At 40.6% G+C, this 72,089-nt stretch overlaps 1 protein-coding gene across 5 annotated transcripts; it reads left to right on the top strand.

Moving 5' to 3' along the window:
- The first annotated feature begins 15,866 nt into the window (after positions 1 to 15,866).
- LOC149024170 (neutral/alkaline invertase 3, chloroplastic-like) lies at positions 15,867 to 23,469 on the top strand. 5 transcript variants are annotated; one of them, XM_089144496.1, is made up of 7 exons: positions 15,867 to 16,163; positions 16,727 to 17,514; positions 19,906 to 20,071; positions 20,218 to 20,429; positions 21,305 to 21,798; positions 21,887 to 21,935; positions 22,627 to 22,793. In XM_089144496.1, the coding sequence occupies exons 2-7, from the start codon at positions 16,792 to 16,794 to the stop codon at positions 22,693 to 22,695; spliced, it is 1,713 nt and encodes a 570-aa protein (XP_089000622.1). In that variant the 5' UTR covers positions 15,867 to 16,163; positions 16,727 to 16,791; the 3' UTR covers positions 22,696 to 22,793. The 5 variants fall into 5 exon arrangements, with proteins under 5 accessions (XP_089000622.1, XP_089000618.1, XP_089000620.1 ...); XM_089144492.1 differs by having other exon boundaries at positions 15,868 to 16,163; positions 22,640 to 23,469; XM_089144494.1 differs by lacking the exon at positions 15,867 to 16,163 and adding an exon at positions 16,187 to 16,282 and having other exon boundaries at positions 22,640 to 23,469.
- Positions 23,470 to 72,089: the final 48,620 nt, after the last annotated feature.

The raw sequence follows: 72,089 nt of genomic DNA, 5'->3' as shown, positions 1-72,089 counted from the left end.
TTCAACAACAAAGTTGGGTGCAAGAGTGCGAACTCACTCACCAACTATCAGTCGCGTGGTTCGGGATAATGATCGTATCATCGGTGATCGATCAGCGCATATTGGCCAATATCAATCAAAGACTCGGACAATTGGCGAGAGGGAGAATAACTGATGATATTTATTTGGTTATTCAAAAGACTGTTTGCCGAGGCCATAGCCAGATATCAATTTCCTCATAATTTCCGGTTGCCAACCTTTTCCACGTTCGACGGTTCGGGAGATCCCATCACTCACATCAGTTACTACCAGCAGACTATGGCTGTTGCGGGTAATTCAAATGAAATCCTTTGTAGATTATTTCGTTCATCTTTGACCGGAGCAGCACAGAAGTGGTTTTCAAATCTCTCATCAGGAAGGATCGTGGACTTTGAGGAGTTGGCGCAAAAATTCATCGGACGATTCCAAAGTGGAATCCAGATAAAAAAGACTGAGGAAACCTTGTTTACTATCAGACAAGGGAAAAGAGAATCGATTCGAGAATACCTAAAAAGATTTAAAAGGGTCACAATGGAGATAGAAAATCTAGATGAACAGGTAGCTAAAACTGTTTTGTTCACTGGACTCACTAACCGGCGACTCTTGGAGTTACTACTTCAAGATATGCCTACCACCTATGCTGAACTGGTGTAAAGGTGTCAGAAGCAGGCGGAGGTGATGGAGATCTTGGATGCACGCCAGGGAGACATCAAGGCCTCTACAAAAGAACAGAAGGCCCCCGAGAACAAGTAGAGGCTAAAGCAAAATGTTCGTGATCGAGTTGGAAAGCCTCGCCAAGCGTGGCGGCAAAGGTCTCCCGACCAGAGTGAGTATGCTCCATTGAATACTCCTCAAGCTAACATCTTGAACATTATCAAGAGGCAGAATATCCTGAAGTGGCCACCAAAGCTTCCCACAAAGCCTGGGGAGCAAAATATGGAGAGGTATTGCTGTTTCCACAAGGATTACGGTCATTATACCAATGATTGCAGGCACTTAAAGGCCTATATCAAAAGATTGATATCGCAAGGCCACCTATCCAGTTTCGTCAGGGGGAGACGAATGGAACTGCGAGACATGGGTAACAAGAGGGAACGATCGGTAAGTCCAGAACGGCCAACCGAAGCTCCCAAATCTAAGAAAGGAAAGGAAGTGATCGATGCCACTCGGTCACCCATACTGACGATATTTGGAGGTCCTGAACCTGAGTCGCTCCGGAAGCTAAAGGCCAAATCCAAGTTCGTTGAACCTGAGAAACACAGAAGCGGAAAAAGCCGAATGGTGAGGGTTCGATCACCTTCGGTGAAGAAGATGAAAGAGGCGTCTGTTTACCTCATGATGATGCCATAGTCATCAAAGTAGAGATTGCACGCCGAGAGGTACACAGAGTGTTAGTTGACATAGGGACTGCTGCATACCTTTTATCTTATGCAGCTTATCAAAAGCTTAAAGTGGATGAAGACTTAATGGAGCTGTCATCCATGCACCTATATGGCTTTGCTGGATCGTCCGCAATAGCTCAAGGATCTGTACAGCTGGATTTATCAATTGGAAGATTCCCCAAAGAGGCTACTGTTCGGGTAAACTTTTTGGTGGTTCGAGAACTTCTGGCTTACAACGTCATTCTCGAAAGGCCATCCCTATCGAAGTTAGGTGCTATAGTTTCAAAAAAGCACCTGAAGATAAAATTCCCAACCGAAATGGGAATCGGTCAGGTTTCCTCTGACCAGAGAATTTCCCGACAGTGCTATGTAGCATATTTGAAAGATAAGGAGGGCCCGAGGAAGGTAACAGTGTTACCAATAGAAATACGAGACGATCGGGACAAGGCAAAGATGCAAAGACCCAAGCCAGTCAAGAAGTTGGAACGAATCCAGCTGTATCCTGATAATGAAAGAAGAACTACCTATATCAGATCTGAGCAGCTAGAGGAATTCAAAAAGGAACTTAAGTTTTTTCTTCAACAAAACAATGATGTGTTCGCGTGGTCTACAGAGGATATGCTGGGAATTGATCGGCAGGTTGCAGAGCCTAAACTATTGATAGATCCAAAGGTGAAACCAGTTATTCAAAAGAGGAGAAATTTCTCCATAGAAAAGCATGAGGCCATTAGAGGCGAGGTTGAAAAATTGAAGAACTCTAGGTTTATTGAACCCATCGAATGCTTAGTCTGGTTTGCCAACGTGGTAAAGGTCAAGAAGGCAAATGGAAAGTGGAGAATGTGTACAGATTACACAGATCTCAACAAGGCTTGCCCGAAAGACTGTTATCCATTGCCCAGGATAGATCTTTTAATAGATGCCACCACGGGATATGAAACATTAAGTTTCATGGATGCATACTCAGGATACAACCAGATCCTCATGAATAAAGAGGATGAAAAGTTTATTGCTTTCATGACTGATCGTGAAAGCTTCTATTACAAAGTCATGTTGTTCGGCCTGAAAAACGTAGGGGCTACTTATCAGAGGGCTATCAACAAAATATTCAAAGATCTGATCGAGAAAAAGGTGGAAGCGTATGTTGATGATATGTTGGTAAAGAGCACTGCAAGGTCAAAACATATTGAAGATTTGGCAGAGGTATTTTCAAGACTCTGAAAATACCAGATGAAGTTAAACCCGGAAAAGTGCGCCTTCGGTGTATCCTCGGGCAAGTTCCTGGGCTTTATGGTGTCTCAAAGAGGTATTGAGGCTAATCCGGCCAAAATACAAGCTTTGATAGACATGGAAGCACCCAAGACTGTTCGAGATGTGCAATGCCTAACAGGGAGAGTAGCTGCGTTGAACCGGTTCATCTCATAGTCAGGAGAAAAGTGCCTACCTTTCTTCAAGGCACTCAAAGATTCGAGAGGCAGTAAGGAAGCAAAATGGTCAGAAGAATGTCAAAGGGCATTCGAAGATCTGAAGGAAACACCGGGAAGACCACCACTCCTGTCCCGACCAAAGAAGGGAGAAATTTTGCAACTATATTTGGCAACATCCCCCTCGGCGGTAAGTGCGGTACTCGTTTGGGAAAAAGACAAAAAACAGTGGCCAATCTATTATGTCAGCCACGTACTACTCGACACAGAAACGCAATATTCCCAGATCGAAAAGCAAGCTTTGGCTCTTATGATAGCAGCCAGAAAGCTACGGCCATACTTTCAGGAGCATCCAATCGAGGTATTTACTACTTTTCCTCTTAGTAAAGTCTTCGTTGTGAACCCCAGCCCTAACCTTGACCCGGAAATCCTATTGTTTGTAGGTCCGACAACCCGAAGTAAAGCAAGAAGTCAGTTATGGGCCATCCCAATGGAAGACTTGGTGGCTGGCTTAGAATCCATGAGTGTTGATGTCAGTGTTCCATTTATGGAAACTACACCCTAATGAAGATGGAATTAGTTGATGGACTTGGAGTGCTCTCTGTCATGGTTCGAAGGCATTTCTACCTACTAGGTAAGTCACATGGTGTGCGTGCAAAACCCCTTTATGTTTGGATTTGATCTGAGCCTTCAATTCCTTGTTTTTGATTTGCTGTTCTGATTGGTCGACTCATTGGTCGACTAGACCAGTCGACCAATTCAATCGACCAATGGGATCTGATTTTGCTAATTAGGTCTTTGCTTGCTCTATTTAAGTCCAATCTCGAGTCTACTTCGTATTTTCTGCCTCCAAACTCTTTGGAACGTAGCAGAGCCCTCTGCAAGTCATCTCCCTTGCATCCTTGGTGATTATCTTGACGGATCTTCGTCAAATCTCGTGCTTTTACACAAAAAGGTATGTGATCATCCTCTTCTATGTTTCATCTTTGATTCTCCATTATTTTTCTTTCCTTTTCTGATTGAGGACAATAGAGATGATGTTGTATCTCTGTTGCAACTATCTCTTTACTCATTCCCTCTCTTTTCCTAAGGATCTAAAGCTTGGTAGATGATTTTCATCAAGATCATCACTCGCTTTTGAAGGAAAACTTGTATTCATTCTCTTTCCTTATTTAGATTGATGTTCTTCAGCCTTAGCTCTATTTCTCTTGAGAATCTATGCATGTTATTCATAAATCCTTTGTCATATTAGTAATCCATCATCCTATTGTTCTTGTCCATGATTTTTACTAAGAACTCTTCAAGAACCATGATTGATCTAATTATGGTAACTTTTTATTTCCTAATTTGTAACTTGAAGACTTGATTTGATTAGTGTTTTGGAGTCCTCTATATACTAGTACACTGTCATTGTAGTTTCCCCCTTGTTTAGTACCCTTTTGAACCACCAAATTCGGTTTCATATTCTAAAACTCTGAATTTTGAAGGCCACTGTCTCTGTTGGTCTACTCATTGGTCGACTGAGGTAGTAGACCAATCCAATCGACTAATGAGTACAGCAACCTCATATTTGGTCAGTTTTAGATGTTTTGATATCTTTCCTTCTAGGTATCTTTCCTAATATGTTATATATATACTTGTTTAGGACTTTCTTCCCAAGTTTAGTCAAAGTCTTACTTGATTCCCCAAGATCCTTTGCGAGTTATATAAGGTAAGGATGGTTATTTCCTTAACTACATAGATTGCATGTTCTAGTTTCTATATTTGAATCTCTTTGATTTATTTCCTTAATTAGATTCTTACAATGATATACTACTGATGCAATTACCTTGATTACAGTAGCATTATTTGTTTATGTTAATTGATTCATGTATGATTTACTTACCAAATATATGCAAGTTGGATGTTATTATTGATTTCTTTCCATATAAGAAGTTGCCATATATGTGATGTTATGGATTTATGTTTGTGAATGATTAAGTATGGTTTGGAACATGGTAAAAAATTCGAGGAAAACTCAAGTTTCGACCGGGTGAAAATGGGAAACTTAGGTGGAAACTTGGGAAATTTCAAGGAACCGAGGACTTTTCCGTACAAGTTTCGACAGGTTTTAGAGAGTATTTTGGGGTGGGATCCTGTATTTAAGCTAATTAAAGTATAAAGAATACATTTGTTGTATTTTGCTAAAAAAATCAATGTAGATATGTCATTCAATGTACATAACATCAATGTAGAGTTGTCCAAAAAGTACATTATAAACTTAACTACTTAAGCACATAACATTCAATATATAATTTCTAACTTCAAAATAGTTGACAATAAATGGAAAATACAACTTTGTGTTAAGAGGAGTGCCAAGAGTGGATTCATCCTGTGAGCTGAGTAGTACTATGCCTGTAACATCCTTTCCTCCAACCAACGAACATAGACATCCCATGACATTTTATGCCTATGGTTGTCAAGTTAATCGACAACTGTAACTTTATGAGTTTGGTCATCAATATGCTTAAGATAACTAACCTGAGGAAATACGCACTTTGGATAGAGAAGTCCTGATGGAGGGGGTATTTGGGGAAACATGAAATAAACAAAAACATTAAAAATTTGGGAAAGCTACAAAATTTACAGGAAAAAGTATCAAGTTTCCACAAAATTTCCCAAGTTTCCACGAAATTTCCTAGGTTTTCACGAAATCTCCCAAGTTTCCCACGCAAGTTTCCAAGTTTCCCACGAAATTTTCCAAGTTTCCCACGAAATTTGGGAATTTTTTCCCTCATGAACCAGCTGGTCCAACTGGGTTGAACCAAGTTTCGACAGGTTTCGACGAGTTTTGACGAAATTTTGAAAGTTTCGATTGAAACTGAGGACTTTTTTTCGGTCCTCATGAGTTTCGTTTCGCATTTTTCAAAATGAGAAATTTCGGGGGAAATTTTGCAAGTTTCGATGGAATTTTGTTCTATGGTTTGGAAAGGAGAGGTGTCCTTTTGACACTTCTGTCCTTGAACAACTACGGGAATATTATGGGATGTTTCCGGAGATCCCTTTGGACACCTTCCTAAACTGTTGGATGACATATTTAGGACTATCTAGTAGTGTTTGGCTAGGATGTCCCGTTATGTCAGACCCTAATCAGAAGGGTATTGAGACCGAACGACCCGTGGTAGCAATGGGGATTCATGGGCGCTCAAGACCGGTAACCAACCCGTGAGAGGACAGGAATCACATTGTGGGGACAATTTATCAGTAGGGTTGCATATGGATGGATAGACTTGGGCTCACGGGCGCTCAAGACCGGTAACCAACCCGTGAGGGGACATGAGAGCTTCCTGTTTACCATATGTGGATGACCTATAGGGATGATGAGTGACTATGAGGACTCTAGTGTGAAGGATACCGGAAAGGATTGCCAGGGGCGAGGAATGGACGTATCTGGATCTGACTTGATGTAACTAAGTAGGAGACTTGCATTTGGCTAGGCTTTGACCCTAACATGCGCTAGTAGTTAGACCAATGGTGATGTGAGAGAGTGGTGACTTAACCCCCGCCATGGAATGTCCCGAGGGATGCCGGACCCACTACCAAAAGGCGTTGTGTGATGAGATGAGACCTTCCTAAAGAAGTACGGTGCTATGACTTAAGGCATGTCTGCCAATAGAGACCAGCATACATAGAGTTAGAATCATATTGCATCATGTGTTTCATATCATATAGCATTTTACTTTGCTTTGAAATACTGCCATTTATGTTGTTATGGATTAACTGCCTTACTGGGTTTCTTTGAAACTCATTCCTTTTGTGCAATGTATTGTTAGATTTCTCTATAGGTTCTGAGTATCATGACTGCTCGTATGAAGAAGCGCAAGGAGAAGAGGCATATCTCCGGAAACCGGACAATTACACTAAAAATTTCGCAGGTGGTTATGCTGCGTACGATGCTTAGTCCGACCATAGAGTGGAAGCACCCTTGCGCCATTTTTGAGATTTATACTTATAGAGATGTTGTCTATAAGATTGAGAACAATTTAGTTACTTATTGTACCTGCTACTGGGATTAGTTTTCATTACTTTTCCTTTTCTTTTTAAAACTACTTTTCCGCTGGTTGTAGAGTGGGATTCCGCCTCACTTTACTTTATTGATTTAGACATTATGATTGTCTTTTGTACTCTAATGATATATGATTTATTCTTTCCTTATTTGGATCTTTTGGATTATACTTTGTGTTGGTGCTAAAATTGCTGGAGGCTTTGAACCGTAATCTTCACACCAAATCACTCAGATCTGGATCAATCTGGCTTGCTCTTCAGTCAATCAACCTCTCGCTCCTGAAAAATAAAACATCAGTGAGAAACGGAGCCGATCATCTTGATCGACCCGTCTCCGACAATCTAGTCAGTAATTGATGAGAAGTAGAGCTCTCAGAGAGCTTTAATGGAAAATGAGCGAGAAGAGTGAATATTCGAATGAGCTTACCTTTCATGAGAATCTTGGCTCTATTTATAGGCTTTAATACGTTGGCTCTTGTCACTGATGACCGTCAGATGGAAAGTATAGATCGGATGGCTATGATTAAGCCTTTGTTTAACCTTTGGGTGGTCCCTTAAATTCATTTGTCTCATCAGCTGAATCCGGTTGAACCTAGTCAGACTGGTATAAACCGGAAGTGGATATTTTAGTCACAACACTTTGTACATTGATTATTTATGTTCATGATTATGTTATTGTCTATGTGGGAGGTTTATTACCTCGGTACTTGATCTTCGGGGCTGTGGATCACACACTCGAGTATGCCAGGTAAGGTATCGGCTGGGTGGATGTGACATTCGTAAACCTGATTTGTCTGGAAGAATGGTGGCATGGTCGGTCGAGCTAAGCAAATTCCAATTAAGCTTTAAGCCTCGAACGGCAATTAAGGCCCAAGCATTGGCCGACTTTGTAGTAGAAACTACTGCACCGATAGAGGAGAACGTCGAGCCTAGTATTCCGACCATGTGGGAGATATACGTGGACGACTCGAGCAATAAACAAGGAGCAGGGGCTGGGATTCTTTTGAAAAGCCCAGTAGGTTTTATTATTCATTATGCGTTAAGGTTCATATTTGAAGCAAGTAATAATGAGGTGGAGTACGAGGCTCTAATAGCTGGACTTCGCTTGTCAAAAGCATTGGCAATAGCGGAGATAACTATCTTTAGTGACTCGCAGCTTATTGTCAATCAAGTACAAGGGGATTATGGCATCAAAGAACCCTGACTACAAAAATATCAAGAGATTGTGCAAGCATTGCAGAAATAATTCGGAATCTGAAAGTATGTCAGATCCCAAGAAAAGAAAATATAATGGTAGATAAGATATCAAGACTAGCTAATGCCAAGGAAAAGAATTTAGACCCTTCAGTCAGCACGATTTATAAGCTACCGAAAGATCCGAAGGAAGCAAGGTTAATCAAGGTACGGGCAGCACGATTTATAATGCAGAGTGGAAGGCTGTACCGAAGGTCCTATGCTGGACCCCTCTTGAGGTGCTTGGGTCCCAAAGGATCAGAAATAGCTCTAGCAAAGGTTCATGAAGGAATTTGTGGGGCTCATATGGGCGGTCAAGCTCTGGCCCACAAAATTTTGAGGCTCGGCTTGTATTGGCCGAAGCTCCAACAAGCTGCAATGGAATATGTTCGTCGATGTAGAAATTGCCAGATCCATGCTACGGTATCAAAAAGGCCAGTTGAAACCTTGACTTCAATTCTAGACCCCATCCTTTTCCCGATGTGGGGAATCGATATCATGGGAAAATTCACCAAAGCTGCCGGCGGAAGAGAATATCTAATAGTAGCAATTGATTACTTCACCAAGTGGGTAGAAGCTAGTGCTCTGGCGACCATCACTGAAAAAAGGGTGGAGAAGTTCGTGTTAGAGTCCATCATATATCGGTTCGGGATGCCAAAAATTCTTGTAACTGATCATGGCACACAATTCGACAATCCACAATTTGAACAATTTTGCAATACATATCTAATTGGCATAGTATGTCATCAGTAGCATATCCCCAAAGCAATGGCCAAGTGGAGGTTACGAACCGAACACTACTTGACGGGATAAAGAAGAGACTCGAAGTTGATAAAGCTCTATGGGTTGAAGAATTGCACAACGTTCTGTGGGCCTATCAAACTACGATTCAAACTCCCATAAGAGAAACTCCTTTTAAACTTGCCTACGGGTCTGAAGCATTGGCACCTGTCGAAGTAATTGCTGGAACACTGCGGGAAAGAGAGTTCAAGGAAAAAGCAAACGAACAAGGATTGCTAGATAGCCTTGAATTATTAGATGAAGTTCATGCAAAAGCTATAGCAGGAACTCAGCATTATCAAAGAAGGGTAGCGTCACATTACAATTCCCGAGTGAAGAGTCGTCGATATCGAGCGGGAGACTTGGTATTAAGGAATACCTTAGCTTCAGACCCACGCCACCAGAGGAAATTGGACCCTTCATGGGAAGGCCCATATATGGTAACTAAACCGGTCGGTTTAGGAGCATATAAGCTGAAGAACATGACAACAAACAAAGAGCTGGATCGTTCGTGGAATGCTAGACACCTGAAGAAATATTATCTTTAAAGAAGATTATCAGTTTCATTCATGATGTAACAGCGTTCAACCCAATCAATACAATTCTTAGTTTTCAACAAACCATCTTTTGATTGGGGGCAACACACAATACTCAGATCAGATCCAGCGACAAAATCAAAAGGCATCGGTTTAAAACCCGTGTGGGACCTTCTACAAGGCATCGGTTTAAAACCCGTGTGGGACCTTCTACAAGGCATCGGTTTAAAATCCGTGTGGGACCTTCTACAAGGCATCGGTTTAAAACCCGTGTGGGACCTTCAACAAGGCATTGGTTTAAACCCCGAGTGGGACCTTTTCAAACTTATTGAATTTCTACGGAAATCCTTAAGTCAAGGCATTGGTTTAAAACCCGAGTGGACCTTCTACAAGGCATCGGTTTAAAACCCGAGTGAGACCTTCTCAGACTTATTGTAATACCCCCCGTATTTCTAACCCGAGATCCGTATTCTAGGTCCGAGAACCCGAAGGTCTAGTCGGGTGAACTTGTGGAGTATTCGGATTGAAGCCCATGATCCATACCCAGGACCCATGGATCTGGATCCTTTATCTGAAGAGCCTGCCTTGGCTGGAGCTGGGAATTCTGGAAGTCAGGTGTTGTTCAGAGATGTCCGGAATGAAGGTAAGATCTCCCCCATCTCTTATTTAGGGCTGGGTTGGCCTTGGGTATCAAGCCCCTAGTAAAAGCACCCTTGTATGGCAAATTACATGGGGGCGGTTACTAGTGGCGGTCGCTCAACCTAAGCGACCGGCCCAAGCGACCGCCCGGTCTGTTTTCGGGGATTTTGCCCTATTTTGCCCCCTGACTTCTATAAAAGGCAACCTCCGTCTAATTAACAAATACTTTATTCGTGGTTGCTTATTTGGGAGGTTAGACGGCTGCGGGGAAAATCCGAAAGAGTCTCTGGAGTACTGACAGTGACTTGGAAGATCAGTTCTTTTCTTCTCTGACTCTCTGGCGTGAGGTATTGAACTAACCCTTCGTTCTTTACTCTCTTTTCCCGTTAAATTAGTATTACCTTTTTCCCTCGTCTTTGTGATTACCCCCTTGGATATTTTAACTCTCTTTTTTTAATCTACTTGAGATGGAATAACCATAAACGGAACCCTGCTTCCGTGAGATGGTTAATCCAATCAAGGGGAGGGTTATGGTTAATCTATTGATGGTAATGGTTAATTTTCTCTCACCCTTTTGGCTTAGGGAGTGTTTAATTCAAGACTTAGGTCAAGATTACTCGAAATCCGGATTGAAATTGAGTAATCAGAAGTCTTAGTTTCGGATTGAAGCTCACTATTTTTGGGGCGGTCACTAGTGGCGGTCGCTTAACCTAAGCAACCGGCACAAGCGACCGGTGGTAAAAAGGTAACCAATTGGATTTCGGTTCTGATTCAAATTGATTCATGTGACTTATATATTCTAATAACCCTGTGTTTAGGTGATTACTGTTTAAAAAAAAAGTCTACTAATAGTTATTGGATTCCATTTTACGGACGTTTCAGTTATATGCAAGTAAGGATAGTCTATCTTATCTATCTACATATACTTGAACATGTTAATCTGATAGTTGTTAGTCTTAATTTCTATTGTTATATGCTGCTGTAGTTGTATTTAATTCTAATATACTACTGCTATTTGCCTTGATTTCATAATTACCTGGTGAATTGTGAATGTTATATGATTATGGTAATTGGTATATGGTTATGATAGTTGGGGTGTTCCTTTTGGGATATCTTGGCTGATGATATCAGAAGGTTGTGGAATGGGACACATGCCTACTGATACCTTCAGCACTATCATGATTAATTGATGACATTATTAGGATGAGTCTAGATTGCATGGCTAGGTACCCCACATGCTACTACCCTTTCGGTAGGGGGATTGAAATCGAGTGACCCGTGATGACAGTGATGTGACTTGGTGGTCCACTATTGGTCATGAAATGGTAGGGTTGCATATGTTAGGGTTGGGCTCATGGATGTCCAAGGACCGGACCGGGTGTCGTGAGGAATCATGAGAGCATCTGCCCCAATAATGTGTGGATGACCATAGGGTTAAGGAGTAGAGTCCAACAGAGGTAGCCAGTCCGTGAGGATTCTTACTCCTAGGTTGCAAAGGATACTGAACCGAGTTGGTTGGTGCCATAGGGGATGTATCTGGACTTTATGTAGACATGTAACTATTATGACCTTGCATTGGATTAGAAACCCCGACATGCGCCAGTACTCATTACCAATGGTCGAGGTGAGAGAGTGTGAACTTAACCCCTAACCATGGTTTGTGAGCCAGGTGTGGACTTTCCCTTTTTCCCGGAATCCCTACAGAGGTAACCAGTCCTTGCCAGATCAGAGTGATGAGACTTACCCAGAGGAGGGCTGGTGTTTATTCTTAAAGCATGTCAACTGTTAGAGACTTGCATAGTTAGAAATCATAGCATCATTCATATTTTGCATTCATTTATATTACTATTGTATCATGGCATTTTTGGATGATGGATGAGATATATGATTGTTTCTTACTGAGTTCTTTAGAACTCATTCCTTTATTCTTTGTATGTTTTTAGCCTATCTGAGTAAGAAGGATTTATATCTGAAGATGGGCTGGTTTCCTATGAAGGAACCATCCCGTTTGAAGAAGATGTGGCACCACCAGTGGGAGATGGAAATAGCATGTGCGGGAGTTCCTGCGGGTGCATGGAGTGTGCTTATCGCATCGGTTGATGGTCAGAGGCGAAAAATGGTCAGCAAGTTCGCACAGAGACTGGAGAAGAATTGGAGGACCCCTCACCTTATTAAACTGGAGTCTAAGTTCATTGATTTAGAAAAACAAACTGGAACGAAACTGATATAAATACTTTTGAATTATTCCGCTGCCCTCATTTTTGTTTTATCCTTTATTCTTTATTTCTTTCCTTTGATATTGGAGTATTTTGGACTCCTGTAATTCATTTAATTCAGTTATTAAATATTCTTTGCTCTTGATTATCTATATTTGTCTTAAATATTGTTGATAGACTAAAACCTTGGATCTTGTGACGGATCGCACCCACGGGTTGTCGGGCGGGTAACCGAGACCGACGGGTGGGGTGTGACACTTATTGCATTTCTCCAAAAATCCTTAAGTAAAGGCATTGGTTTAAAACTCGAGTGGGACCTTCTACAAGGCATCGGTTTAAAACCTGAGTGAGACCTTCTCAAACTTATTGAATTTCTACGAAAATCCTTAAGTCAAGGCATTGTTCTAAAAACAACTAAGACTATTACAGCAGAGACTCCAGTGACTGACAAAGCTCAAAGATAAAGTTAATTCTTTATTCCTTTAAACGACCAGAAGGGGTCAACCTTTACACCAAATATACATATGACATAACAAGTGTTGAGATACAATCCTCGTTCAGCCAAGAAGGAAAATCATCATCGGTGATTGTGAAGAACTCCAAAAACATGATCGAATCAGCTTTGTCAGAAGCAACACAGAGTTAAGAGAACAGAGTTGGGAAAACATATGATGACTAATGATCATGGAGACATAGGTCCTCTCATCATTTGGTTCTCCTCCTCGGTGATTGTGAAGAATTCCGTAAACTCCCACCTACAAAATCCTCCGCAATTCCATACTCTTTATCCAGCTTTTTTTGAAGAGGCCTGGCCTTGGTCAGACCTGCATTCAAGGCAAGCTCTTCATAGCTAAATCCTTTGAGAGGGGAAAAAGGAGGAGAGTCATCAAGATAATGCATTATGTCCGGATTTGGAATGTGCAGGTCCACCACGTCCTTGGCCCAAGCAGGAAAAGGAAGTTGCAGCTTTTCAAACACCTCGGGATGACAAGTGGCACGATGGGGAGCCGTATTGAAATAAGGATTTCTCCTTAGTATCGATTCCCATACCTCATTTTCACCGTCCCAATATGCCTGCAAATTATAAGTATTCAGCATGTCAACAAAAGGCTTACTTTGCAAATATTTGAAGATGCAAGCCCTGCGAACATCAGTCGGAAGGGACTCGGGCAGAAGGGTAACAACTTGCCTTTGTGGCGTAGATGCAGCTTCAGACCCTTTCGCCCCTGCCGAAAGCTTCTCAACTTCCTGCTCCAGCTTTCGGATTCTCTCCCTAGCACCATCCAAATCCGAACGAAGTAGCTCATTTTCAGAATTCTTCACTCGGGCAACCTCCCAAGCCTTGTCTCCATGACGAGCAATCTCAGCATCCTTGGCTTTGGATTCTTCCCAAAAGCCTGGAAAGATCATTACTCAGTCTACTGAGTCTAAAAGTTGCTTCCACTTGATTGTGGAAATTACCAGCAAGGCTCCTGCGACACTTCAAGAGTTAGTCAAGAGCAGAAAATCTTCAGAATGAAAGGCAATGGAGAGAAACTTACATCACCAAGGACTCTACAAAATCCCTATCCGAGACCATAGAGAAGGCTCTGCTCTCGGCGGGCATCTGAATATAAGTGCACCATTCTAGTGCCTTGTCAAAATCGCCTGTCACCAAGTCAGACCTCTTTAGCGACCAGGAAGGTTGGTACACATCATCATCTAACCGAGGATGCTTTCTAGAACCAGCACCCTCGACCTCCTCGGGAACCTCCACAACAGTTGGACGGTTGGAGGAAGATGCCAAACAAGCACTAGAGGCAAGTTCGGGAACCCGAACGACGACCGAAGGAACCACATCTTCCTTAGAAGACCGAACGGTCTCCATCATGGAAGAAGGTGCCAACGAAGCACCAGTAGGGGTTTCGGCAGTGCAAACAGCTACGGAAGGGGCCACATTCTCCTTGGGAGACCGAACAATCTCCTTCATGGAAGGAGACGTGAGGGAGGCACCAACGGAAGCTATAGGAATCTGAACTTTAGAAGATTCGGCAGCGGTAATCTCCTCGTGTGGAACAACCTTCGTCAGCATTGGAGCAGTCTTCTTGAAAGATTTCGCCCTAACATTATCCAAGTTAACTCTTGAAGGCACTACAAAGGAAAAGAAATCATCGTCAGTACGAGAGATCAACCAAAAATAAAGAAGAAAAGGGAAAACCCTAAATTTCTGAAGTCAAATGAAGCGAAGGATATCCAGCAGAGAGCTTACGGAATGAGTAAACCCCAAGTATACTATATGAGAGATTACTCAGGTAGAAGAAGTTCATGATAAAACTCAATAACAAAAAAGAAACTCACTTGTTCAAGTTCTGATCGAGGTATCGTCAGAGAATAAGAGTACAGAGGTAGAAAGGCAAAACACCACTTTGCAAACGATAAAGACAATAACGATTTGTAGATAGCGAAGACAAAGATGAAGCACGCCTAAGGAACTTAAATAGCCTCAGGGAGTGACGTGACGGTTGAAATCCCAAGTAGATCAAGGGTTAAAACAGAAGGGACGTTTCGAATTTCGAAAAATGCAGGATCAACGGTCAAGGGATAACGACGCTTCAAATTCGAAACTTAAAGGCCAAGTTCGTCTCAAGTCTCCAAGTGTACCATTGTGCACATAATACATGGATACTGCCAAATACCAACCGTTGCACCAGTATTAAATAAAGAGAGTATTCCCAATTTCTTGGGAAGGACAATTTATACGCGAATACGAGGAAACATTTGGGCTTGGTCATAAAGAGGGAGCAGTCGGGGGAGAAATGCGCCAAGCGTCATAAAGGGTTCGGTTAGAACCAAATCAACTCAAATCAAAGCTCCTGAGTGTATCCCTCTGATGTCCCGAGTGTCATCTTCAACTAAGGTACAAGTTTATCTCCATAAGAGCTTATCTCATTCCTGAACGTCATTCTATATAAGGAAACAAAGAAAATTCTCTAAGTGCGCTATGAGAAAGTATTATCAGAACTTTATAGCAATCATTGAAAGAGTTCAAGAAGGAGGCAAATATCTATTTTATTATCAACAGGCCATGGGGGGCCAACCCTTACAAAAAATATAAAAAACAAGAGATAGCTTCCTATTGTTCTCTAACAGGTTTGGCCGAAGAATCCTTGTTTGAGGCAAGCTTTGGAGGTTCTTCGGGAAGAGGCGGCGAATCATTAAGATACTCCTCGATATTTGGATCCGCCGGAATAGGGTCCTCTTCCTCCCAGACCCAGTCAGGAAAAGGCAACTCAATCTTCTCGAAGATTTCTTTATGGCAAACACTCTGGAAAGGAGTTGTGTCAAAAGAAGGGTTCGCCTCAAGAATAGACTTTTTTGATAGTGTGAATGATTTTTTTTTACCAAATAAGTTCACATTTTTCTAACAAATTTTAGCAAAAAGTCCATTTTGACACCTTTTTTTCTCCTCAAGGCTAACGGTCGAGCACTCATCTAATATCTTGCATTTTCCAAACAGCCAGCGTGTAGACTTGAGAATTGTGGTCGAATTCAGATGCTCGAGTTGAAAGTTGAAACGGGCCATAAATGCTGTCACAAAGAGTATAAAAAACCATAAATGGTTCAACAAGTACCTTCTCTTTTTTCTTTTTTTGTCTCTTGTTTGATTTTTTCCTTCTCTTTTCAAACAATATCACGTTATTATTTCTCCTTCAGATCCAAATAAACCAACGATTGAGATAAGATTTCTCTTAGATTTTATCCATTTCCATTTGTGGATCTCTATTTTCTTTTTTAAAATTTTCAAAATCTGGTCATCTGTTGGAGGCCTGCCCGGTCTATTTGAGAAAAGTAGAGAAAACAGGAACATGAGTAACGTTATTACGCTTTGAAATCAGCTTAAGAAGCGCTAGAACTGTGAGTAGCTCAAATTTACCTCCTTCCGCTCTCCTGATATTACTGTTTGTTTTCGTTTCCGCCGAAATAATAGGAAAAACATCAAATAACTTCGGAATCTACTTGTTCTTCAGATCCAAGTGCGAAGATTATTTGTATTTGTTACATGTTTAAGAGTGCAATTTCATGATCAAATTTCAGCTGGTGTTGACCTTGCGAGTTCTGTGCTTGTTTTATTTTTCATTTCATATGCTTTTTATTTTTCTTTTCTTTTTAATTTTTATATATTTTTTAATTGTATGGTGATTTCGTTTAAGTTTCATTCACTTGGCGGGTTTTGCGAGGCTCAAGTAGTTTGAAGTAATTGCAGGTTATTCAAGAATTCTGATAGTTCTTGTTGACTTCCAAAGGTGGAATTATTTACATTAGAAGTACGCATATATTAATCTTTTTTGTGACTAATTAATGTGTGCAATATTCGAACTTAATAATTTAATTGTGTCTGGTTTTCCTCTTGTTTTGGGTTTCTCTGGGATGGATAGAACTATAGGATAGTGTTTGTTGACTTGAGTTGTTCTATGCAGGTTTCTTAACATCAGTTCTAGGGAATGCGACAGAACTCTCCGGCCTTGGTAATATCAATTTCTCAATGGGGACTTCAGAAGCAATGTTGCGTTTTCTTCCGAGGACAGCAATACCAAACCTTGTGTTTTCTGATGCATTTCTTTGCAAAACAAACTCCGTGCTTGCTCTTAAATCTAATGTACAGTGTAGAAAGAAAAAGACCATTTCAGGTTGTATGGAATCATTAAATCGCTCCATAATGATACAAGGTTGCTTGAAAGTCTGTTGTATTCAGGGTATGCGCAATGATTGTCATGGAAAAATGATGTTCTGTCGGTCGCGGTTGGTGCATTGCCAATGTCAACGAGCTGAAGGTGTTGGTGGGTTAACTGCAGAGGATGGAAATGGTACCTTGTTTATGGATACTGCACGAAAATCTAATCTCATTAAGGGTGGGGTGAATGGACCAAAACCTCTAGAACTTGGGGAACTTCAACAGTCAAAACACGAGAAGGATACTTTGGCACCTAATGGTGAGTTGCCTGAAGCTGGACCAATCAAACATACCTCGGTTAAAGTTAATGTCAACTCCATTGAGGATGAGGCATGGAACCTTCTACGGGAATCTGTTATTTATTATTGTAACAGTCCCATTGGAACAATTGCTGCACAAGACCCAAGCGACTCCAATGTTCTGAACTATGATCAGGTCTTCATCCGTGATTTCATTCCTTCTGGAATAGCATTTCTTTTAAAGGGTGAATATGAGATCGTTCGGAACTTCATCCTCCACACACTTCAGTTGCAGGTAATCCATCCAAGCATGTTAACAATGCACTTCTGGGTCTTATTTTTTGGTTAATTTCATTTGATGAAAAGTTGCTTTTTTCTTTTTCTTGGGATGATGTTCCAAGGAATTGAACATTCACCAAAATGATCAATATTATCCTGCACTAACCTAAAATATATTGATAATCCTCAGGTTATAGAGGGGTGTCCGAGGGGAATGGTTAATATTTATATTTCTATGGCAAATGCTATAATGGGGTGTCTAAGGGGAATGGTTATGGTTTAAGTTTTAGAGGTTGATGCCATTTACTTAACATCAGGCTTTTGAAAACAGATTCATGTTTCAGCATTCTACGCTTCTGTATTTTATCGAAGGGAAAATCTTCCAGAAGGGCTTGGCAAGCATATAGATTGGGAGTTGATTTCCACTCCTTACTTGCACAGTAAAAGACTTCTCATAAACTTTATTGACTCTAATTATCAAGACTCCAGGGCTATATCAGATTGACAGAATACAAACTTACACTGTTTGGGCAGGCTTGTTTCTCATAGTAAGAAGCCTAAGGTTGATAGGACCCTAAAGAGAAATGATCCATAAGCTTGGTCTGTCAAATAAAAGACATGGGTGGATTATTATTATGTGTAAAAATCTTAAATCAACTGATCCATGGATAAATCATTTCCTCCATGTACACCTTATAGTCTCTCTGATCTTCCCCAACATGTCCATTATGGATCACCCCCTCTAATTATCTTCTCTCCTTGACTAAAACTTTGTACTCATCTACCCATGTGTTCTCAAGATTGTTACTTGGCACTTCCATCCAATCCTACTTCAGATGTGTGAGAAAGCTAATTATATTGAATCATTGATACCCCCCCCCCCCCACCCTCTAACAGAAACTTGATGGTTATAATCCTATATTTGAATCTTTTAACATCCACCACATCATAATTCTTTAAATCCTTATCCACTACTATGCTGACTCCACTTGTATTACTTCAACCTCCCGGTATATCAAAGTTCAAAAATGTCAAACTTCTTAGGTTTTTACCCTTTTATCTATAGTCTCTTCAATACAGGCAATGTTAATCCTATAAATATCTATCATTTCTAGACTTGTAGCTGTGAGAGAGTTAATATTTCAAGATATTCTACTCTTTTGAACTAAACTTTTTTGCCCACTCATCTACAGTGCGAGAGCCCTTGTTTGCTTGTCACCATATCAGGGTGCTGATGGGGATGCTGCTTTGGGGGCACATCTAGCTAGCCCTTGTACGTTCTTCATTATACCCTAATGTACTGCCTCACCCATTCTGTCAGGGAATGTTAGAGCATAACATTTATGGTTGAAAGGTGTAGAATAGATGTAAAAGGGTTTGGCTAGGGTTATTTCCCAGTGTCGGCTGCTGGGTTGATGCACCAATCTTTCAGCTTTATGCATGCTTGGCATTGGCAGCAAATATTTGTTGAGTTATTTCTCGACAATGTGTATTTGGCTAAAATTCATCTTCTTTACATTTGAATAAATTTTCTCTAGTTGCAGTTGGTTTCTATTTTTCCTTTCTCTTACCAGTCATTTTGAGAGTCCTATTGTTAGTCAGACTAGATCCAAGTCTATATAAAGCTAGTTGGACATCTTTTATATCATGTTTATGGTGATTTTTAGATGGTGAATGTTGAGCGGATTTCATGCTTATTGGAATTCTTCTTCTTGTGGGGCAGATGGTTATTGCCGCCATTTCTAGGGGGTTTCCACTTTTTGAAGTTTAGTTAATGTGATTGTTCCAATTTGGTTGCCTTGTTGTAATCTGATGAAATTCTATTTAGTTTCTTTATTCACCTGTGATGTGCTATAATTATTGATGTGAAATATTTAATTTCTTCATCCAATGGACACTTGTTGAGTTCATAGTCCAAGCCCAAGATTAACCATCATTCTATATGCCTACCATTGGCATAGATGGTTAACCAAGAAAAGCATCCTAACCCAAATCAATTTTACAAAACAATGCAGAGAGCATGTGGAATTCATTGAGGGTACTCTTTTGAACCAGTTGCAAACTTGAAACCACCCATATGAATATCCCTTTTAATCTCTCCCCAAATGTAACTCTCTGATCAACATTCCTTATCTTCATTACAGATATTACTTACAAAGATCAACCTGTCCTTCAGATTACCCAGTTCTCTTTTGTAAATAGGTATAATCTTAACTATTCAAATAAGGAATTGGAATCTTATAAACTTTAATATGTAATACTTCATCGAATTTTCTTAATGCTCTGACAGAATGAGATACTTTCTCCATACTTATCGACTTCCACTGCTTACTACCTAATATCGACATATTATCCAGGTTGTGTTTCATCACACTTTTTGAGTGCATATCTAATTTTGTCTTGACAGAGCTGGGAAAAAACAATGGACTGTCATAGTCCTGGTCAAGGGCTGATGCCAGCTAGTTTCAAGGTACGAACAGTTCCTCTTGAAGGTGATGACTCTGCAACAGAAGATATCTTGGATCCTGATTTTGGAGAGGCAGCAATCGGCCGTGTGGCGCCGGTTGATTCTGGTAAGTAGTTTAAAAAAAAGAAAAGAAAAATCAGGTATTTCGTTTTTCCTCAAATCGTTACTTCTTTTGGAGAAAGGGTTCTCTATGTAACAATATTTCCTTGCTTCTTTCTGTTTCCTCTATATGTGTAACAAATTTTGTTTCAGGTCTATGGTGGATTATACTTTTACGAGCATATGGGAAATGCTCCGGAGATCTTTCAGTACAAGAGAGAATTGATGTGCAAACTGGAATTAAGATGATTTTGAAACTATGTCTTGCGGATGGTTTTGATATGTTTCCAACTTTGCTAGTGACTGATGGTTCTTGCATGATAGACCGTCGCATGGGAATTCATGGTCATCCTCTGGAAATTCAGGTTTTTCTCTACTTTCAGGGTTCACATTCATCCGCAACCATCTGAATCAATTCTCTCATTTGGCATTTTTATTCTGTGTAAGCCATCCATTTAGCAAGAATGTTTAACTTGGTGGGGAAATAAACAACCCCAAATTTCCTGATATTCCTCATTGCAGTTTTTGGTTACACAAACTTGAAAATTTGATTCCATAGAATTATTTGTATACTCTTATTACAACCTAGGTATCTACATTAAGTTAAATCCAGAATTAGTTAGTCAGCTGTTAAGGAATGTGGCAAGTTATTGCCAGATCATGGGGTTGAATTCCACCTTCACTTGGGGGTTTACATCTTGGTTTTAGGGAGAGAAGGAAGAAGGTAATTTTACATGTTAGGTCTTACCAAGGTATCTCCGTGCAGAATAGGTGATTACAGCCAATAAATACTTGCTATTGAATTAAGCCTTTGCTCAGTTATCTGGTTGTTAGTTGACAGGTCTCTAGTTCAAGATTTGTTTCATATTATACAAAAACGAATAGGGAATTATTAGTTTCTTCTCTCTACTTCTGCAATGGTGGGGAATTGAATAAGGCAGTGGATATGTTGAACATGATAAATCACGTGAATGTTATGCCAAAACAGTAAAGGTCAAGAAAGAAAAAGACTAGACTATTCCAATCAAACGTCCTGAGGGAGAGGCCTGGATGAAATCTAATTATTACTCTTAACATCTATCGGATTATGCAATCATCTGTCTGCTGCAGGTGGTGAGAAATTGGACACTACTTAAGTATGATGATTTAGGTACATATGTAACTTTACTGAAACTAATATATCCTGGTTGCCCTTGGGTATCTATTTTAATATTCTGAATGACATTATATGCTCTTGCAGTCACTATTTTATTCAGCACTGCTTTGTGCACGTGAGATGCTCGCTCCAGAGGATGGTTCAGCTGACCTTGTTCGAGCGATGAACAATCGTCTGGTGGCACTATCGTTCCATATAAGGGAGTATTATTGGGTGGACATGAGGAAACTCAATGAAATTTATCGTTACAAAACAGAAGAGTACTCGTATGATGCTGTCAACAAGTTCAACATCTATCCTGATCAGATTCCTCCTTGGCTAGTAGAATGGATGCCCAAGAAAGGAGGCTATTTAATTGGAAATCTGCAGCCTGCTCACATGGATTTCCGTTTTTTCTCTCTAGGAAATCTGTGGTCTATTGTTAGTAGTCTTGCAACAGTGGATCAATCACATGCCATATTGGATCTAATTGAAGCCAAGTGGCAAGATTTGGTCGCAGACATGCCATTTAAGATATGTTATCCTGCGCTTGAAGGTCAGGAGTGGCGGATTATCACAGGCAGTGATCCCAAAAACACGTAGGACTTCTGCTTGATGGTTGTGCTGCGCATGCTATCCCCATGAATGTGGCATGTTCTTATCCCCATTTCTTTGCTTACAATGCAGGCCTTGGTCGTACCACAATGCAGGCTCTTGGCCAACTTTGCTATGGCAGGTTTGCTTCTTTCTCAATCCCCTTATTTGTCAGACTTTAATGTATGGACAACCACATACAAAACTATCGAAGGTTTGTGAAACCACGACGGTATTTTAAATTCATTCAAACTCCAGCTTGTGTTTTTTTCGTGAAAATACTACTTTTTCTGCCACAATTATAGGACCTATCAGAGATCAATAAAAAAAAATTTCAATGTTATATGGGACATAGAAGGGGGGGGGGGGCCTGGCGCAATGGTGGAGTCTTTCCATTGTGCGCTGGAGGTCATGGGTTCAAATCAGCCTCTCTGCAAAGCCAAGGGTAAGGCTGCCTAGAAAGTCCCTTCCCCAGACCCCAGTGTGGGAGCTTCGGCACTGAGTACGCCCTTTTTAGTGTTATATGGGACATAAAATTTGACTTGGATGGTTTTAATTGGCACTACAATGTGCCAGTTTTAGTTGCAGGACCTCCCAAGTACATTTGCCTCATGGATAATGGATATATAACATCTTAGAAGTAACTAGGACTCTTTTGTTGTTTCTGTATGCAAGTTTTCCATATTCTTTTCTTTGCTCATACATTGTATATGCTGCCTACAGCATGTTCTCAGTTCTACGTGCAGAAGCCTCGAGATATTTTCCTCTCTTTCTCTTCCTCGTGACATTGTGTTGTGTCCACAGATAGTTATTCATGAAATAATGTATTTCAGAAACCTGTTGCAGCTCACAGTGGCATGTATAAAGATGAACAGATTAGACATAGCTGCAAAAGCTGTTGAGATTGCAGAGAGGCGGATATCAAAGGACAAGTGGCCTGAATACTATGACACGAAAGGTGCAAGGTTCATCGGGAAACAGGCGCATCTTTTGCAGACGTGGTCTATTGCAGGATATCTTGTGGCAAAGCACCTCCTTGCTGACCCGTATGCAGCAAATATTCTAATTAGTATAGAAGATGAACAGCTTGTCAATGCCTTCTCCTGTATGATTGGTGCTAATCCAAGAAGAAAACGTGGTCGGAAAGGTGTAGAAAAGAGTTTTCTTGTATGAGGTTTTTGTCACCAAATAAAGAATCATGCAAGAAGAAATTTCATTGACAGACCAGACTGTGAAGCACGTGGAATCATCATCTGTGCCTCGCCAGATTGGCTGGTCATGGGCTTTTTGTAATTTTTGAGCTATTTTATATCTTTCCTTCTCTTCCACCCTTTTCTTGGAGGAGAGGAAATTCAAAATGAACCCCTCGAAAACAGAGATATCGATCCTGTTTCCATGGGTGCTTGTCTGAATTAAATAGACATTTACACTCCAAGAGACGGCCTCTTTGTATTCGGATACCCTAAACAGTGACTTACTTGTAAAATAGTAGCAGTCTTCAAACACTTGGATTACCAATTCTTGTGAAATGGTGTAGGTGTTAGCCAACCATGTCATTTTGATGGGTGAGAAGTTATCATCAAGCCACAAAGATACCCGATTGATTCTCTCTAGGCCCTTGGGACTTTGTAGTAGTGAAGTGCATAAAAAATATTGCACACGAGAAAGTGTTTTAATAAGGGTTGATGCGTCACAGTTATATCTCTGATTCCGACTAAGCCTCCTCTCATTCTCAGGACGATGAGCCCTACAAGAAAGATTAGACGCGGGCCGGCTCGTGTGCCGGGCAGGCGCCCTCTGATGGCTAAGTCAGACAATGAACAGGTTAAGATCTCGTGCAAGAGTTACACAAGACTATGTTCAGAATGTATTCGATGCTTACCGGAGGGGTGTGTCCTTGTTTCTATACTGTACGTATTACCTTTTCTATATTTGGTAAGTCTTCCCGACGAGGGTTGTTGTCCCTCTTGAGATTGCGCTCCCATGTCGTTGATCCCGCACAATCATCCTTAAGTTGATCTTCCATCTTGGGTGTCGTTGCCAAATAAGTCTAGCGTACGTTACGCTTTAAATTAGACGGTCGGCAATAGTCCCGACCGAGAGTCCCAATCAGCCCCAGACCGGGCTTAAGCTGGTCGGGTAAAAATCCCCCGTATCACAAGCCCCCTATCCCGTATGGTGTTTACACCAAGCGGGATAGTCTTCGAGAGGTTCATTGCAGGGTGCATTTATTACCCTCATGTGAGGTGACTAGCCGTTATGATAACGGTTTCCTCAAAGTTCACGTCCAGCCCAGCGTTGCCACGTCAAATAGCTGAGTTTATTGTCATTATGGCAGCCTCAAGAAGACGAAATGTCTCCTTTTTTGGACTGTTGATCTTGTAACGCTGTAACTGTTCGATCGAGATTAATAACGCCTCTTCCGGTAGTATAAATACCCCTTTCCTTCTTTGTTTAAATCCATCGTTTTCATAGCTCTCGATTAAGCTTTGCTCCCGGTTGAGTTTTGAGATTCTCCAATCTTCTAAAAGTAAGTTTTCTATCCCGACTATGGCGCCAAAGAAACCCAAGCCGAGTTTGAGAGGTTTTAGGTTTCAGCCTTGTGTTCCCGTCCTAATCCATCGTGAAAGAAAATGTCGTCGGGATGAGGTTTACTTGAGTGAAGGTGATAGTGATCAAACAAGGGGTGTCAACTTAACCGGGGACCGTTTGAAAGACTTACATGAACAGTCCTTGTCACATCCCGCCAAGAATCCACCCAGCCGATACCCTATCTGGATTACTCGGGGACGTGATCCACAGCCCAAAAGATCAAGTTTAGGAACGATCATATCCATTTAGCACAATAACATAATCAAAAGCAAGAACAAATCATAATGTTCAAGTAATTTATAATAAAAGTCAAGAAAGACTTAAGGATCTCAGAAACAAAAGAATATCAGAGTGTAGAATAACAAGATACCAAATCAGAAGACAACTGTAGAGTATAGCGGAAATATACTCCACAAACATATGCGGAAGGTAGATCGAAATCTAAGTAAAGCTTTAAGCTGATATAAGTAAAATAAAAGTCTAAAAGAAATAAGAGAATCTAATCCACATCTTTAGTCGGCTCATCTTCTTCTTCAGTCTTCATCTTCTCCACCTTTAGGTTATGCTCTTGAAGCTTCAGATCAGCATCTAGCGCACGATCCCAACGGCGAATAAGACGATGCGAACTGCCATCAATGGGAGCCATCAACGTAGTCCAAATCTGAGTGTTGGCCCTCGTTACTCATTACCTTGTCCAAGGACTTCCGGAGCTCTACCATGTACGGGAAGATCCTCCGTACCATGGCACGGGTTCTCTTTCGTACCTGCAATGTCATCTAAAACAAGTCCCCCGAAGGATAAGCTCAAAAGAACTTAGCAAGTAATCCAAACATAATAAGCATCTTCACATGCATTCACAAACAAACATATATGCAATGATGTGAAACAATAAATGCAATATGCTTCTAACTCTATATATGTATGTTGGTCTCTATTGGCAGACATGCTTAAGTTATAGCACCATACTTCTTTGGGTAGGTCTCAATCACACAATGCCGTTTGGTAGTGGGTCTGGCATCCCTCGGGATATTCCATGGCTGGGGGTTAAGTCACCGCTCTCTCACATCACCATTGGTCTAAGTACTGGCGCATGTCAGGGTTAAGCCTAGCCCAATGCAAGTCATCTACTCAGCTCCAGATACGTCCATTCCTCCCCTCTCGGGATCCTTTCCGGTATCCTTCACACTAGAGTCAGCGTATTCCCTCTCGACTACGGACTCATCAACCCTATAGGTCATCCACATATAGTAAACGGGAAGCTCTCATGTCCTCTCACGGATGTAACTCACCAGTCTTGAGCGCCCATGAGCCCAAGTCTATCCATATGCAACCCTACCCATAAATGGCCCCCACAATGTGATTCCCGTCCTCTCATAGATATAACTCACCGGTCTCGAGCGCCCGTGAATCACATTGCTACCATGGGTCATTCAGTCTCAATAACCCTCCGACTAGGGTTTGATATAATGGGGACATCCTAGCCAAGCACTGCTAGACAGCCCTAGGTATGACAACCAATGATTTGGGAAAGCGTCGATGGGCAACCCCAGAAACATCCCATACTATTTCCGATAATGTCCAGGGACAGAAGTGTCAAAAGGACACTTCCCAATCCCAAATCATACCTAATCAATCACATCTCAGATCATTCACAATCATACATGTCACACCATAGTCCAAATCGCATTCAACATCATTCATGATTCATTCCAATATGTAAATCACAATATTAACATCCTACTGTAATTGCAGAGGTAACATAATATAAAGAAAGTAATTCAACATTAGCTAAATCATGCATTTGAATCATATCATAATAAGGTATTTAAATATGCATATTGTGAGTGGAATACTCACCTCGTAATCTGAACTTAAAATCTTCAAGTAAGAGATTAGAGAACAGTTCCAAAATCACCTAAACAGGCTTGACAAAACATGTATAGGTCATAAGAAGTAAATCCAAGAGATAGGAGTCGAAATAGAGCAAAATTGAGGCTACTGACTTGATTGGTCGATTGGTTGGTCTATTGGCTCAGTCGACCAACTAGTCGACCAATGGAAACAATACGGAACCGCAAACACTAATCCGTCATAACTTCTTCGTTTGAAGTCCGATTGATCCGAAATTCGAAGGGGAGCTTCCTAGAACATATTAGAACTATCTAGGAAGGCCAAAGCATCAAGTCAAGGTCAAAAGATAGGTTCTTGATTTGAACCAAGATGTTAGGGTTTCAATCTTTATGTCCCATGGCTCTCATGGAAAGGCTAGGGTGCAATAAGGATTCACCCTAGGGAATAAAAGACTACTAACCATGTTAAGAAAAGCTTTGAGGATGATTCAAAAATCAATAAAGGGTTAAGGTTTCCAATTAAATATCCTCCCATGAAGGTTAACCTAGATTAGGTCTCTAGATAACCCAAGGTAGGTTCACAAGATGAAAGGGAATAATTTGCTTAGCAATTTGATAACAAGAAAGTCATTGAAAGAGTTTAAATTAACATAAATATAACCAATGTGGCTACTCTCACAAGGGAGGTTACCCAAGGGTTCTGTAATTTGGTTACCCTCTCATGAAGGTTACCCAAGGGTTTCTTGAAGAATTTACTAGGGTTAGGGTTAAGGTCATTATGCTGATCATAAAACCTTAAGATTGGAAGGAGATCAATGAAGTGATGGTTGCTAACAGAGAATGCAGCATCATCTCCATAGTCTCAACACAGAGATTAACCGTAGAAGAAGTAGATCTGAATACGTAGGAGAGATTACTAACCTTGGATTTGAAGAATTGGAGTTGAGAGGCTTGAGATCTTGCAAAAGTTCTTCGAATACACCAAGGAAAGCTTTGAGAGAGTCTTCCCACGTTCTCAAAGAGTTTTGGAGGCAGAGGATACTAAGAAACACGAAGTGTGCTTAAATAGAAAGTGAAAAAACCCTAAATCGAAGATTTTCTCAGATTTCTAGCCCTATTGGTCGATTGATTGGTCTACTGGCCCCAATCGACCAATCAGTCGACCAATGGAGACAGTAAGGCCATAATGTACTGTTTTGGTCATAACTTCTTCGTTTGAAGTCCGATTAATCCGAAATTCGAAAGGGAGCCTCACACAAACATACCAAGACTATCTAGCATGAATTGGACATCATCCATGGTAAAAAATCAGTACTTTATAATTTGGGAACATGAGTTTCTAAATTGGAAACAACATGGTTTTGCATAGCAAACTCACCATGGATTCAAGGGAAGAATTAGAGAGAACAAGGCTTCACTCTAATGGAATATCAACAACATATCGGAGGCAAGAATTATCATAAGAATGGATCAATCATACAAGAGAAACAAGATTAAGTATGTATTCATGAAGATATCCATGATTCCTTGTAGAAAATCAAATAGGGGAATCATAGCATCATTAGAATTGAATGGATTCACAACCTTAAAGATTATAGAAGAGGTGTTTGCAATGATACAATACCATTTTCCTAATCACAGTAAGAATAACTAAATAGAAAATCAAAAGAATACTAATCCTCCTAGACTGAGAGGAATCAAAAATAGAAACTTACTAGAATGCTTATATCAATGATCAACATAGAAGGCTATAATGGCTAGAAAGAAAGGGAAATTGATTCAAAGAGATGAAATACATTAGAACAGCAGTAAAGGCTAAGATCAAACATGTTAAACATTAATTAGAAAGAAGCTACAGTAGAATGATCATGCTGTCCAAAACTCAATCAAAATAAATGAGGAATTGAAGAGATTCACCATGTGGTTTCAAGGAATGCATAGAGTGATTGGGGGTTCACTCTAAGACATAAGGAGATTAGAAAATAGGTAGTTATAGTAGTGTAATACCTTCTCCACAATCAAAACATCAAGATAGAACAGTAAGAAGAGGAAAAGAGAGAAGAAGGAGATAGAACACTGAAATCAAGATCTAACTTTAAGGTGTAACATTTAAACTAACCTTTCTTTACCCCAAACAGATAGGGTGTCTTGGATAGATTTGGGCTGGATTTCACAGTCCTCGAATGATGAGCAAACCCACGACTCAAGGGAAAGTTCTCCCGATGATGACCTCAGGGCCTATTATGAGTTATTAGACATGAATCGCGCCTAGAGTACCATCTCGGTTGCTGAAGCCCGAAGGGATGAAGTTCCGGGTGGAGAGGATCGGGAGGCTTCTGAGTCTACTGTTGCCTCTGACTTTGCTACTCCTTCTGCCCAGAGTGCTCTAAGGACAGAATCCACGGCCACCTCTCGGGATCCTCTTGCTTCTTCCCATGCCTTCCTAAGGCCGGAAGCTTCGGCCTCCTCTCGAGACCCTCCTGCTTCGTCTTCCTAAGTCTTTCTTCCTAGAACAAAGGGTCAAGATCCGAGTGTTAGCTCTAGATTGAGGGAAGGGGAGTATAATTATAATGACTTTGACCGTGGACCCTTTGCCGTAGCTTATAGTCCACCGATTGGGGGAAAGGATATTAGAGAAAAAGAAATTGCAGAAAGAAAATAACAGAAAGTTAATAACAAAGCAATAAAAGCAATAAAAGCAAAAGGGAAACCTTAACCAAAGAGAGGCACGACTGTAGGCATCTTTGATCAAGGACCCAGGGGGAAGGGAGAACAATAATTAAATGCTGAAATTAAATCCTAAATTAAGAATATGGAGGGGAAGATAGAAGCCGGAATGGAGGGGGGAGAGAAGATTACTGAAGAATGTTACTTACTTGCATTTTGGAATCTCCAAAGAAAACTTGAATAAATGATTCGAATCTCAACCAACCCTAACAACCAGATCTAGAGTAATCTAGATCTGCAATTGCTAGACCCAGAGAGAAAGCGAATCCTCAAACTTGAAACTTGAACTTGAACTTGAAAATGCATTGATAAAACTAAAGGAATTACCCTTGTATCAAATAAATTACACAACTTCAATCTTCCTTGCAAAACATTAAAACCTAAACATTCAATCTAGAATTAGAACCCACAAATTAATCAAAGAACTAGAGAAAACCTAGAGCAAGCTAAAGAGAATAGAAATGCAAGACTAAAATAAACTAAAGAGAAAATAAAGTGTAAGACTAAAGTAAACTAAAGAGAAAATAAAGTGTAAGCTAGACCTAAGAGGGAGGTAATATTTATAGGAGAAGGAAATAATAATAATAATAATAATAATAATAATAATAATAATAATAATAATAATAATAATAATAATAATAATAATAATAATAATAGTAAAATAGAAAGAGAAAAAACAAATAACGAAAGAGCAAAATTCGTTAGAAATAAAGAGAGAGAGAAATAGAGAGAGAAAGAGAAAGAAAGAGAAAGAAAGAGAATAAGGGGAGAATTAAATACAAAAATTAAACTTGATTTTAACGTGGAGAAAAAATGGAAGAAGAAAGAGAAATAAAATAAAATAAAATAAAATAAAAAATATTTTGTTAACAAAAATATAAGTGGGTTGGTTATTAAGGAAATAAGAAAGTAAATAAAATAGAAAGTTGGGAGAGAGAGAAAAAAAACTAATTAGAGAAATAAATAAAATCTAACAAAATAAAATCTTCTAAAAAAATAGAAATCTTAGTCTTTGACTACTTGTGGGCCCCATACATTCTTTCAATTACAATAAGAAAAATAAAATAAAAATCCTAATCTAATTTTACAAGATATTTTGGAGTTGGTCCATAATTGCATCTCTAGCCCATCATGCTCCAAATCAGGCCCACTTTCGTGTAAAATCACATGTTTAATACCCAAAACTCCAAATATTTGCTAAAGTCTTGAAAATTTGTAAAATCTGCAAAAACAACATAAAACCCAAGGTAGCTCCACTCTAAGTGTGTAAAATGCATGTTTTATGCTCTAAGATTTCACACATAAATGCGCTCATCACAGTGGTTTATCTGGAAAAATAAAAAGTCCGAGCATACATGTGGTCGACCAGTTGTAGATAGATGCAATACAAGGATGGATGGAACCAATAATTAGCTTTCTAGAGCATGATCAGTATCTTGAGGACAAAAAGGAAGCTCGAGCAGTTCTGCAACGAGCTGCTCGGAATTAGTCAAATATGGCTTGCTCTATAAGCAGTCAATCACCCATCCACTTCTTTGGTGTTTGGGTTTCCTAGAAGCCAACAAGGTACTACGGGAGATATATGAAGGAGTATGCGGAGCACAAATAGGTGCTTGAGCACTAGTCGATAAAGCACTAAAATAAGGCTTCTTTTGGCCGACCATGCAAGAAGATGCCAAAGCTTATGTTCAGAAGTGTGTTAAGTATTAGGCCCATGCCACTATGTCTCACAGCCTAGCAATACCGTTGACATCAGTCCTCTCTCCCACTCCTTTTGCAAGGTGGAGGGTAGACTTGGTAGGGAAACTACTGAAAGCTTCATTACATATGATATTATCTATAGATGCAGAGTTCCTAAAGTTATTGTTACCGACCAAGGAAAGCAGTTTGAAAACCCTGCATTCAAAAGATTATGCAAAGATTAGGACATCGAGCACCATATATCTTCAATGGCCTACCCCCAAAGCAATGGACGGGTTTTAAGTCACCAATTGCGTCATGCTCGATGGGTTGAAAAAGAGGGTCGACCAACTAAAAGGAAATGGGTCGACAATTGCATCATGCTCAATGGCTTACAAGTGCACTTTGGTCTTATCGAACAATTGCAAGGACGATCCCTAGAGCATATCACTTATGAGATCCAGAGACTGGACAAGAGGTTCTTCAATCATAAAATTCGAACAATCTTAGAAAATACTATCAGTAAGCTTCTGGGAAAGGTACCCAAAATCAATAAAATCGCTTAAACCCCAAGTTACCATGCTTGCAAAGGCTGAGTTATATGCCTAAAACAAGCAAACCAAACCGTGCCAACTAGGGAACATAATTTTTTGATCATCCAAGGTGGTAGTCGACAAAGCAAATACAATTAAAGGAACGTCTCTAACAAAGTTACAAAAAAGGTGAATATTGTGCTCGACCAAGATCAATGACATTGCTTGACCAGCATTGAAATGATTATGTTCGACTAGAACAATGACTCTAGTCGACTAGAACAATAACTCTACACGACCAAAACAATGATTCTGTTCGACTAGCACTAGAATGATTCTGTTTGACCAGAACAATAACTCTACTCGACCAGAACAATAACTCTGCTCGACCAAAACAATAACTCTGCTTGACCATAACAATGATTTTGCTCAACCAGCACTAGAATGATTATATTCAACAGGGCAATAACTCTGCTCAACCAGCATTGGAATAACTATGCTCGTTCAGAACAATGACTCTGCTCGACCAGAACAATGATTCGCTAATTAGCATCAATTGACCCGTTGTTTAACATTGATTCAAATTTTGCTTTTTGAGCAAATCCTTGATTTATTATTTAGCATCGATTCAAATTTTGATTTCTGAGCAAGTCAAGAATTTTTTTTTGCTGATAAGCATCAATGTCAAATTTTATTTTTTGAGCATTACTATATAAAGATGAGAGAGGTCCTCATTCCTATAATACAACACAACATCTAAGAAAGATAACTAGAGTCACTAAAATTCCAGGCTACCATGCTTAGGGGGTGAGAGCATAACGAAGAAGGTAACAAATTCCACGTCAATTTGGAACAAAAGTTGAAGTTTGACTAGAACAACTTCTTCAACCAAAACGACTATTCGGACACTGGAATGATTTTTCTCAACTAGAACAACTCTGCTCGACCAAAACAATAATTCAAACACTAAAAGTGTAGAACAAAGTTCCAAACCCACCAACATTTGGACAGACCAAAACAATGGTTCAAGCAAAACAACATTTCGAAATAGCAAAAATGATGCCTCGAGTAATAGCATAACCAAGCATTAGAAGGTGATAACTACCATGACAACTTGAAATGAAAGCTTAGGAGTTCGACCAGTTCAATATTTCTACTCAACCACAACCAGCTCGATCAGAAAATGGTTCAAGCACTATGAAAATTTAGATGCATTCCACCAGGACACTGGCTCTAGCAGACCAATGCTTCAAGTAGAAAAAATGATGCAAGTTTGCATGCTCAACGATCTTATCCCCATCGATGCACCACCCTTGTTGTTTGGCATTTCTCACATAGATAAATGACAATTTAAATTCAGCTGACCATCATTACTTTGTTTGAGCAAGAACATGGTCTCCAAGGCTAGACTTGCAATCCCTTGGTCCGAGCACTCATGCTTCCTGACCAAGTGGTTGTGCGACTAGTGATATGGTCAATCACGATTTAATCGGATAGAACGGGGGTCGACCAGATATATGACAGTTTGAATCAAGTCTTGATTGAACCATAAGTGTCACATCCACCTAGCTGGTACCCTACCTGGCATACCCGAGTGTGTGATCCATAGCCCCAAAGAACAAGTATCGAGAAAACCAACCTCCCACATACACAATAACATAATCATGAACAAGATATAATCAATGTAATAATATATAATTAAAGAGATCAAGACAAGAAGAAGAGAGAGAGACAATATATCAGAGTGTGGAAAAGAATGATACCAATATATAAATAATCAAAATGTAGAGTGTGCGGAAAATCACTCAACAACTACAGTGGAAATGTAGCTCGAACAAAAAGGAAGATTACAACCGATTCCAAAAGGAAAGAAAGAAAGAAGTAATAAAACTAAACTAGAGTCTCTTCTACTTTATAAAGAACATCTTTATAAACATAAACTTCAGAAATTAATCACGGCCGCTTCCACTCCACAGTAGGGCTAATCATGGTACGTAGTATGATCACACGAGGAATCATCACCGAAATCTTTGTAACTGCCAACACCTTGCGTGAAGTATGCTTCATGAAGAAAATATCAAAGATGAATACTATCATAAACTTAGATCTAATATACTAGAGAAATCAGATTAGAAGAATGATCATGCTTCATGAAGAAAATCATATAATCATGGCTAGAATTAAGTATGTGAATCAGAGCATTCATAGAATGAATGGAGATTCATTCTAACTTGAAGAAGACTGTAGAAGAGGTGTTTGCAAGGTTGCAATACCTACTTCATAATCACAGTAGCAAGAACAAGATCAAACAAGAGTAAATCAAAGAGAAACATAGAGATCACTAACCTTGAAGATGAACTTCAGGAAAGAAAATGTAGATCTTCAAAGAGTCCTTCACAATCACCAAGGAGAGGCTTTGGAGAAGGTTTCCCATGTCCACAATAGGTTATGGTAGCAAGGGAGACTTTAGAATATGAAGTCTACTTAAATAGAACAACAAAAGACCTAGAAGCAAGATTTTTCTCGGATCTTATAATCAGCTGGTTGACTGTCTTGGTCGACTAGCCAGTCGACTGGGGCAATCGACCAGGCTAGGACAACAAGCCAAGTCAGGGATTTGGAGGCCTAGATCAACTCAAAATCAAGCAGGCTTCTTCCTACATCTCAATTGACAAGTCTAGAATAGAGAAGTACTTCAAATCATGATCAAGAGTGCATTAGGTCCATCAACTAATCTCTCCTCTTCAAGGTGTAGTTTCTTATCAAAGAATGCCAAAGCTTCCAAGTATGGAGCACCATCATTAATGTCCATGGGTTCGGAGTCAAACACTATGTTTTCTACTGAGAGGGCCCATAGTTGTCTTCTTCCTTTACTTCGGGTCTTTGGACCTACAAACAACAAGGCTTCCAGGTCAAGGTTAGGGCTGGATTTCACATTCTCCCCCCCTTAAAAGAAATTGCGTCCTCGAAATTGAAAGCATACCTGGGCTTCCAAAAAGATGAGGAAACTTCTCCTTCATGTCTTCTTCCTTCTCCCAAGAAGCTTCTTCACGGGTGTGATTCTTCCACTGGATCTTTACCAGAGGGTGGTATGATTCCGCAACTGTTTGTCCTTCTTATCTAGGATTTCGGCTGGCTCTTCATCATAGGAAAGATCAGCACTAAGTCCTTCAGGTGCTTGCTGTAGTATGTGTTCTGGATTTTCTATGTACTTCCAAAGCATCGAAACCTGAAACACATTATGAACTCCAGAAAGAGATGGGGGTAAGGCCAAACGGTATGCAATGGGTCCAACCTTTTCAAGAATCTCAAAAGGTCCAATGAAACGAGGGCTACGCTTTCCTTACACATTGAATCTCATCACACCTTTCATAGGTGATACCTTTAGGAAAACTTTCTCCTTAACTTGAATTCCAAGTCGGTCCTTCTCTTATCCGTATAGGATTTCTGTCTTGATTGAGCCGACTTAATCCTCTCTCTTATCATATCCACCATTGCACTTGTAGCTTCAATCATTTCCGGACCCAAGACTTTTCTTTCACCAGTCTCAGTCCAATACAAGTGTGAAACCCAACTCTAACCTTGACCCGGAAACTCTGTTGTTTGTAGGTCTAGCAACCCGAAGTAAGACAAGAAGTCAACTTTGGGCCATTTCAGTAGACGACTTGATGGATGGATTGAAATCCTTGAGTGTTGATGTCAGTGTTCCATTTATGGAAACTGCACCCTGATGAAGATCGGATTATTTGATGGACTTGGAGTGCTCTCTGTATTGGTTCGAAGGCATTTCTACCTACTAGGTATGTCACTTTAGGTGTGTGCAAAACCCCTTGATGTTTGGACTTGATCTGAGCCTTCAATTCCCTGTTTTGAAGTTGCTGTTCTGATTGGTCGACTGGACCAGTCGACCAATCAATCGACCAATTGATTCTATTTTTTAAAATTAGGTCGTGGCTACTCTATTTAAGTCTAATCTCGGGAATACTCCGCCTCATCTTCCTCCTAAGCCTCTGGAACGAGTTAGAATTTCATTCTAATCAATTCCCTTGCATCCTTGGTTGATATCTCGCAAGAACTCAAGTGATCTCCTTCCTCCTGCAACAAAGGTATGTTTATGTTCTATTTTTCTTCCATCTCTGATTTTCTTTCTTTGATCTGTTCTTGGTTGAGATCAGGAAGATGATGCTGCATTCTTGCAACCATCTATTCCATGATCTCATTCGATTCCTTGAGATTTATGATCATCGTCATGATCTCAACCCTAGCCAATTGAATTCTTGTAACCCTAACCCTTAAATGATTTTCTGGAAACCTTTTGGTAACCTCCCATGTGAGGGAAACCTCATGGGTAATATTTAGGTTAATCTAAATTTGACCTTCTATGTTTTTCTTGTTATTACTGGCCAACAATTTACTTCCCTTTCATCCTGTGATCTCAACATTTTCATGGGAGCCAAAAAGGGTGAAACCCTAACTTCTTGGGGATATGTTATTGACCCTGTTAATAGCCAATTAATGTGTTTTCCTTACAAGAATTGTATCCTATCATCCTCTAATTCCTTATCCTTGATCATACTATGTTTTCTCCATGATCCATGATTTAACCTAATTAGGTTAACTTTTTGGTTCCTGAGTTGTGACTTGGAAACTTGATTTGGTTGGTGGTTTGATGTCCTCTATATACTAGGATGCTACCATTGTAGTTTCCCCCTTATTTGGTACCCTTTTGAACCACCAAATTCGGTTTCTTTTTCTAAAAATTCGGATTCTTGAAGGCCACTATCTCTGTTGGTCGACTCATTGGTCGACTGGGGCAGTAGACCAATCGATCGACCAATGAGTACAACAACCTTATTCTTGGTCTGTTTTGATTGATTTGATATCTTTCCTTCTATGTATCTTTCCTAACATGTTGTATACACTTGTTTAAGACTTTCTTCTCAGGTTTAGTCAAGGTCTTACTTGATTCCCTAAGTTCCTTTACGAGTTAGAAGGTAAGGACAGTTATTCTTTAATTACATAGATCGCATACTCTCTGGTTTCTACCTTATGAAACTATAAGTTTACCTACTGTTGTTATACTTTATATTTCTGATTTACTACTGTGAGAACAATAGCACTTGCTTATGTTTTCTTTTTATTATGTAAGCTTATGTGAATTGCTTATTACTATATTGCTTAACGATTAAATCATGACTGTATACTCTCGTGTATATGATGAACTATTGATTGTGTATGTCATGTCTGATCTGAGATTGTGTCTGATTAGGTATGATTTGGGATTGAGAAGTGTCCTGTCCTTGGGCATTATCAGAAATAGTATGGGATGTTTCCGGGGTTGCCCATCGACACTTTCCCGAATTATTGATTGTCATACGTAGGACTGTCTAGCAGTGTTTGGCTAGGATGTCCCCGTTATATCAGACCCAAATCGGAAGGGCATTGAGATCGAACAACCCGTGGCAGCAATGGGGATTCATGGGCGCTCAAGACCGGTAACCAACCCGTGAGAGGATGGGAATCCATTGTGGGGGCCATGTATTGGAGGGTTGCATATGGCTAGACTTGGGCTCATGGGCGCTCGAGAACGGTGAGTTATATCCGTGAGGGGACATGAGAGCTTTCCATTTACCATATGTGGATAACCAATAGGGTTGATGAGTCCGTAGTCCGAGACTATTAGGACTCTAGTGGAAAGGATACCGGAAAGGATCCCGAGAGGGGAGGAATGGAAGTATCTGGACTGAGTTGATGTAACTGAGTAGATGACTTGCATTGGGCTAGGCTTTACCTTGACATGCGCCAGTACTTAGACCAAATGGTGATGTGAGAGAGAGATGACTTAACCCCCAGCCATGGAATGTCCGAGAGGGATGCCGGACCCGCTACCAACAGGAGCCGAACGCGTGACCTACCCAAAGAAGTATGGTGCTATGACTTAAAGCATGTCTACCAATAGAGACCAGCATACATAGAGTTTAGATGCATACATACTGTTCGAAAATGCCAAGTCAGCATTTGCCACATCAATCTCAAATCAGTTTTGATGATGACAAACACTCTACTAATGTTTCCATAAAGATATGTTTTTGTCCAGCTCATCACTGCAGAAAATCTCAATGTAAATATCCGGTTCAAAGAAAATTCCGGAGAGTCAAGCTCAAGATCAAACCATCTTAGACAAAGAACCAAAGTCAAGAGGAGAGCATCAAGATCACTGATCAAGATCAAGTCAAAGACCAAGTCAAAGATCAAGACTTAGGCTAAATCAGGGCTTAGGACACCTTTGCATACACACACATGTAAATACATCCATAATATGTAATCCATGTTACTAGAGTGACCTAGGACGTGTTAGTAAGGTGTACAACGCTTAGGATTGTCAAAACGATCTAAAAATCCAAGCCATATCCCAGCCCAAAGTTGTTTAGAAAAATAGAGCCCAGACGGATGTCCGTCTGAGCAGACGGATGTCCGTCTGAGCAGACGGACGTCCGTTTGTTTTCATAACTCTGTTTCTCAGAAACAACAGAAGGTCAGACGGAATTTCCGTCTGGCAGACGGATGCCCGTCTGAACCAGTCCAGGGCAGACGGATGACCGTCTGAACAGACGGACGTCCGTCTGTTTTCATAACTCTGTTTCCCAGAAACAACAAAAGGCCAGACGGATGCCCGTCTGAGCCAAACTAGGCCAGACGGATGACCGTCTGGGCAGACGGACGTCCGTCTGGCCCAGATTTGACTATAACGGCTAGTTTAAAGAGAATATCTTCTACAGCTGTTTGTAACGGATACCTTTGAGACGGATGACCATCTGGGTAGACGGACGTCCGTCTGGAACAAAATCTCGCAAAGATTTTATGTCCTTTGGGAAAATGGGGAAAGCAGTAACTTGGGGTCTATAAAAGCCCAACCATCCCCATTTGAGAATCATCCTTCTCCCCCATCTAGCACATATTCACTCACAAGTGAAAAAGCAAAGTTTTGGTGTTTTTAGCATTTTTGCTGTCCTCCCAACTCCAGTTAACTTTGAAGGATATTCCAAAGTTGAAGCTTTCACTAAAGCAAAGTCTGGAGTTATTGAAACCGCTGAAGTATATTGACTCTTGGTTCATTCATTACATCACTTGCACTCAAAGGGTAAAGGGTTACTCTCTTTTGATAGGTAATATCTAATACTTTTCGTATTGTGAATTGGTTATTTTAATTCTAGTCTAGGTTGATTAGAATTCATTGTATTGGATACTCTTGTCCGTAAACGAAGATTGTATTGGATACTCTTGTCCGTGAACGAAGATTGTAAAGGGTACTCTTGCCCCGAAATGAAGATTGTAAGGGTTTGTTTCTCTACCCACTGTATTGAAAGAGATCCGTTAGTGGAAATACTCTCTTGAGACTAAAAGAGGAGTGGACGTAGACTCGTAGAGTCGAACCACTATAAATTCTGTGTTTGTGATTGCTGTTTGTCATTATATTTCATCTTGAACTATCAACTCATTTTGAAATTGCAACTAAACCAGAAAATTGGTATAAACCACTAGGTACAACCTAATCACCCCCCCTCTAGGTTGCACCAACAATTGGTATCAGAGCGGGAGCTCAAATCGAGATTAAAATCAATCTCAAAAAGAGTAAAAGATCATGGCATCATTGTCTAACCAATTCTTCTCAAGACCCGAAGGTTTAAATACCTCTAGACCTCCATATTTTGATGGAGAAGGGTTTGCTTATTGGAAGAATAGATTTGAAGATTTTGTTTGTGCTATTGATATAAATGTTTGGGATATAATTGTGTATGGACCAAATGAGATTACCAAACTTGATAAAGATGGTAACAAAGTCTTAAAACCAAGGACTGAATGGGATGGAATTGATAAAATTAAATCCCAAGCAAATCACAAGGCAAAAATGTTCCTACAATGTGCTTTGAGTGAAAAAGTATACAATACGTGTGGTACTTGCAAGAATGCAAAGGAAGTTTATGAAAAATTAATAGTTACATATGAAGGAACAAACCAAATAAAAAAGATAAATTTGGATGTCTATATGCTTCAATATGAAAATTTCAAGATGTTAGATAATGAGGATATAACTTCTTTGTTTACTAGATTTTCTAACATTATAAATAAGTTGCATAGTCTTGGCAAGGAATTTGCAAATGAAGATGTGACAAGAAGAATCCTACGAGCATTTCCACCATCTTGGAGACCCAAGAAAACAGCAATTCAAGAAGTGGGGAATCTAGAACATATCACACTTGATGAGCTCATGGGATCTCTACTTGCACATGAGGCAGAACTTGAAGAAGACAAGAAGTATGAGGAAAGCCAGTCAAAAGAACAAAAGAAGAAGTCCATCGCTCTTAAAAGTTCCATCAAAGATGATGAAAGCGATGAAGACAACAGTGACTCCGACAATGATATTGCTCTTATCACAAGAAAATTCAGGAAATTTCTAAAAGGAAGAAAAGAACGGTTTCCATTCAAAGGACAAGGATCCAAAGAATTCAAAGGTAAAAGCTCATCAAAAGGTAAAATTTCATCTACTAACATTCAGGATGTTATTTGCTTTGAGTGTAGAAAACCAGGACACTTCAAAAACGAATGTCCTAGCAAAGGGAAAAAGAAGGTGTACAAAAACCGAAGTAGTCTACACTACAAGTGATGATGAAGAAGAAAGTGAAGAGTCCGATGAAGAAAAGATCAACTTAGCCTTGATGGCCAGCTCACTTGAAGAACAAGATCATGAGGTAAGTTCCATATATGATAGTCTTGACTCTACGCTTGATGAAAATGATATAGATAATATTGATGAAGAAGATCTGGCTAGTGGCTTTGAAACTTTATACAAGTTCAGCAAGAAAATTGAAAAGAAAAATAAAATTCTAGAAGGAGAAGTAATATCTCTAAATGAAACAGTAAGCAACTTACAAGAGTACATTAGAAAAATAGAAAAAGAAAATAATGTGAAATCCACAAGTGAGGAAGAAGATCTAGATGGTCTTCTAGAAGAAGTACATTATCTCAATAACACCGTAACTGAATTACGGGAACATATTGAGAAAATAGAACTAGAAAATACAGATTTAAACAACTCTCTTGTGAAATTCACAAATGGTCAAAAAAACTTAGATAGCCTTCTAGGTAACCCCAAAAAGAATCCCCAAGACAAAGAAGGACTAGGATTCAATAGTGAAACTGTAACTCCTAGAAAAGGTAAAGAAGTTCGTTTTGAAAAAGGAACATCTAGTAAGAACCCTTTACCCACATCCAAAAATACTCAAGGAAACATTCAAGGTGGGAACAAGACTCAACCTCAAACAATTAGAAGAAAAAATGAAAAGAAAAATCACTACATTCAAAGTAAAAGAGTAAATGAAAATCAGAAGAATGGACAAAGGAATAATCAAGGACAAAATTATCATAATCAAAATTATTTAAGAAGAAATGATAGAAATCAAAACAACTATGAACATAGGCAGCAAAAATTCAAAAACTATCAAAATGTCCAAAACCAACATCATCAATTTTGGCCAAACCAAAACCAAATGATGTTTAATTATAATTGGCCATATCCCTATTTTGCACCCTATGAGCATATCCCTCAACCTTCATATATGTCACATATGCCTAGAAGAAATGAAAATATTTTCAACAATACAAACAAGATAAATGGACAAAGAAGTCAAAACTTCAATGGACCAAGAAGACAAAAACCTCAAGCCCAAGAACCATTTGACATTTGTGATCCAAGGTTTCAAAAACCAAAAGGATATCAACCTAGTTGGTTCAACATGGAACCAATAAGAACTAACCAATTTGGACCCATGTAGACGTGGGGACCAATGCACATCTATCCTTTCCTCTGTAGGTTTGCTTAATGAATACTCAAAGAAGTGAATGGTACATTGATAGTGGCTGTTCCAAACATATGACGTCAAATCCAAAGCTCTTCACAAAGCTTAGATCATATGATAGAGGATGCGTTACCTATGGAGACAATAGTAAAGGAAAGATTGTTGGCATTGGTCAAGTTAATATTGGAGGTACATCTATCTCAAATGTATATCTAGTTGATAAACTATCATATACCTTGCTTAGTGTAAGTCAATTATGTAGTATAGGTTATAAAGTCACCTTTGATGTCTCTTTTTGCTATGTGAAAGATATGAATGAGAAATTAATCATTAAAGGAATTAGGAGAGACAACATCTATACTTGTGTATTCAATGAATCATCTCTTAGTATGACTTGTCTCATGTCTCTTGAAGAAACTCTAATTTGGCATTGAAAACTAGGTCACATAAATAAAAAACAAATTGAAATCATTGCATCAAAAAATTTAGTTAGAAATCTTCCAAAAATGAAATTTGACAAAAACTACTTTTGTGATGCATGCCAAAAGGGAAAACAAACTAGAGTATCCCATAAGTCCAAAAATATAGTCTCTACTAGTAGACCACTAGAACTATTACATATGGACTTATTTGGACCTATTTCCATAGCTAGCCTTGGTGGAAAATACTATACTTTTGTCATTGTTGATGACAACTCAAGGTATACTTGGACTTTGTTTCTAAAGCATAAAGATGATGCTTTTGAAGAATTCAGTATTCTTGTTAAGAAAATTCAAAATCATAAAGGATACCTTATAACTACCATCCAAAGTGACCATGGAAGAGAATTTGATAACAACAACTACTTTGGACAATTCTGTGACAAAGAAGGCATAACTCATAATTTTTCTGCTCCTAGAACTCCCCAATCAAATGGAGTAGTAGAGAGAAAGAATAGATCACTTCAAGAAATGGCCAGAACCATGCTTAGTGAATTCTCAATGCCCAAATACCTTTGGGCAGAAGCCACAAGTACTGCTTGCTATGTCTTAAACCATGTGATAATTAGAAAATTTCTAAACAAGACACCATATGAACTCTATCATAATAAAGTACCTAGAGTTGATCATTTTCAAATATTTGGTTGTAAGTGTACTATATTAAACACTAGAGATCCTAAAGGAAAATTTGAAGAAAAAGTCGATGAAGGAATTTTCCTAGGATATTCTCGTAAAAAGAGAGCATATAGAGTACTAAATCGAAGAACCCTTGTTGTGGAAGAATCCATGAATGTCACATGTGATGTCTCTCCACCTAAAGATAAATATAAAACTTTAATTGACAAGGAAGATGATGGAAGGACTGAACAGGTCATTAGGGAAAAAGTGGATGACCAATCATTAGAGGAATCTCGAACCATTCCAGAAGAAAATAGAACTCACTCTCAAGAATTACCTAAAGAGGTAGTTCCTTGGAAAGATCATCCTCTTGACCAAGTCATAGGAAACTTAGGTCAAGGAATCCAAACTAGATCTAGAACCCAAAATTTCTGCAACTATGCTGCATTCATGTCAACTATAGAACCCAAGAATGTAAAAGAGGCCTTAACTGACAATTATTGGATTATGGCCATGCAAGAAGAACTAAATCAATTCGAAAGAAATGATGTTTGGGAACTCATTCCAAGACCTCGAGACCATACCATCATAGGTACCAAATGGGTATTTAGAAATAAACTCGATGAAAATGGTCAAGTCATTAGAAATAAGGCACGCCTAGTTGCCCAAGGATATAATCAACAAGAAGGCATTGATTTTGATGAAACTTATGCACCCGTAGCCCGACTAGAATCCATACGGATGTTATTAGCATTTGCTTGCTATAAAAACTTCAAGCTGTATCAAATGGATGTGAAAAGTGCATTCTTAAATGGATTCATTATGGAGGAAGTCTACGTTGCCCAACCTCCGGGTTTTGAAGACTCCGAATTTCCAAATCATGTCTTCAAACTAAAAAGAGCTCTTTATGGACTCAAACAAGCCCCACGTGCTTGGTATGAACGACTAAGTAAATTTCTAGTCCAAAAAGAATTCTCAATGGGTAAAGTAGACACTACATTATTTGTAAAACATAAGAAAAATGATATTATAATTGTTCAAATATATGTAGATGATATCATCTTTGGTGCTACAAATGAATCCTTATGTCATGAGTTTAGTACTTGCATGAGAAATGAGTTTGAAATGAGCATGATGGGTGAATTATCTTTCTTTCTTGGTCTACAAATCAAACAAAATGAAACTGGCATCTTTATCAGTCAAACCAAGTATATTAAAGAACTCCTTAAGAAATTTGATGCTACCTCTCAAAAGGCAAATGGAACTCCCATGAGCATATCTTTGAAATTATCAAAAGATGAGGATGGGAAACTTTTTGATGCCACCAAATATAGAGGTATGATTGGGAGTCTTCTATACTTAACAGCTAGTAGACCAGATATCATGTTTAGTGTCTGTGCTTGTGCACGATATCAGGCTAATCCTAAACAATCCCATGCCTGTGCCGTTAAAAGAATATTCAAATATTTGAAAGGCACATCAAACTTAGGACTCTGGTATCCCAAAAATCAAGGTTTTGACCTATTAAGTTTTTCGGATGCTGATTTTGCTGGTTGTCATGTTAATCGGAAAAGCACAAGCGGTACATGTCATCTACTTGGACCCTGCCTAGTGTCATGGTTCAGCAAGAAACAAAACTGTGTTGCTCTATCAACAACAGAGGCAGAGTACATTGCAGCTGGAAAATGCTGTGCACAAGTCATTTGGATGAAACAAACCTTGCTTGATTACAAGATTCAACTCCACAAATGTCCCATAAAGTGTGATAGCACTAGTGCCATCAATCTAAGCAAAAATCCTGTGCTTCACTCCCGAGCCAAGCATATTGACATCCGACATCATTTTCTTAGAGATTGTATCCAAAAGAATGAAGTCATTCTTGAATTCATTGATACAAACCATCAATTAGCCGATATTTTCACAAAACCCCTCAGTGAAGACCGCTTTGTTGACCTACGACGAGAATTGGGGTTACTTGATCTCTCAGAGTAGCATAATCCACTCTATTCGCTCTCAAACTCCATCTTCTCAAATGGGTAGTTCAGCACTTCAGACGGTCGTCCGTCTGACTACAGAGTCCAGACGGATTCCCGTCTGCCAGACGGACATTCCGTCTGGCTCACTGTGTTCACAAATACACAGACTCGTAAAACAGACGGACGCCCGTCTGGTTCAGCCGGACATCCGTTTGCTTTTTTAAAACCCACAAAACCCTCTCCGTGATGATATTTTTTTCAAATCCCTCACTTCTCTCCTTCCTCTACTCACTCCTCACGATTTCAAACGATTTCAAATCCCTAATTTCTCTCTTTTCTCCCCATATCTCTCCTTCACCTTCCTTCTTAAACCCTCCAACACCCTGCAAACGACACACCTTCTAGCAGCACCATCTCTCTCTCTTGCGCGACTAACGACTTCCTCCTTGTGTGCATCTCTGTTGGTAAGTTTTCAAATTTCTTTATCTTTCTATTTTTCTCACGATTAATCTCTCACATACCCTATACGTATGAGATGTTTCTTCGATTTCTGGCTTGTTTGTCTCTTATTTTTATGGTTGTCCCAGGAGTTCAAATTTTTTTTCGGTTCTTGTTGGGTCATTAACATGCTGTCATACTGCAACTCCATAGTATGCTTGCACTCTCTTATTGACCCTTCTTATGCATTTTTCCTTCTTTTTTTTTTTTTTCTCTTTATAGCATTGTTTTTCGTTTCCAGCTTTGGTATTTTCCAGCATCAAAATTCCCCTGTTTTGGCTCTCCTCCTCTATCTTTCGGTCTATCTTTGTGTTCACTTCGTTACTCTGAGCTCCTTGTTGAAACCATATTCTATGGAATACTTATTGGTTAAAACAAGTCTCAAATTGAGTACAAACAACTTACAATCCTCACACCTATGAAGATTACATGCCCTTAGGGCTCCATCTTTTGTTTTATCCCACTTCACCCATTCTGTGTAGTGTGTTGTTTCTTATACTTGTTGTTCTCTTGTTTTTCAACAGATACCCCATGCCTCGCCGTAAGCATCCGTCCGCGGTGGTGCCTCCACCTCTAGCAACCATCCTCCTCGCTCTTCCCGAAACCCACCTCCTGCGAGCCCACCTAGGCTTGACAAATGGTTTCGTGATGCAAAGGCTCAACGAATGTACCCTAGAGTTGCTGCCCGTAGCATAGAACAAGGCTCCACTGTAGACCTTGATGCCTTCTCCAAGTTTCCCATCAAGGACATGTTTGAAGCCCTAGGTTGGGAGTCTATGCTTCATGCTGAGGAAATCACCTATGCCCGCTTGGTCAATCACTTCTATGCAAATCTTCGGCATGCGGGAACCAACGAGAACCTCACAGTCACCTCCTACGTCAAAGGAGTGGACATCACTCTCACTATCCCCTCTTTTTACCAAATTTGTCAGCTCTCCACGGAGGGTGCTCTTCATTTTTGGACCTACAAAGATACCCCTCCTGAGGATGTCCAGATAAGATACTGTCTACCAAAGCCTTCTTCCACCTGAGACCCCTCCTCGCTACCACGTGGACATTCAGGAAACGATGTTCACTGAACAAGCTAAGGTTGTAAGCAATATCACTCAACGCAACGTCATCCCTAAAAAGGGACATCGTTCTGACATTACTTCCTTTCAAACATATGTTACCTATTGCATAATTCATCATGTTCCTCTCTGCCTCCCATATGCCATTCTTTCCTACACGATCCAGTCAGCTGTGACTGGGAACAAATGTCTTCCTTATGGTAGTCTCCTCACCAAAATATTCAGACACTTCAACGTTAGCTTTAAAAATGAGGACCCTACTCCACCTGCCTCCCGGATAGACAACAAAGGCATTGTTCCCTCCCGCAAGCGCACTGCTGCCCAAGCCCGCCAAAAGAGCACCTCTCAACCCATGGATGTCGAGGGCACTTCAGCTGGACCACAACAGCCATCTTCCTACTCTTCCTCCACTGCCTCCCGGTTTCAAGCCCTTGACTCGCGCCTCACTAATATGCAACAGCACTTCGACACCCGCTTTGACTCCATCAGCCATCGCTTGGATACTAGTGACAGCATGATTGCTCATCAAACAATCATGATACACCATATGATGACTCACCTTCAGATCCCCACTCTCCCGTCACCAGGAGTGGCTGAATCTGAAGGCGCCGATGATGATGAGGACGGTGCCGAGGAAAGCAATGAGGACGCTGACGATAAAGAAAGAAGTAATAACAACCCCCCCACCCAACACCCCCCCCCCACCCACCCCCCGCCGTTATAAAAAAGGTCCGAGGACCCGAAGCGGTGGAAGAAGAGATCTATGGACCATCCTGATTGATGATCATGATTTGGAGACCGAGTCCATGGACATTGACAATGATACCCCTTGCTTAAATGCATTGTCAGTGTTTAAGGAAAGTCTGTGCATCGGAGAAGATTAACATGGTTGATGTACCAAATGACCTCCTGTGCACAATCCGAAGGTATTCCTAGAAACTAGACTTCTTGATTAAATTGTGGAAGAAAACCTCACTCAATTTGACCTTGTATAGCCTTTCAAATCCCTACTTGAAGTTGCTGTTCTAAACCTGAGTTTTCTGCTGAAATCATCTTGGTCGATCATTTTGGTCGATACCATCGACCAAAAGCATCGACCAAAATGTCCCAGTCTGCCAAGTTAATGATTCCATGGAATATTCCTTTTCTATTTAATATGACCTCGAGCCTTGAGCCTTTTGCAATCATTTTTCTCACCTGGGAACGTGGGGAGAGCTTCCCAAAGCAGCTCCTTGGTTAGTGTGAAGGGTATCTCATCAAAGACACTTAGTTTATCATTGATTCTTGCATTCATCTTCTACACTAAGGTAAGACTCTTCATTCCACTCTCTACCCTACCATTTTTCTACTCCTTTCTATTGTCATCTTGCTGATGGGACATTTGGAATGGTGCTGCAACCTTGCAACCACCACTCCAAGTGCCTACTCATGCTCAATCCATGATTCCCTCAACCATTCATTGATGCTAATGCTTATATCTCATGCCTAGCATATGTATTCCATGATTTACCTATTAACACCATACCATTTGATATCAAACTGAGCTATAAAGTGTATTATGTTCATGTTTAACATTGCCATATGATTCCAATCGAATTTCTATTAGTTCCTCTAACTATTGCATGCTATTACTCATCAATGCAATCAATTCCAACTCATACCATGATGTTTATCACTTAAACTTGATATCTCAAATTGGGGCTTTTTAATTAGACCATTGGATTGGGTTAATTCCTTGATTTATAGTGTCCTACTACTGTTGTTAAGTATGCCTCCAAATTCCAGATTGATCCGAACGCCGAAAGACTCATTTCGGACCAAAAATCCCCAAAATCCACTATTCTGCCCGAGGACTATTTTGGTCGATCATTTTGGTCGATACCATCGACCAAAACCATCGACCAAAGTTGTTGCTTGATAAAGCAACCTTGGTCGATTTTGACTCGAATGACATCCGATCTTCCCGACTTCTTTCTAATTTATTATTGATGTCTGTTTAGGGCCTTAACACTTCTATTGGACTATTCTTGGTATTCTCAATTCATCATCAACTCATCCAAGGTAAGGATGGTTATCTCCATAAACATATAAGTCATCAAATATTGAATTGTGTTTTATTTAAAGAATGAAATCCCTATTTTTCTTTCAATCATTATAAGACTGTTACATATGTGTTAGAACAGTAGCATTTAAATCTTTATACTCTTGTTGTGTCATCTTATCATTTTGATTTACTTATGTTTATAATGATTCGCTTCAATATCATGATTTGATTACTATTATGAATATGCATTGGATGCATGAGAAATGATGAGATTGAATATGTGATTGCTTAAGTATGACTTGGGATTGGAGGGTGTCCCACTCGACACTTCGTCCTTGGGCATCGGAGGGAATAGTATGGGATGTTCTCCGATGGTGCCTATCGACACTTTCCCGAGTTATTGGATGACATACATAGGGGTGTCTAGTGGTGTGGCTAGGTTCATCCTTGTCGTGTCAGACCCGAATCGGAAGGGCATTGAGACCGAACAACCCGTGGTAGTGTATGGTTGGATGGGCGCTCTAGGCCGGTAGCCAATCCCGTAGGGGACATAAACCATGCTACGGATACCTGAAAGGGGCCATTTATTGGTAGGGTTGCATATGGATAGACTTGGGCTCACGGGCGCTCAAGACCGGTAACCAATCCGTGAGAGGACGTGAGAGCTTCCCGTTTACTATATGTGGATGACCAATAGGGTTAATGAGTCCGAAATCCGGGATTTCGTTGACTCTAGTGTGAAGGATACCGGAAAGGATCGCCGGGGGCGAGGAATGGACGTATCTGAATCGACTTGACCGATCGAGTAGATGACTTGCATTGGGCTAGGCTTTACCGTGACATGCGCCGGTACTTGACCAAATGGTGATGTGAGAGAGCGGTGACCGATTCCCCTTACCATGGTTTTGATGACTTTACCGATCTTCCCCGGGCATTCCCAAGATATGGAAATGGGAGAGTGACTGACGACCCAGAGAAGTACGGTGCTATGACTTAAAGCATGTCTACCTTAGAGACCAGCATTCATAGAGTTAGACTCATATCTGCATCATATGTTCCATATCACATTGCATTATTATATGTTCTGAATGTGTATGATTTCTAATTATGGAATAACTTCCTTGCTGAGTTCTTCGAACTCATTCCTTTTGTGCAAATGTTTTAGATTACATTCCAGGTACCGAAGATTACGATGGCACCTCCTATGAGGCGGACTATGATTCCACATACTACCCTCCGGGTAGTGGCGTCGGTGAGGATTCGTATATTGGAGCCGAGGAGGATTATTATTCGCACCAGGGTTAGCCCCACAGTTGTGCGGGAGCGGCAGCGCTGGGTTTACTTCATCCGTACTGTTGAGGAGACTACTATTAGTATAGAAGAAACCCTAGCATAGTGCCCCATTCCCCTGGTGTATTTGTGGAACCTTAGATTTTGTAATTAACTTGTCTTAAATTATTCCGGTGATACTTGGATATGTAATTAACTTGATTTAATACTTTTCCGCTGCTCTGAGAGGGTGACTACCATACCTTCTCACCCTTTATGATTTTGATCATACCTTATCTATCATCTATATTCCGCACTATGATTTAGTTAATCTTGTCTTATTCATGATACTTGATATTAGTTGTTTTTACCATTGATTATTACTGTTCATGATTGTGTTACCGTGTATGTGGGAGGCATGGACCTCAGATCATTGATCCTTGGACTGTGGATCACATCCCGGGTATTCCAAATGGGGTACCGGCTGGGTGGATGTGACATGATTGGTATCAGAGCGCAAGATCAAGTGGAACCCCGACCACAGAAACAGTGACGGAACATTCCGAGTCACAGATCCGGAAGTGACTCAAGTTACTCCTAGGAGTGAATAATAGATAACCTGGACTAGAAACCAAAATATGGAAACATAACTTGACTCATGAATAAGACACAATAATATAAACAAAACAACTGAACTTCATTGATTTCATAGGGAAATTTTTACAAGTCTGAAAAAGAGAAATACATCCATAATGACATAAAAGAAAATTCCTAGTGATGTCTATGTAGGTGAACGATTCCTGCGATCTGTCTGATCCCTCCTAGATCTGAACTCCTCTTCCAGTCGTGCAAACCTCTCACTGAGGGTGCACATGTGTAACTCCATCCTCTCCTGCCGAGCCTCGATCCTCTCAAGAATAGAGTAAATCGACGACTGATGGGAAGCCACATCTGGAGCCTCAGAAGTCGTGTGTGATGGGCCTCCGACCTCAGTAAGTCGTGGAGCGGGAACCTCCTCATGCCTCGGAGCATCATCATGACCCTGATCATCATGACCCTGATCATCACCCTCACTATGCTCATCATCGTTACCACCGTCATCATCATCAGTACTATCATCCTCCGAGTCGTCATCTCCGATGCATCATCGATATCATCCTCATCCTCTCGATCCGACCGCATCCCCGGAGCCCCATCTTCCTGATCAACCATGCACAAATGGGCTCACCTAAATCTCGACCCTGAATCATAGGTGTATGCTCCAAGTCCACACCAAAATACTCAAAGATACGAGTCAAGAGTCGACCGAAAGCCAAGTTCCTATCCCCAGGAAACTCGATCCGATCAATCATGACATTTTGCATGATGTATGCTAAATCGATTTGTACTCCAGTATACATACTATAAATGATCAGTGCCTCCATCGCCGACACTTTGCTATGATGCCCTGCCTTCGGAAGGATGTTTCGCCCGACGATGCGAGCGATAACTCTAGCTGAAGGACGCATCGTGGTACCACACCGAGGCACATAACAGTCAATGTCATCCCATAGAGTCATGCACACCTCGTATACCTCGTAAGGAAGAAGCACCACTGTGATATATGTACCAGCAGGAATCCACCAACGGGAATCTCGCACGATCGGTACATCTAAGATGCGAGCCAGTGTCCTCATGGTGAAACTGATCTCTCTACCTCCGACCATGGAATCTATGACAATCCTAGAACCATCCCTCGGATCATCCTCTATACGGTAAGTCAGATTACTATAGAAGTATCTGATAAGAGTTGGGTAGACTGGCTGTGCTGTAGTGTATAAGTGAAGCCAATCCATAGCCTCTAATCTCTCTCATATGCGAAATACCTCTAAATCATCCACATCCACCAGTCGTTCGTGCTCGATTGGTATATCATGGAAATAATGCTCGTATAGAAACTCCGCCATAGGAGTAGTGAAATGCTCCTCGTCTATGACCTCAGCCCGGGGAACAAGTCCTCTACCCCTGTCCACTCGTCTCCCTCTTCTAGGCATGGTGTATCTGTTGAAACAAGGAAAGAAACTCATTCGGATTAGTCTTAGTGTATGATTGTTAGATGAAGGGCATTTTCGTAATTTTCAGAAAATTCAATTTTTGGTGAAATTTTGGTTTGATCATTCTAACATATGCATAAGACCTACACAAGCATGCTAGAATACTTTATTGGGTGAAAATCCATCTTTTTGGCACATTCAAAGTGAAAATTCAGCAAGTAAGAGAGAGAAAAATCACTCTTTTGGCTTGCATTCGTGATTTTTGAAAAATTGGAATTTGACCGAATGGAGAATGAGAACACTTTACCCCTAGTAGATCAGTGTTGTAGAAATTTGTTTCATGTCGAAATTCCTTTTGGATTGAAAATGAGACAAGTGCTTGTAAAGTTGAGTTTTGTGAAATGAATAGTGTTTTGGTAACCAAAATGGATGCAATCTTGTGTTTGGAACTTAATCTTATTTGAAAAGTTATGAAAACATGTTTCTAATCATGTATATGTATGATTCTAACCATTGGCTGCAAGTATTACTCAGTTTTATTGAAGAACAAAACAATGGTGAACGAAGTTTATAAGAAAAGAGAAAAAGAAAGAGAACTTACTTGTGTAGATGATCAAGTGAGATTATCAAGAATGATTGAAGCCTTGAATCAAGTCCTAGCACTCTTGAAAACCCTAGAAAATCGCTTTCTCCAGAGCTAAACCCGAAATGGTTGAGTGAGAAATGAAAATGAAATGAGAAGTGGGCCCTTTAAATCTGATTTTTCGCGCAGAATTTATCTTGGTCGATCATTTTGGTCAATACCATCGACCAAAAGCATCGACCAAAATCCTTCATTTTTCTGCATTGGGTTATTTTGGGAGTTTTGATTCTTGGACTCATTTCCTTTGAATTTTGATCGATGCTGAATTATTTTACTGTTATATTGATAATTCTAACCATGATTTGGTTATCCTATCCGTTGGCCAAGTTGTCTCTGTCAAATTTGAAATTTTGGTATCCTTATCTTTGATCCTTGCAGAATGGTCTTACTTAGAAATCGTTTCGTCGGATCCGGAAGCAACGGAAACGAAGAAACCCCTGCTGGGGGCTCTGATCAGCAGACACAGGACGATAGCCACACCACGAATGGCATTCCTGGTGCCCTCGATATCGGAAGCTTTAGAGATATCGCTAGCGTCATGACCAACATGATGCAACAGCAGGCTGCCCAATTTAATCAAATGATGACTGGTTTTGCTACCCTTCGCAATGAGAACCGTGCCGGAATTGGAACTTCTGGAGCCGCAGCCCCTCTTATGGAAAGATTCACCGGGACACCCCACACCCGTTTGATGGAAAGTTTCCTAAAGTTGCAAGTACCTTCCTTTACTGGTGTAACAAAGGACACCCTCTTTCCGAACAAGTGGCTTCGTGAGTTGGAGAAGGCCTTCGAGACATTTGCAATGTTCGATGCTCGAAAGTGTTGTTTGCCGAGCGAAGCTTCGACAAGAAGGCGATGCATGGTGGGCTTCCACTAGGCCTATCCTTGAGACCTTGAATGGTGGTGTCGTTACACGGGAGAAGTTTAAAGAAGCTTTTTGCAGGAACTACTTTCCGGAAGCTGTTAAGGACGCAAAGGAGGCCGAGTTCATGGCCTTAGTACAAGGTACTTTGTCTGTGCTTGAGTATCAGCAGAAATTTGAAGAACTTTTCTTCTTCGCCCCGAGTCTATTAAGTCTGAAGAAGCCAATGCGAAAAAGTTTTTCAAGGATTTGCGACCTTCTATTAAGGCATACCTCACTGTCTTGCCTCTTGAAGGATATGCTCAGGTGGTTCAAAACTCGAAGAAGCTTGAAGAGAATGAAAAGGAAAATGCTCGAGTTCGGAAACCACGGCAGCCTAGATCTTCTGGATTTGTGGACCGCACTGATCGGCGTTTTGCTAGACCTACTCCTTATCTTGCACCCGCCTTTCAGCCGAGACATGTTGGTCAGAATCCTAATTCCCTTCCTGTTGGCTATCATGGTCAGTCCAGTGGAGCCAGACCTCAGGGAGCTACTTATCCTCCTAGGCCTGGGATGGTGAATCCTAGACAAGCTTATCAGAGACCTCCCCCTGCTGCAGCCCCTATTGGACCGAAAGATACTACTTATTTCCTCTGCAAGCAAGCAGGCCATTATGCTCGTTCTTGCCCCAACAAGTCTGTGCAATCTCAAGCTCCTGTAGTGAAGAGTACTCCCCGCTGCTACTTCTGCCCCTCCCTGCGGCGAGTGTTTAGTATATCCGGTACCGAGCAAGACCCCCGCCACGATGTTGTAACAGGTACTCTGTTAGTAGCTTCTCTTCCCGCATTTGTATTATTTGATACGGGTGCATCACATTCATTCATATCATCTACTTTTGCCTTGAGGACTAACTTGACACCTCGCTGTTTATCTAGTCATTTGTCTATTTGTACCCCTGTTGGATCTGCTGTTAAACTAGATAAAGTGTTAGAAGATTGTTCTATTTTGATTTGTGGAAGAAACCTGGAGGCAAACCTTGTATTATTTGACATGAGAGATTTTGATGTAATCTTGGGAATCGACTGGTTGACCTTCTACAATGCCGTGATCTTATGTTCCTCAAAGAAGATTCAGTTCCGTGTAGAAGAGAATTCAGTCTTTGAATTTCAAGGAGAGAAGGGAAGATTTAGCAAAAGGACCTTGTCCACTCTAATGCAAGTCCATACCTTTTTGGGAAATGCTTCGTCTGGAAGTAAGGTCAGAGAGAAGATGAGACTTGAAGAAGTCAGAGTTGTTAGTGAATTCCCTGATGTTTTTCCGGATGAATTGTCAGGTTTACCTCCTGATAGGGAAGTTGAGTTTTCTATAGACTTAATTCCTGGAGCGGCTCCTGTATCCAAGGCCCCTTACAGAATGGCACCTACCGAACTCGAAGAGTTGCAAACTCAATTAAATGAACTCTTAGAGAGAGGTTTCGTGCAGCCAAGTGTGTCACCTTGGGGAGCTCCGGTCTTGTTTGTAAAGAAGAAAGATGGTAGTATGCGTCTGTGCATAGACTACCGGGAATTGAACAAGTTGACAATCAAGAACAGATATCCTCTGCCTCGGATTGATAACCTTTTTGATCAGTTGAAGGGTGCTGCTGTCTTTTCAAAGATTGATTTGAGATCGGGATATCACCAGCTGAAGGTGAAGTCAAGTGACATCCTTAAGACAGTGTTCAGAACAAGGTACGGACATTATGAATTTAAAGTGATGCCTTTCGGCTTGACTAATACCCCCGCCGTGTTTATGGATCTCATGAACCGAGTATTTCACGATGTACTCGATAAATTTGTAATCGTCTTCATTGATGACATCTTGATTTACTCGAAGAATGAGGAAGAGCATGTGGAGCACCTGAACTGCACGTCGCAAAGGTTGAGAGAAAAGAAACTCTATGCTAAATTTAGCAAGTGTGACTTCTGGCTCTCAAGTGTAGTGTTTCTTGGCCATGTTGTTTCAGCCGAGGGCATTCGTGTTGACCTAGAGAAAGTCCAAACTGTTACTAATTGGGAAAGACCGAAGACTATAACCGAGATAAGAAGTTTTCTTGGATTAGCAGGATACTACCGGAGATTCATTGAAAACTTTTCTAGGTTGGCTGCCCCTATGACTAAGCTAACTAGAAAAGAGAAGTTTGTCTGGACCGATTCTTGTGAGAAGAACTTCGAGGAGCTGAAGGTTAGATTGACAAGCACGCCGGTTCTGACTATACCTGATAGTTCCGGTGGATTGACGGTCTACACTGATGCTTCTAAAATCGGTTTGGGCTGCGTGTTGATGCAACACGGAAAGGTAGTGGCTTATGCCTCTCGACAACTAAAGGATTATGAGCGGAACTACCCCACTCATGACTTAGAGCTTGCAGCTGTTATATTTGCTTTGAAAATTTGGAGACACTATCTATACGGTGAGAAGATCGCCATCTTCACGGATCATAAAAGTTTGAAATACTTCTTCACCCAGAAGGAGTTGAATATGAGACAGAGAAGATGGTTAGAGTTGGTCTCTGACTATGATTGTGACATCCAGTACCACCCGGGTAAAGCAAATGTAGTAGCAGATGCTCTTAGTAGAAAGAGTCAAAGAAAAGAGTTGGATTTAAATGCTTTGAGTCGGCCTTTGTTGTCCTCAATGGAAAGATTTGGTTTGGAAGTGATCCCTAAGGGTTCGGATTGTATTCTCTATGCCATGACTGCGAGATCCTCCCTTAGAGATAGAATTGTTGCCTTGCAAAGTTCTGATCAGGAGTTGAAAGAGAAGATTGATAAGATTGTCTCGAATTCAGAAATGGACCCTGCTTTTAGTACATCTACGGATGGTACATTATTGTTTAGAGGTAGACTCGTGTGCCCATTGTCGATGAAATCAAGAAAGAAATATTGAAAGAAGCACACCAGTCCATCTTTACAGTACACCCTGGAAGTACCAAAATGTACAAGGACTTAAGGGAACATTTTTGGTGGAATGGTTTGAAAGCAGATGTTGAAGACGTTGTTGCCAGGTGTGGAACTTGCCAACGTGTGAAAGCTGTTCGCCAACCCCCATCTGGATTACTTCAGCCCCTTCCTATTCCTAGTTGGAAGTGGGAAGATATCTCAATGGACTTTGTGACTAGCTTGCCGCGGACGAGTAAGGGAAATGACACTGTGTGGGTGATTGTTGATAGGTTGACTAAATCAGCCCATTTCATTCCTATGAAGATCACCTACTCTTTGGATACGCTAGCTAGACTTTATGTGGACAATGTAGTTCGTCTACACGGAGTGCCAGTGAGTATCGTTTCGGACCGTGATCCTAGGTTCACCTCAAGGTTTTGGAATGGATTGCAGAAAGCCTTGGGAACCCAATTGAATCTGAGTACAGCTCATCACCCACAGTCTGATGGACAATCTGAGCGGACAATTCACATTCTTGAAGACATGCTTAGGTCCTCTGTGGTTGACATGGGTGGAAATTGGGATGAACACCTAGCCTTAGTCGAGTTTGCTTATAACAACAGTTATCAAGCAACAATAGGCATGGCTCCGTTTAAGGCTTTGTATGGTAACACTTGTAGAACACCCTTGTATTGGACTGAGACTGGTGAAAGAAAAGTCTAAGGTCCAGAGATGATCGAAGCTACCAGTGATATGGTTGACATGATTCGGGAAAGGATTAAGTCTGCTCAATCTAGACAGAAGTCGTATGCCGACAAGAGAAGAACCGACTTAGAATTTCCAATTGGAGAGAAAGTCTTCCTTAAAGTATCACCTATGAAAGGGGTGACAAGATTCAACGTGAAAGGAAAGCTTAGTCCCCGCTTCATTGGACCTTTTGAGATTCTGGAAAGGGTTGGACCAGTAGCATACCGCTTGGCCTTGCCTCCGTCACTTGCTGGAGTTCACAATGTGTTCCATGTTTCAATGCTTCGGAAATACCTAGAAAACCCGGAGCACATACTACAGCAAGCACCCGAAGGACTTAGTGCCGATCTTTCTTACGATGAAGGACCAGCCGAGATCCTAGATAGAAAGGACAAACAGTTACGGAATCGCACCATCCCTCTGGTGAAGATCCGATGGAAAAACCATACCCCTGAAGAAGCTTCATGGGAGAAAGAAGAAGACATGAAGGAGAAGTTTCCTCATCTTTTTGGAAGCACAGGTACACTTTCAATTTCGAGGATGAAATTCTTTTAAGGGGGGGAGAATGTAATATCCAGCCCTATTCTAACCTTGACCCTAACCCGGATCCACTGTTGTATTCAAGTCCGAGGACCCGAAGCGGTGGAAGAAGAGATCTATGGACCATCCTGATTGATGATCATGATTTGGAGACCGAGTCCATGGACATTGACAATGATACCCCTTGCTTAAATGCATTGTCAGTGTTTAAGGAAAGTCTGCGCATCGGAGAAGATTAACATGGTTGATGTACCAAATGACCTCCTGTGCACAATCCGAAGGTATTCCTAGAAACTAGACTTCTTGATTAAATTGTGGAAGAAAACCTCACTCAATTTGACCTTGTATAACCTTTCAAATCCCTACTTGAAGTTGCTGTTCTAAACCTGAGTTTTCTGCTGAAATCATCTTGGTCGATCATTTTGGTCGATACCATCGACCAAAAGCATCGACCAAAATGTCCCAGTCTGCCAAGTTAATGATTCCATGGAATATTCCTTTTCTATTTAATATGACCTCGAGCCTTGAGCCTTTTGCAATCATTTTTCTCACTGGGAACGTGGGGAGAGCTCTCCCAAAGCAGCTCCTTGGTTAGTGTGAAGGGTATCTCATCAAAGACACTTAGTTTATCATTGATTCTTGCATTCATCTTCTACACTAAGGTAAGACTCTTCATTCCACTCTCTACCCTACCATTTTTCTACTCCTTTCTATTGTCATCTTGCTGATGGGACATTTGGAATGGTGCTGCAACCTTGCAACCACCACTCCAAGTGCCTACTCATGCTCAATCCATGATTCCCTCAACCATTCATTGATGCTAATGCTTATATCTCATGCCTAGCATATGTATTCCATGATTTACCTATTAACACCATACCATTTGATATCAAACTGAGCTATAAAGTGTATTATGTTCATGTTTAACATTGCCATATGATTCCAATCGAATTTCTATTAGTTCCTCTAACTATTGCATGCTATTACTCATCAATGCAATCAATTCCAACTCATACCATGATGTTTATCACTTAAACTTGATATCTCAAATTGGGGCTTTTTAATTAGACCATTGGATTGGGTTAATTCCTTGATTTATAGTGTCCTACTACTGTTGTTAAGTATGCCTCCAAATTCCAGATTGATCCGAACGCCGGAAGACTCATTTCGAACCAAAAATCCCCAAAATCCACTATTCTGCCCGAGGACTATTTTGGTCGATCATTTTGGTCGATACCATCGACCAAAACCATCGACCAAAGTTGTTGCTGACAGCAACCTTGGTCAGTTTTGACTCGAATGACATCCGATCTTCCCGACTTCTTTCTAACTTATTATTGATGTCTGTTTAGGGCCTTAACACTTCTATTGGACTATTCTTGGTATTCTCAATTCATCATCAACTCATCCAAGGTAAGGATGGTTATCTCCATAAACATATAAGTCATCAAATATTGAATTGTGTTTTATTTAAAGAATGAAATCCCTTATTTTTCTTTCAATCATTATAAGACTATTACATATGTGTTAGAACAGTAGCATTTAAATCTTTATACTCTTGTTGTGTCATCTTATCATTTTGATTTACTTATGTTTATAATGATTCGCTTCAATATCATGATTTGATTACTATTATGAATATGCATTGGATGCATGAGAAATGATGAGATTGAATATGTGATTGCTTACGTATGACTTGGGATTGGAGGGTGTCCTATTGACACTTCTGTCCTTGGGCATCGGAGGGAATAGTATGGGATGTTCTCCGATGGTGCCTATCGACACTTTCCCGAGTTATTGGATGACATACATAGGGGTGTCTAGTGGTGTGGCTAGGTTCATCCTTGTCGTGTCAGACCCGAATCGGAAGGGCATTGAGACCGAACAACCCGTGGTAGTGTATGGTTGGATGGGCGCTCTAGGCCGGTAGCCAATCCCGTAGGGGACATAAACCATGCTACGGATACCTGAAAGGGGCCATTTATTGGTAGGGTTGCATATGGATAGACTTGGGCTCACGGGCGCTCAAGACCGGTAACCAATCCGTGAGAGGACGTGAGAGCTTCCCGTTTACTATATGTGGATGACCAATAGGGTTGATGAGTCCGAAATCCGGGATTTCGTTGACTCTAGTGTGAAGGATACCGGAAAGGATCGCCGGGGGCGAGGAATGGACGTATCTGAATCTGACTTGACCGACTGAGTAGATGACTTGCATTGGGCTAGGCTTTACTGTGACATGCGCCAGTACTTGACCAAATGGTGATGTGAGAGAGCGGTGACCGATTCCCCTTACCATGGTTTTGATGACTTTACCGATCTTCCCCGGGCATTCCCAAGATATGGAAATGGGAGAGTGACTGACGACCCAGAGAAGTACGGTGCTATGACTTAAAGCATGTCTACCTTAGAGACCAACATTCATAGAGTTAGACTCATATCTGCATCATATGTTCCATATCACATTGCATTATTATATGTTCTGAATGTGTATGATTTCTAATTATGGAATAACTTCCTTGCTGAGTTCTTCAAACTCATTCCTTTTGTGCAAATGTTTTAGATTACATTCCAGGTACCGAAGATTACGATGGCACCTCCTATGAGGCGGACTATGATTCCACATACTACCCTCCGGGTAGTGGCGTCGGTGAGGATTCGTATATTGGAGCCGAGGAGGATTATTATTCACACAAGGGTTAGCCCCACAGTTGTGCGGGAGTGGCAGCGCTGGGTTTACTTCATCCGTACTGTTGAGGAGACTACTATTAGTATAGAAGAAACCCTAGCATAGTGCCCCATTCCCCTGGTGTATTTGTGGAACCTTAGATTTTGTAATTAACTTGTCTTAAATTATTCCGGTGATACTTGGATATGTAATTAACTTGATTTAATACTTTTCCGCTGCTCTGAGAGGGTGACTACCATACCTTCTCACCCTTTATGATTTTGATCATACCTTATCTATCATCTATATTCCGCATTCTGATTTAGTTAATCTTGTCTTATTCATGATACTTGATATTAGTTGTTTTTACCGTGGGGGGGGGGGGGGGCCCGCATTGATTATTACTGGTCCTGGTTGGGGGTCGGGGGTTGGGGGGGGGGGGGGGCGGGGGACAATGGCCCGGGGGGTAGGGGGGCCCCCGGGGGGGGAAAAAGGGGGGGGGGGGGGGGGGGGGGGGGGGGGGGGGGGGGGGGGGGGGGGGGGGGGGGGGGGGGGGGGGGGGGGGGGGATGATGAGGGCGGCCGTGACGCTACTGACTAGCTGCCATGTCTAATTTCTTTTTGGGTTTCTGTTTCTGTTTTTCTTTTTTTTTTTTTTTTTTTCCTGCTGTTTGGATGAACATTTGCTGTTGTTATAACCTTTCTCGGTTGCTAACACATTATGTTTACTTGTTGTTTACCTTAATTCTAATATTCTCTCGATCCGTATGTCTCTTCTCTCTTCTTATTTCCTGTTTTCTTGCCAGTGATAACAGCGGGATCCTCCTGTTTAGGGGGAGTTTCATACGTAGGGGGAGCATGCCCTGCTCTTTTTCCTCCTTTTTGTTTCTGACAAAGGGGGAGAAATACAGCCCGTAAACCCTTTTAGTTAAAAGATTTGGTTTACATAAAATGAAGATTGGAAATACATATGATGGGTTATATGATGCTTACTAAGAGTAATAAGCACACTTCATGCTTATATAATCATCCAAATACATAAATGGAAATGTTTTATGATTTATATCATTTTATCCCTTGCACGTTTGTCATCATCAAAAAGGGGGAGATTGTTGGAAAATGCCAAGTCAGCATTTGCCACATCAGTCTCAAATCAGTTTTGATGATGACAAACACTCTACTAATGTTTCCATAAAGATATGTTTTTGTCCAGCTCATCACTACAGAAAATCTCGATGTAAATATCCGGTTCAAAGAAAATTCTGGAGAGTCAAGCTCAAGATCAAACCATCTTAGACAAAGAACCAAAGTTAAGAGGAGAGCATCAAGATCACTGATCAAGATCAAGTCAAAGACCAAGTCAAAGATCAAGACTTAGGCTAAATCAGGGCTTAGGACACCTTTGCATACACACACATGTAAATACATCCATAATATGTAATCCATGTTACTAGAGTGACCTAGGACGTGTTAGTAAGGTGTACAGCGCTTAGGATTGTCCAAACGATCTAAAAATCCAAGCCATATCCTAGCCCAAAGTTGTTTAGAAAACAGAGCCCAGACGGATGTCCGTCTGAGCAGACGAACGTCCGTCTGTTTTCATAACTCTGTTTCTTAGAAACAACAGAAGGTCAGACGGATGCCCGTATGAACCAGTCCAGGGCAGACGGATGACCGTCTGAACAGACGGACGTCCGTCTGTTTTCATAACTCTGTTTCCCAGAAACAACAGAAGGCCAGACGGAATTTCCGTCTGGTAGACGGATGCTCGTCTGAGCCAAACCAGGCGAAACGGATGAACGTCTGGGCAGACGGACGTCCGTCTGGCCCAGATTTGACTATAACGGCTAGTTTAAAGAGAATATCTTCTACAACTTTTTGTAACGGATACCTTTGAGATGGATGACTGTCTGAGCAGACGGACGTCCGTCTGGAACAAAATCTCGCAAAGATTTTATGTCCGCTGGGGAAATGGGGAAAGCAGTAACTTGGGGTCTATAAAAGCCCAACCATCCCCATTTGAGAATCATCCTTCTCCCCCATCTAGCACATATTCACTCACAAGTGAAAAAGCAAAGTTTTGGTGTTTTTAGCATTTTTGCTGTCCTCCCAACTCCGGTTAACTTTGAAGGATATTCCAAAGTTGAAGCTTTCACTAAAGCAAAGTCTGGAGTTATTGAAACCGCTGAAGTATATTGACTCTTGGTTCATTCATTACATCACTTGCACTCAAAGGGTAAAGGGTTACTCTCTTTTGATAGGTAATATCTAATACTTTTCGTATTGTGAATTGGTTATTTTAATTCTAGTCTAGGTTGATTAGAATTCATTGTATTGGATACTCTTGTCCATAAACGAAGATTGTATTGGATACTCTTGTCCTTGAACGAAGATTGTAAAGGGTACTCTTGCCCCGAAACGAAGATTGTAAGGGTTTGTTTCTCTACCCACTGTATTGAAAGAGATCCGTTAGTGGAAATACTCTCTTGAGACTAAGAGAGGAGTGGACGTAGACTCGTAGAGTGGAACCACTATAAATTCTGTGTTTGTGATTGCAGTTTGTCATTAGATTTCATCTTGAACTGTCAAATCATTTTGAAATTGCAACTAAACCAGAAAATTGGTATAAACCACTAGGTACAACCTAATCACCCCCCCTCTAGGTTGCACCAACACATACATTATCTTTTTCATATTGCATTGCATCTTGCTATGTTCTGCCACATGTTATTTATGTTGTTATGGATTAACTACCTTACTGAGTTTCTTCGAAACTCATTCCTTTTTGTACATTGTTTTGTTAGACTATTCTACAGTTCCTGACTACTATGAAGAACCATACACTGAAGCGCAAGCCGATGAAGCGTACTACACGCAAGGTGTTGGCGACAATCAAGATTACTCTGATGATCCCTCAGTTGATCAAGTTTCGTACCACGATTAAAGGCAACGTGGAATTGGAACATCTCAGTTGGATTGATGTAGTCCACTATTTTGAAGATGTCATCTATAGAATAGAAGACTCTTATGCTTAGTTTATCTTTCTTATTTTCCTTTGATTTCAGTTGTTATTCCTTTTAGACTTATACTACGTTCCGCTGTATTTGTGGAGTGAGTTTCCGCCTCACTTTACTTCTTTTGATATCTTCAGATATCTGGTATCATTTCCGCACTCTGACTATATTGTTTATTCATTTCTTGTTTTGAACCTTGTTTATAATATTAAACCTTGATTATTTCCTGTTTATGATTATGTTATTGAATATGTGGGAGGATGATTTCCTCGATACTTGATCTTCGGGGCTATAGATCACACTCTCGGGTATGCCAGTTAGGGTACCGGCTGGGAGGATGTGACAACAAGGGTGTCCTACAAGTGTTACCATACAAAGCCTTGAATGGAGCCATGCCTATTGTTGCTTGATAACTGTTGTTATAGGCAAACTCAACCAAAGCTAAGGGTTCATCCCAATTGCCACCCATATCCACAACAAAAGACCTAAACATATCTTCTAAGATCTGAATTGTCCGCTCGGATTGTCCATCAGACTGTGGATGATGAGCCGTACTCAAATTCAATTGGGTTCCTAAGGCCTTTTGCATACTATTCTAAAACCTTGAGGTGAACCTAGGATCATGATCAGAAACAATACTCACTGGCACTTCGTGCAGACAAACCACATTGTCCACATAAAGTCTAGCTAGCTTATCCAAAGTATGAGTGATCTTCATAGGAACGAAATGAGCTCATTTGGTCAACCTATCAACGATTACCCATACAGTTTAAACAATAAAGCACCATCCATAGATATACCAAAGTTAGGGTCCAACTTAGGATTCGAAGAAATCTCCTCCTTCAATTACTGATCAAAACTTTGCATGGCAACAATTCTATCTCTAAGGGTGGATCTTGCCGACATAGCAGAAAGAACAAAATCTGAACCTTCAGGAACAATTTCCAAACCAAGTTTTGAAATCGAAAACAACAATGGTTGACTCAAAGCATTCAAATCTAATTCTTTTCTTTTACTTTTCCTACTAAGAGCATTAGCAACCACATTTGCTTTACCAGGGTGATACTGAATGTCACAATCATAATCAGAGACCAATTCTAACCATCTCCTTTGTCTTATATTTAGCTCCTTTTTGGTAAAGAAGAATTTCAAACTTTTATGATCTGTGAAGATAGCGATTTTCTCACCATACAGGTAATGTCTCCAAACTTTCAAAGCGAAGACAACAATGGCAAGCTCTAAATCATCAGTGGGGTAATTCCACTCATATTCCTTCAATTGCCAAGAAGCATAGGCTACTACTTTACCATGTTACATCGAAACGCAACCCAAACCAATCTTTGACACATCAATGTAGATTGTCAAACCACCAGAACTATCAGGTATAGTCAAAACTGGGGCACTTGTCAATCTATCCTTCAACTCTTGGAAATTCTTCTCACATGCGTCGGTCCACACAAACTTCTCTTCTTTTATAGTTAGCCAAACTTCTCTTCTTTTATAGTTAGCTTAGTCATAGGGGCAGCCAACCTATAAAAGTTCTCAATAAATCTTATGTAGTATACAGCCAATCCTAGAAAACATCTTATTTCTGTCACGGTCTTCGATCTTTCCCAATCAGCAACTGCTTGTACCTTTTCGCGGTCCACACGAATACTTTCGGCTGAAACCACATGGCCGAGAAATACTAGCCTTGAGAGCCAAAAATCACACTTGCTGAACTTAGCATAAAGCTTCTTTTCAGTCAACCTTTGCAAAGTGAAATTTAAATGTTTCACATGCTCTTCTTCACTCTTCGAGTAAATCAAGATGTCATCAATGAAGACGATCACAAACTTGTCAAGCACATCATGAGATACTTGGTTCATGAGATCCATGAACACAACAGGAGCATTAGTTAAACCAAAATGCAAAACTCTAAACTCAAAATGACCATACCTTGTTCTAAAAGTTGTCTTGAAAATATCACTAGACTTCACTTTCAACTGGTGATATCCAGATCTTAAATCAATCTTTGAGAACACAGCTGCACCTTTCAACTGATCGAAGAGATCACCAATCCTGGGCAGCGGATATCTATTCTTGATGGTTAACTTGTTCAACTCCTGGTAATCAATGCATAGACGCATGCTACCGTCCTTCTTTACAAACAAAACCGGAGCTCCCCAAAGTGATACACTTGGCTGTATAAAACCTCTAACTAAGAGCTCATTCAGCTGATTTTGTAGTTCATTCAACTCGGTAGGTCATAGGTGCCATTCTATACAAAGCTTTAGATACCAGAGCAGCTCCTGGGATCAAATCAATTGAAAACTCAACAACTCTATCAGGGGGCAGCCCTGAGAGATCATTTGGGAATACATCCGCAAAGTTATAGACAACCTTGACTTCTTCAAGCTTCTTCTCTTCCTTGACCTTGCTTCCAGGTGAAGCACCTTCCACTAATGCACAGACTTGCATCAATGCGGTCAAAGTCTTCTTACTAACTCTTCCCTTCTCACCTTGAAATTCAAAAACTGAATTCCCACAAATCTGAAACTGAATTCTCTTCAAAGAACATAAAATTACAGCATTGTGGGATGTCAACCAATCAATTCCCAAAATCACATCAAAGTCCCTCATGTCGAGAAGAACTAGATTTGCCTTCAGATTCTTTTCGCAAACCGAAACAGGACATTCTTCTAACACTTAATCTACTTTCACAACAGATCTAGTAGGTGTACTAATCATCAAATAACTAGATAGGTTTTTGGGTGTTAGGCCAGTCTTCTTAAAAAATGCAGATGAAATGAATGAATGAGATGCACCAGTATCAAATAAAACAAATGCAGGTATAGAAGCGACTAACAATGTACTTGTTACCACATGGTTCACATCTTGTTCAGTACTAGATATACTGAACACTCTTCCAGAAGGAGGGGCAGGAGCACTCTTCATTGCAAGAGCTAACGGCTGATTCGGCCTCTTAGGACAAGCACGAGCAAAGTGTTCGGTCTGCTTACAGATAAAGCAAACAGGATCCGTTGGTCCAACTGGAGTTACTGCCACAAGAGGCTTATGAACCATGGGTCTAGGATTCACATTCCCAGGCCGAGAAGATTGGACATTCACTGCAGGTCTATTCCCATCGAACTGACTATACTGACCGGCATGAGCAAAGCCATAACTCTGACCTACGCTCCTCAAATGAAATGCAAGAGTAGGATATGGTGTAGGTCTAACAAATTGCCGCTCAATACCGTCAACCAGTCAAGGATTCCTTGGCTACCATCATGGCCTTTGAACACGAGCACTTTCTTTTCCAATTTCTTTCAGCTTCTTTGAGTTCTGTAGAATCTGGGCATAACTCTCAATAGGATGAATAGTGAGATAAGCCCTGATTGCAGGCCACAAACCTATAACTAACTTCTTTGCCTTAGCACGATCGGGCTTTATGGAGTAAGGTGCAAAGAAGAAAAGTTCTTCAAATTTCTGCTGGTAATCCAGCACAGACATAAAACCCTGCACAAGAGCCATAAACTCGGCTTCCTTGGCATCTTTCATCGCTTCAGGGAAAAAATTCTTACAAAAGGCTTCTTTGAATAATTCCCAAGTCACAACACTGTCACATCCCCCCAGCCGGTACCCTAACTGGCATACCCGGGAGTGTAATCCACAGCCCCGAAAATCAAGTATCGAGGAAATCATCCTCCCACATATACAATAACATAATCATAAACAGGAAATAATCAAGGTTTTAATATTATAAACAAAAGATTTAAAATCAAGATATGATTAATCAATATAATCATAGTGCGGAAAATGACACCAGATATCCGAAGATATCAAAAGAAGTAGAGAGAGGCGGAAACTCACTCCACAGCTACAACGGAACGTAGTATGTAAGTCTAAAGGAATTACAACTGCAACAAAAGAAAATAAGAAAGACAAACTAAACTTTAAGAGTTTTCTGTGCTATAGATGACATCTTAAAAATAGTGGACTTCATCAATACAACAGAGATGCTCCAACTCCAAGTTGTCTCTAATCGTAGTACGGAATGTGATCACTTGAGGGATCATTAGAGTAATCTTGATTGTCGCTAACACCTTGCGTGTAGTACGCTTCATCGGTTTGCGCTTCATCGTATTGTCCGTCATAGTAGTCAGTACTTGTAGAATAATCTAACAAAACATTGTACAAAAAGGAATGAGTTTCGAAAGAAACTCAGTAAGGCAAGTGAACTCATAACAACATAAATAACATGTAGCAAATCATAACAAGATGCAATGCAGTATGAAACAAATAATATATGTATGCATCTAAACTCTATGTATGCTGATCTCTATTGGCAGACATGCTTTAAGTCATAGCACCGTACTTCTTTTGGGTCGTCAGTCACTCCCCCTCAGCCATCCTGGCATCTTGGGTCTGCAGGGGTAATTGGGTAAAGTTCTCATCAAACCATGGTAGGGGATTTGGTCACCACTCTCTGACATCACCATTTGGTCTAAGTACTGGGACATGTCAAGGTAAAGCCTAGCCCAATGCAAGTCATCTACTCAGTCACATCAACTCAAATCCAGATACTTCCATTCCTCGTCCCTGACGATCCTTTCCGGTATCCTTCACACTAGAGTTATAATAGTCCCAGACTACGGACTCATCAACCCTATTGGTTATCCACATATGGTAAACGGGAAGCTCTCATGTCCTCTCACAGGTTGGTTACCGGTCTTGAGCGCCCATGAGCCCAAGTCTAGCCATATACAACCCTCCAATAAATGGTCCCCACAATATGATTCCCGTCCTCTCACGAGTTGGTTACCAGTCTTGAACGCCCGTGAATCACATTGCTACTACGGGTCATTCGGTCTCAATACCCTTCCGATTCGGGTTAGATATAACGGGGACATCCTAGCCAAACACTGCTAGACAACCCTAGGTATGACAACCAATGATTCGGGAAAGCGTCAATGAGCATCTTCGGAGAACATCCCATACTATTCCCTTCGATGTCCAAGGACAGAAGCGTCCAAAGGACACTTCCCAATCCCAAACCATACTTAATCAAACACATTCTCAGATTAGTCATGACATACACAACCAACAATTCATCATATAAAAGAGAATGTAAAAGCATAGTCCGATCAAGCAGTAATAACATCTCATATAATTGAATAATGAAAAGAATACATAAACAAGTGCTACTGTACTTACAGTAGCACATCAGAAGTATACGATACAAGAACAGTAAACAAACTTATAGTTTCATAAAGTAGAAACCAGAGAATATGCGATCTACGTTATTATGAAATAACTATCCTTACCTTGATTATCGCCGAAGATAATCCAAAGATCAAAGAGAACAACTCCAAACTTAGCAACTAGACTCCTAACAATCATAGATACAACATTAGGAAAGAGGCATAAAAGATTAGAGAGCAAATGAATCAAATTGGGCAAAAAACGAAGCTACTGACACCATTGGTTGAGTGCTTGGTTGACTGGCCCAGTCGACCAAGCGAGTCAGTACGGAAAAGTGAAAACTGTTTTGGCCATAACTTCTTTGTTTGAAGTCGGATTGATCCGAAATTCGAAGGGGAACTTCCTAGAATGTATTAGAATCATATGGGAATATAAAATCATCAACTCATGGTTAAAATATGGGTTCTTGATTTGACTCAAGAAATTAGGGTTTCAACCTTTATGGCTCCCATGAAAAGGTTATGATCACAGAATGAGAGGGAATGATTGCTACAAGAAAATAATAAGAAATCATAGAAAATCTAGTTTAGATTAACATAATATTGCCCATGAGGTTTCCCTGGCATGGGAGGTTACCAAAGGTTTCTAGAAAGATCATACCAGGGTCAGGGTTTCAAGAAATTAATTCGGCTAGGGTTAAGATCATGACGATGATCATAGATCTCAAAGAATGGAATGAGATCATGGAATAGATGGTTGCAAGAATGGAGCATCTTCTTCCTAATCGCAATCAAGAACAAGATCGAAGAGAAGAAATTCGTAATGTCGAAGTGATTACTAACCTTGAATTGTCAGATCAAAGATGAGAGGCTTCAGATCTGTAGAGGAGTCTTCGAAATCACCAGAGAGAGTATCGGAGAGGTCTTCTCATGTTCAAAAAGTGTTTAGGAGGCAGCCGTAGCAAAGAAACACGAAGTAGGGTTTAAATATAAGTGAAAAACCCTAAAATTACAATTTCTCGGATTTGACAATCCTTTGGTCGAGTGCTTGGTTGAGTGGTCCAGTCGACCAATCAGTCGACCAAGGCAGACAATAAGGTTCAAACAGGGAATTGAAGGATCAAATGGGCTCTAAACCTTATGGGCTTTGGCACACACATCAAGTGACATATCTAGTGTGTAGAAATACCTTCAAACCAAGTCAGATAATACTCCAAGTCCTTCAACTAATCTCATCTTCTTCAAGCTGCAGCTTCCTTTCCAAATCAGCACAGACTTCCAAGTATGGAACTCCATCATCAACATCCATGGGTTCAGAGTCAAACACCATGTCTTCTACTGAGATGGCCCATAGTTGGCTTCTTCCTTTACTCCGGTCTTCGGACCTACAAACAACCGGGTTACTGGGTCAAGGTCAGGTTAGATTACGACTGGGTTTCACATTCTCCCACCCTTAAAGAAATTTCATCCTTGAAATTGAGAGCGCACCTGAACTTCCAAAAAGTTGAGGAAATTTCTCCTTCATATCTTCTTCCTTCTCCCAAGAAGCTTCTTCAGGGGTATGGTTTTTCCAACGAATCTTTACCGAAGGGATGGTGCGATTCCGCAATTGCTTATCCTTCTTATCCAAAATTTCAGCTGGCTCTTCATCATAGGTAAGATCAGCACTAAGTCCTTCAGGTGCTTGCTGTAATACGTGTTCCGGATTCTCAATGTATTTTTGAAGCATCGAAACATGAAACACATTGTGCACAGCAGCAATAGACGGAGGTAATGCCAATCGATAAGCAACAGGTCCAACCTTTTCCAAAATCTCAAAAGGTCCAATGTACCGAGGGCTAAGCTTTCCTTTGACATTGAATCTCATCACGCCCTTCATAGGTGAAACCTTCAAAAAAACTTTCTCCCCAATTTGGAATTCCAAATCGGTCCTTCTCTTATCAGCATAGGATTTCTGTCTTGACTGAGCAGACTTTATCCTTTCTCTTATCATGTCGACCATTGCGCTAGTAGCTTCAATCATCTCCGGGCCTAAGACTTTTCTTTTTCCAGTCTCAGTCCAATACAAGGGTGTCCTACAAGTATTACCATACAAAGACTTGAATGGAGCCATGCCTATTGTTGCTTGATAACTGTTGTTATAGGCAAACTCAACCAAAGCTAAGTGTTCATCCCAATTTCCACCCATATCCACTACACAAGATCTGAGCATATCTTCCAATGTTTGAATTGTCCGCTCAGATTGTCCATTAGACTATGGATGATGAGCTGTACTCAAGTTTAATTGGGTTCCCAAGGCTTTTTGCAAACTGTTCCAAAACCTTGAGGTGAACCTAGGATCACCATCAGAAACAATACTCACTGGCACTCCGTGCAGACGAACTACATTATCCACATATAGTCGAGCTAGCTTATCCAAAGTATGAGTGATCTTCATAGGAATGAAATGGGCTGATTTGGTCAACCTATCGACAATTACCCCTATAGTGTCATTACCTTTACTTGTCTGAGGCAAGCTAGTCACAAAGTCCATAGAGATATCTTCCTACTTCCAACTAGGAATAGGAAGTGGCTGAAGTAATCCAAATGGAGGTTGATGAACGGCTTTCACGAGCTGGCAAGTCTCACACTTGGCAACAAAATCATCAACATCGGCCTTCAAACCAATCCACCAAAAATGTTCTCTTAAGTCTTTATACATCATGGTGCTTCCAGGATGTATTGTAAAGATCGACTTGTGTGCTTCCTTCAAAATCTCTTTCTTGATTCTTTCATCAATAGGCACACAAAGTCTACCTCTAAGCAATAAGGCACCATCCATAGATATACCAAAGTCAGGGTCTAAATCGGGATTCGAAGAAATCTTCTCAATCTTTTCCTTAAATTCCCTGATCGAGCCTTGCAGAGCAACAATTTTGTTTCTAAGGGTGGATCTTGCTGTCATAGTAGACAGAACAACTTCCGAACCTTCAGGGACAACTTCCAAACCAAAATCCGAATCAAAGACAACAAAGGTTGACTCAGAGCATTCAAGTCCAATACTTTCTTCTGACTTTTCCTGCTAAGAGCATCAGCAACCACATTCGCCATACCAGGGTGATACTGAATGTCATAGTCATAATCCGAGACCAATTCCAACCATCTTCTTTGTCTCATATTTAACTCCTTTTGGGTAAAGAAGTACTTCAAACTTTTATGATCCGTGAAAATAGTGATCTTCTCACCATAGAGATAATGTCTCCAAATCTTCAAAGCAAAGACAACAGCGGCAACCTCTAAGTCATGAGTGGGGTAATTTCGCTCATAATCCTTCAATTGCCGAGAGGCATAGGCTACAACCTTACCATGTTGCATCAACACGCAACCCAAACCAGTCTTCGACGCATCAGTGTAGACTGTTAGACCATCAGAACTATCAGGTATAGTTAAAACCGGGGCACTTGTCAATCTATCCTTCAATTCTTGAAAATTCTTCTCACATGCGTCAGACCAAATAAACTTCTCTTCCTTTCTAGTTAGCTTAGTCATACGAGCAGCCAACCTAGAAAAATTCTCAATAAACCTTCTGTAATAGCCTGCCAAACCAAGAAAACTTCTTATTTCTGTTACAGTCTTCGGTCTTTCGCAATCAGCAACTGCTTGTACCTTTTTGGGATCAACACGAATACCTTCAGCAGAAACCACATGGCCGAGGAATACTACACTCTTGAGCCAGAAATCACACTTGCTAAACTTAGCATAAAGCTTCTTTTCTCGAAGTCTTTGCAAAGTGAAATCTAGATGCCTTGCATGCTCTTCTTCACTCTTCGAATAAATCAGAATATCGTCAATGAAGACTATCACAAACTTATCGAGCACATCGTGAAAGACTCGGTTCATGAGGTCCATGAACACAGCAGGAGCATTAGTCAAACTGAAAGGCATAACTCAAAACTCAAAATGACCATACCTTGTTCTAAAAGCCGTCTTGAAAATATCACCCGACTTCACTTTCAACTGGTGATATCCAGACCTTCAATCAATCTTCGAGAACACTGTTGCACCCTTTAACTGATCAAAAACATCATCAATTCGGGGCAGCGGGTATCTATTCTTAATGGTCAACTTGTTCAACTCACAGTAATCAATGCACAGACGCATATTACCATCTTTCTTCTTAACAAACAAGACCAGAGCTCCCAAAGGAGAAACACTAGGTCGAATGAAAATTCTATCTAAGAGTTCTTTCAACTGCTTTTGCAACTCAACCAACTCAATGGGAGCCATTCTATATGGAGCCTTAGATACCGGGGCAGCACCAGGGATTAAGTCAATAGAAAATTCCACTTCTCCATCAGGTGGCACACCTGATAGATCTTCGAGAAAGACATCAACAAAATCACATACCACGCCAACTTCTTCTACTTTCTTTCCTTCCTTAACCTTTCCTTCAGACGGCAAACCTTCAACTAATGCATAGACTTGCATTAGTGCAGACAATGTCATCTTACCAATTCTTCCTTTCTCGC

Source organism: Hakea prostrata, chromosome 2 (assembly GCF_041222555.1).
Source record: "Hakea prostrata isolate BN-2017 chromosome 2, UWA_Hpros_2, whole genome shotgun sequence".
Classification (NCBI taxonomy): domain Eukaryota; kingdom Viridiplantae; phylum Streptophyta; class Magnoliopsida; order Proteales; family Proteaceae; genus Hakea; species Hakea prostrata.
The sequence above is the reverse complement of the archived record's forward strand: the minus strand, read 5'-3'. Positions and strand labels throughout refer to the sequence as shown.

Coding starts and splice junctions, on each gene's coding strand:
- LOC149024170 (XM_089144492.1), top strand. CDS start 16,792: ATGGGGACTTCAGAAGCAATGTTGCGTTTTCTTCCGAGGACAGCAATA. Junction 17,515..19,905: donor TCCACACACTTCAGTTGCAG/GTAATCCATCCA, acceptor TTGTCTTGACAG/AGCTGGGAAAAAACAATGGA. Junction 21,936..22,639: donor GGCCAACTTTGCTATGGCAG/GTTTGCTTCTTT, acceptor AACCTGTTGCAG/CTCACAGTGGCATGTATAAA.